This window comes from Zingiber officinale, chromosome 7A (assembly GCF_018446385.1).
Source record: "Zingiber officinale cultivar Zhangliang chromosome 7A, Zo_v1.1, whole genome shotgun sequence".
Classification (NCBI taxonomy): domain Eukaryota; kingdom Viridiplantae; phylum Streptophyta; class Magnoliopsida; order Zingiberales; family Zingiberaceae; genus Zingiber; species Zingiber officinale.
Genome location: NC_055998.1, coordinates 68,485,746 through 68,557,834, shown reverse-complemented (window position 1 = coordinate 68,557,834; position 72,089 = coordinate 68,485,746). Strand labels below are relative to the sequence as shown.

General features: G+C 35.7%; 4 protein-coding genes across 9 annotated transcripts; all 4 read left to right on the top strand.

The window, feature by feature from the left end:
- The first annotated feature begins 33,592 nt into the window (after window positions 1–33,592).
- On the top strand, window positions 33,593–40,189 carry LOC122001484 (diacylglycerol kinase 1-like). Of its 2 annotated transcripts, XM_042556252.1 has the most exons (9): window positions 33,600–33,746; window positions 34,779–34,872; window positions 35,336–36,458; window positions 37,435–37,801; window positions 37,877–37,953; window positions 38,825–38,944; window positions 39,268–39,432; window positions 39,525–39,662; window positions 39,781–40,189. In XM_042556252.1, exons 3-9 carry the CDS (start codon window positions 35,346–35,348, stop codon window positions 39,928–39,930), a joined length of 2,130 nt encoding a protein of 709 aa, XP_042412186.1. In that variant the 5' UTR covers window positions 33,600–33,746; window positions 34,779–34,872; window positions 35,336–35,345; the 3' UTR covers window positions 39,931–40,189. The 2 variants fall into 2 exon arrangements, with proteins under 2 accessions (XP_042412185.1, XP_042412186.1); XM_042556251.1 differs by lacking the exon at window positions 34,779–34,872 and having other exon boundaries at window positions 33,593–33,746.
- A 1,753-nt stretch (window positions 40,190–41,942) lies between these two features.
- Window positions 41,943–53,266, top strand: LOC122001483 (protease 2-like). Of its 2 annotated transcripts, none has more exons than XM_042556250.1 (10): window positions 41,943–42,523; window positions 45,458–45,680; window positions 45,751–45,892; window positions 45,978–46,175; window positions 47,506–47,640; window positions 48,921–49,049; window positions 49,472–49,881; window positions 50,158–50,374; window positions 51,748–51,938; window positions 52,592–53,266. In XM_042556250.1, the coding sequence occupies exons 1-10, from the start codon at window positions 41,959–41,961 to the stop codon at window positions 52,770–52,772; spliced, it is 2,391 nt and encodes a 796-aa protein (XP_042412184.1). In that variant the 5' UTR covers window positions 41,943–41,958; the 3' UTR covers window positions 52,773–53,266. The 2 variants fall into 2 exon arrangements, 1 of the variants encoding a protein (XP_042412184.1); XR_006117384.1 differs by having other exon boundaries at window positions 41,979–42,523; window positions 45,458–45,483; window positions 45,599–45,680; ... (1 more) ...; window positions 49,472–50,374; window positions 52,592–52,641.
- A 1,827-nt stretch (window positions 53,267–55,093) lies between these two features.
- Window positions 55,094–56,277, top strand: LOC122000161. Its single transcript, XM_042554665.1, has 3 exons — window positions 55,094–55,261; window positions 55,423–55,842; window positions 55,942–56,277. The coding sequence occupies exons 1-3, from the start codon at window positions 55,166–55,168 to the stop codon at window positions 56,131–56,133; spliced, it is 708 nt and encodes a 235-aa protein (XP_042410599.1). The 5' UTR covers window positions 55,094–55,165; the 3' UTR covers window positions 56,134–56,277.
- A 2,631-nt stretch (window positions 56,278–58,908) lies between these two features.
- Window positions 58,909–71,130, top strand: LOC122001482 (DNA polymerase kappa-like). 4 transcript variants are annotated; one of them, XM_042556246.1, is made up of 14 exons: window positions 58,909–59,055; window positions 60,324–60,496; window positions 63,079–63,252; window positions 63,337–63,460; window positions 63,567–63,637; window positions 63,732–63,818; window positions 64,637–64,732; window positions 65,231–65,351; window positions 67,665–67,793; window positions 68,661–68,752; window positions 68,956–69,067; window positions 70,187–70,488; window positions 70,566–70,771; window positions 70,896–71,130. In XM_042556246.1, the coding sequence occupies exons 1-14, from the start codon at window positions 58,986–58,988 to the stop codon at window positions 71,005–71,007; spliced, it is 1,869 nt and encodes a 622-aa protein (XP_042412180.1). In that variant the 5' UTR covers window positions 58,909–58,985; the 3' UTR covers window positions 71,008–71,130. The 4 variants fall into 4 exon arrangements, with proteins under 4 accessions (XP_042412180.1, XP_042412179.1, XP_042412181.1 ...); XM_042556245.1 differs by having other exon boundaries at window positions 63,537–63,637; XM_042556247.1 differs by lacking the exon at window positions 67,665–67,793 and having other exon boundaries at window positions 63,537–63,637.
- Window positions 71,131–72,089: the final 959 nt, after the last annotated feature.

The following is a 72,089-nucleotide window of genomic DNA, read 5'->3' as shown; positions in this document are numbered from 1 at the left end:
TTACTAGGACACAGTTTCCTTCTATAATCAACAACACACTATAAGTAACATCATTTCCCAACTTATCGGACATTTTGATTTATCGAACTAAATCTCACCCTTTGATAAGTCAAAGAAATAAATATTAAATATATGTGTTTGTTATTATATTAGGATTAAGAGCACACACTTCGATAATAGCTAAGGTCTAGTTCTTTTATTAAATCAGTACAAAAAGAACTTACCTTAAATGGTCCTACTCAATATACTCTAAGTGTACTAATGTAATTATATAGTTAAGATAAACTAATATCTAATTACACTACGACCTTCCAATGGTTTTGTTCATTTCCATCTTGGTCGTGAGCTACTGTTTTTAATTTATAAAGAACCGATAACACGATCTTCTGTGTGTGACACCACACACTATGTTATCTACAATATAAATTAATTGAACATCTACATTTAGTATATATAAATGTAGACATTTGACTAATGTAATTCTTATAAATGTTTATACAAAAGCTAGGCTTTTAGTATACACTCCAACATTCTCGTCGTCACCGCTCCTCTCACCCACGTTCACGCATCCTTGTCGCCGCCACCGCCGGCCTCCATCGCTCGTCTCTACCATGATTCCTCCACAACACTGCCTCCTCTGTGATTCCTTAGGTTTACGGAAGGAAGTAGTGAGTGGAGGTTTTGGTTTAAGAAATTTGAAGTTTTAAAGGTATTTCTTTGTTACATGTTACCTTTTGTTTTTGTGTACTGTTAATTTTTTTCAATCCGAACCCTACCTCCATGAAAGTAAGGCTGATTGATTCCCCAACAATACAAATAATTCCTTGTTGCATTGCTTGTAGTTTGGAGAGGTGTCTGATGCAATTTCAATACATTTTTCTGTCATTTTCATGTAATCTTTAAATGATTACTTAGAGTTTGTTTAATCCATGCATGGTTCTGAAATTGTCATAATTGGAACTACAAGCTTTCTTTTTTGTTACCTTTATTTTTTTGTACTGTGTATTTTTCTTATGAGATACCATATATTTTTGTATCCTCTTAAGTCATGATGTTTCAAAGTTTATGATCACCATTATTGTTGCAATCAGAACTCTTTGTTAAGTATTAGGTTTGACATACTTATTTGTTAATCAGAACTCTATGTTTGTTAACTTATCATGCGCTATGCTAATTGTTTATGGTCACCATTATTGTTGCAATCAGAACTTTATATTTATTATTGTTGCAATCTTGAAAGCATTTCCTTCAGCCAGCAGTAACACCAGATCACCTACTTCAAATACTTCACTGCAGCAAATCAAGCACCTGCAAAGGGTATATATCTAACCAAAACTGCTATTATCCCAGTATTTATATATTTTAATTGTTAGAAGTGGTATAGTTGATAGCATATTCTAATTGTTCTATTGTTAGATTTGCTTTGGGAATTTGCTATTCTTCTTAGTTTACAATGCACTTCTACATATGTCAATTAAATTATTCATGGTTAGACTAAACATCATAAATGAATAATGATTACTAATAGATGTTAGGATAATAGCTTCTTTGGTTAGTCCAGAATATTTAAAACAAGCTGGTCATTTTAACAAACTAGGTACTTGAATGAAAAGAAGTCACTTGTAAACTTATAACTTCATTTATTTCATGGAAGAAAATTTGAACAAGTCTACTTTATAATGATGCATCAGATGCTAGACAAGTAAAATCAACTATGCTTCTTCAGCAACTCAAAAAAAGCTTTTCTTTTTTATTGTAAGCTTTTCTTCAATCAACTATGCTTTTCTTCAACAACTAAGATCATATGCTAGACAAGCTTTTCTTCATCAACTATGCTGGTCATTTTACAATGTTGTACATTTCTTTTTGATTGAAAGCTTTTTCTCATTTCTATGCTTCTTCAGCAACTCAAAAACAAGTTCCAAACATTGATTTGTTCTCTTGATATGGCTAAAGCTGGAAACCCTTAAATTAACCAAACCATTCTCCTTGTCATTGATCAACAAGCGTTAGGGAATTCTGAGAACTTTAAAACCTCAATTGCAGGAACAGAAGGAAACTGTGAGGTAAGTGGAGGTTTTAGTCTAAGACACCAGAAGCTTAAGCTTTAAAGGTCTTTCCTTGTTACCTTTTTTTTGTATTGTATATTTTTCTTTTATACTGTGTATTATTCTTAGGTGAGGTAAATTATGAGATATCATATATTGTTGCATCCTCTTAAGTGATGATGTTTCATTCTTGATTTGTAAAGCCTTATCCCATGTCTCTTTAAATTTCATTTAAACTATATTTGTGGTTTATAGTTCTTATACTTGAATTTCACTTGTAACTTAGTTCTTTATTTATGAATGTTAAATTTAGTATATATGCATTTTATAATTTAACAATTTATCATAATGTTAAATTGATTTTAATAAATTTTTTTTAGGATCGTTATGGATAAGAGTTGGATGGTTTTACCGAGACAAACTGAGGAGTATAGAAATAGAGTTGAGTCTTTCTTACAATTTGCATTTTCTAATGCTAACATAAATGGAATGATTTTATGCCCTTGTGTGCGGTGTAAGATTGATATATTTGTTTCAAGAGAGGTTGCTTATGATCATTTGACGGTTGATGGATTCATCAAAGGTTATACTCACTGGGTAACTCATGGAGAAATAGCATATAGTGCATCTACAAACTCTGATTTTGTCCAATCTCGAAAGGATGCAGATGATATGCAAGGATTAGTTTACGAGGCATTTGGGATTACAAAGCATAATGATAGTATTATCAGCACATCAGCATTTGAAAATGATAAGGAGATTCCAACTAGAGAGATAGAGAAATTCTATAAATTAATTGATGATTCACAAAAAGAATTATATCCAGGTTGTAAGAAATTCTCAAAACTTGCATTTATTATTTGTTTGCTTCACTTGAAGTGTCTAGGGAAAATGACCAACAAGATTTTTGATATGCTTTTAAATTTATTGAGAGAAGCATTTCCAAATGTAATGGATGATTGGCCTAAATCATACTATGAAGCAGAAAAATTGATGAAGCAATTAGGACTTGGTTATGAAAAGTTTGATGCTTGTCCTAATGATTGCACTTTGTTTTGGAGGTTGGATAAAGACAGAATTCAATGCAAAATATGTAGTGAGCTTAGATGGGAAACATCTGAAAATGATCTTACTGGTGAGAAGAGAAAAATCACACGTAAGGTTTTATGGTATTTTCCAATAAAGCCTATATTACAACGTTTGTTCATGTCATCCAAAACAGCATCCCATATGAGATGGCATTCTGAATCCCGTACAAAGGATGGTTATATGCGGCATCCGGCTGACTCTCCATCTTGGCAAACATTTGACCATAAGCACCCAGAATTTGCAAAGGATCCTAGGAACATAAGGCTTGGTTTAGCATCAGATAGATTTAATCTATTCAAAAATATGAGTGTGACACATAGTACGTGACCAATTATTTTAATGTCATATAATCTTCCACCATGGATGTGTATGAAGCAACCATACTTAATATTGTCACTATTGATACCTAGCCCATCTGCTCCAGGGAATAACATCGACATCTACTTGCAACCTCTTATTACAGATTTGAAGGATTTATGGGAGATAGGAGTTCAAGCATATGATACATCAACTAAATAGAATTTTCAATTGCATGCTGCATTACTATGGACAATAAGTGATTTCCCCGGATATGCAAACTTATCCGGATGGAGTACTAAAGGAAAACTTGCATGCCCAGTGTGTCATCAATTTACACATTCACAATGGTTAAAACATGGTGGAAAATATTGTTATATGGGTCATCAGAGGTTTTTAAATAGTGATCATGTATTTCGAAAAATGCTCAATTTTTTGATGGCACAGAAGAGCATGGAAGACCACCACCTATACTATCAGGAGACATGGTGATAAATGTCCCCTCGGGGCGGTGCGATGGTTAAGACATGGGGTGTTGCCACATGAGGTCTTGGGGTCGAAACTTGGCGTGACCGAGCATAACCTCCCCCATGTCTTGGTCATTTGCACTAATGGCTAGTAGCCACCCGTGATTTACCTCCTCCGTGTTGGCCTAGGGACGGATTGGCGGGGGCGCTGGGGGCAAGCGAATCGCCTTTTGCCACAGGAGACATGGTGATAAATGAGTTAAAAATTTTGAAATTTACTTTTGGAAAAACAATTAATGATAATTCAGCTCTGCCATTCAATTGGAAAAAAATGAGTATATTTTTTGATTTACCATATTGGAAAGATAATGTAATACGTCACAATCTTGACCTTATGCATATTGAAAAGAATGTATGTGAATCTATTTGTGGGGCATTGCTGAATATAGAAGGAAAATTGAAAGATAATCTCAAATCATGACTTGATTTATAAGAAATGGGGATAAGATCATCACTTCATCCTATTGAGAAAGGATCAAATAAAGTTTATTTACCTCCCGCATCTTTTTCAATGGGAAAAAAAGAGAAGGATATATTTTGCAAGGTCTTAAAAAAAAATCAAAGTTCCAGATGGCTATGCATCCAATATATCACGATGTGTTCAAATGAAACCGACAAAATTAAGTGGTCTAAAAAGTCATGACAATCACATCTTGATGCAGCAATTATTGTCAGTAGCACTACGCAAAACTTTATCTAAATCTGTTCGGATTCTTTTGATTAGATTAAGCAGATATTTTCAAGAGTTATGTTGTAAAGTAATTTCTCCTACAGATTTGGTTCGTTTAAAGAGAGATATTGCAATGATCCAATGTGAATTGGAAAAGATTTTTCCTCCATCATTTTTTGACATAATGGTTCATCTAACTATTCATTTGGCAACTGAAGTACAACTTGCTGGGCCAGTTCACTATCGTTGGATGTATCCAATTGAAAGGTATTATACAAATCTTATTGATATTTTTTAATAAATAGTTTGTTAGATAAATAATACAAATTGTTATGTTTTGACACAAGGTACTTGGGAACATTAAAGTCTTATGTTCGAAATAGAAGTAGACCAGAAGGATCTATTGCTGAAGGGTATTTAGCTGAGGAATGTTTAACATTCTGCTCTTTATATTTAGCAGATTATGTAGAGACAAGATTTAATCAAACATTAAGAAATGATGATATAAATATTGACTCTGCATTTGCATTAGATGTGTTCAACTACTCAGGTCATGCACTTGGAAAGGTCATTGCAACTGAGTTTGACATTGAGATATTAAAGAAGGCACATCAATATGTATTATTTAATCGTCATCACGTCCAATCTTATATAGAGTATATTTTTTATATATAAATCATGTGTTTAAATATATAACTATTTAAGTCATCTTTATTTATAAATTTATTATTCTTTTTTTTAGTGAACATCGAAGAATTCTGAATCAAAGTCATTCTCATATTCCACCACACCAAATTGAGTGTTTACATAGTGAAATGTTTTCCTCATCGTTTGCTAGTCATGTAAGTTGTGTTGTAATAGTTATTAAAATTATATGTTATAATTATTTTCAAATATGATTGATTAATTATTTATTGTATGATAGATTGAAGATACAAATCTTCCAGCAGATGATCCAGTGTCAAGTGATTTGAGATTAATTGCCAGAGGCCCGGATGCCATTGGCATACGATATGAAAAATTTATTTCAAATGGATTTAGGTTTCATACAAAGGAAGTGGAATATAAGAGAAAAATTCAAAATTGTGGTGTAACTGTTAGGGCAACTACTTCAAGTTATTCAAGTATAAGAGATCATAATCCAGTATTAAGTGAACTTGATTATTATGGGATTTTACAAAATGTGATTGAGTTAAACTATGGAGGAGGTCGAAAAGTTGTGTTATTTGAGTGTGAGTGGGTCTCCAAAGGCAAACGACTAAAATTGGATGAGGATAATTTTGTGTTAGCAAATTTTAAAAATGTTAGGCGTCATAACGAGCTTTATATTTTAGCATCTCAGGCTATGCAAGTATTTTATGTGGAAGATCTAATTGATTATGATTGGCATGTCATTATCACCACTGATGCATGAGCAAAGCATAAAATGCAGCCTATGGCAGATGTTGATACATATCTTCAAAGTAATATTCGTAATTCTGAAGACTACAATGAACATGAAGAAGTGGTTTGGATTCGAGATGATGTTGCAGGAGTGGAAATTGATACCGATTTGTGATGAAAATTTATTTGATTCATGCATTTATGTTTATTTAATTATCATTGTAATAACAATACAATATGGATTTTTATATAATGATTGAATGATATATGGTGTTATGCACTTCTTTTTCATGTTTAACTTTTGTGCACAGATAGTGATGATGTACTTCGTAATACTAATAGGAAAAAAAGATGTCCTTCATTTATAATTGATATTAGAAGGTTTATAATTCTGTATCATCTATAATTTGTAACTAACTATTATTTGTAGTAGGAATGACTCCTAAGTGTCGAACTAAAAGGAAATCTTGCTTTAAACTTCAAACTGAGATTGATATGCAACCATCAGCTATGCGTACAAATCACACAGATCGACATTCAATTGAACAAGGTATTATCTAAAATTATGCATATAAAATTTTTATTTGCATTTGTTTACTTGAACCAATACTTTTATTTGTGGTGAAAATATGCAAGGTACCTTGAATAACCAAAGAGATGTAGCTTCAAATCAATTCCATGTTGATGTACAAGATCCTATCTCACATGTTGAAAATAATTCTTTAGTTCCAGACCAAAATGATGATATGAACGAAAAATCTAATGAAGGTAACATATATGAAAATTATAATAATTTATTTTATTATTTATATGCTATCTTAAATATCATTTTTAACTTTTGTGCAAAGATAGTGATGATGTACTTCGTAATACTAATAAGAAAAAAAGAGGTCCTACATTTATGAAAGAAATTTGGGGTCTACCTAGCACATTATCACGCATTAAGATTACATGTGATGATATGGGGCGTCCTATAGGAACAAAAAGAAATAAATTTACTGATTTCTTGGGGTCTTTGGCAAGAAATGGTAAGTATTGTCCAATTGATGTGGAAAATTGGCATAAAATGCCAACGGAAAAAAAGAAAGACATGTTAAATGTTATAAAGGTAACTAAAACACTTTTGCATTATTTTAGTGTTTAAGAATTTAAATTTATGCAATGATAATTTATCTAAATATTTTTGGTAGGAAAAGTATGATCTTCCTCCGGGGACAGAAAATTGGACACTACGCTCAATAGCAAAAAAATGGAGAAATTGGAAGTCAACACTTAAAAAGAAGTACTATAATCCTGAATTATCAATTCAAGCCCTTTTAGAACAGAGAGATGAAAGAGCTCATGCCGAACAATATATGAGACTAATTACTTTTTAGAACAAATAAAAATCAAAGATAGATAATATTTTTTATTTAGAATATAATTTGATTCTAATCACATATAGATTTTTATTTTGAGTAACATGTGTGTATTTCAATATATTAGGAAATGTGCGAAAAAAATAAAGCTGCCAGAAAGCACAAGATAATGCATCAAACCACTGGAAAGACATCATTTGCTCAAGTGCAACACAAATTGGTAATTCTTCTTATTCATATTATAATTCTATACGAGTTTTAGTATCCCCACTAGAATGTTCAAGCATAATAATTGCATTCATTCGTCACTTTTTACTAAAGAAAGGTAGATAATTTAGTAAGCAATTCATGACCAACTAGCTCAAATAAGCATTTTAATTATTGTAGTTACCAAACTAAAATTACTATAAAAATTTGGCACATGTTTATATAGTATAGAACTAGAGCTATTGTGAGTCTATGCATGGATAGCATGTTGTAACAACTTGAATTTAGATATAAAAGTTATCTAATTGTGAAAACACAATGATTTTACAAAGAAGTGAATATTGACTTGTTTAAAAAGTTATCTAATTTGGCACATGTTTATTAGATTGAGATGAACTTGAATATTTGCAGGAAAAAGAAAAGGGATACCCTCCATCACAAGTTGAATTATTCCAGGCTTGCTTTACTCATGCCAATGGAAGTCCTTCAAGTAATATTGTAGCAGAAAGATTGGTAAACTATTTTTATACTCTTCAACTATGTTGTAGCAAAAATGATTTATTTTAATTATCATTATATATTTAATAAGTATCAACATGTTATGTTTTGATAAAGGCTGCAATGAATGAATTAACAAATCAACTTCCTGAAGATTCTAATGATCCAGTGAATCAGAATGATATATTTGCTCAAATCATGGGACCAGATAGACCTGGTCAAGTACGTATGCTTGGTGATGGCGTTAGTCCATCTGATTTATGGGTAGAAGTTCCTAGTCGTGGCACATGCAATCGACTAGTGATGGAACAATAGACAAAATTAGAAAAAATGGATGAGCAAATTAAAAAGCAAGGCCAACATATTGCAATGTTAGAAGCTAAAATTTCTGAGCAATCAAACCAGAGTCATTTTTCAAATTGCAATAGTAATCAACACACATCACCAAATAGTAATCCACAAATGTCTGTTCCTCATCACCCATCTTTACGAGTAAGATTTATTTAATTTCATTTTTTATTATGTGTTTCACATATCTTCAAACTCTTTAAATTTTTAACTCTTTTACACTTTTATGTAGATTGGATGTTCTGTTTTGATCAAAAGTTTATTTGATTCAACGAAAATTATGGCAAAAGGAGTGCTCCATAGCATGGATCCAAATACTATAGTAGGGAGACAAGCACTAGGATCAAATTGGTGTGAAGTAAGAATACAAGTTGTCTTGGAACCGGAAGAGAGTTTAATTAGACCTTATGATCTTTTACAGAAGTTTGAGGATGCACTTGGAGGAATGATATCTTGGCCTTATCATCTGGTATATTTTCTACTTTTCATTAAAAAATTATTAATTTTTTATATTTATCATGTAATTATAATTTTAAATAAATATGAAATGCATTTGCAGTTAACAGTAAACGAAGATTACTATTAGGTGAATATGAAATGATATTTTACATTTTCTCGTTTGGTATGATATTTAATCTTTATCATTATTTCTATTAACTTTTTGTCTTCATTGTTTTATTTCACTAATACAAATTTATTCATTGTATTTGTAGGTGATAGGTACTTGGATTTTTGTGAAGCAATACGATGGTTGAAGATGATCTGCCTAGTTAGTTTTTATTTTATAAGACTCTGTTCTAAAACTTAATATTTTGAGTGTAGTGTGTTGTTAGTTTTGGATGTAAAGAACTTGTCGTTAGTTTGCATTTGTAACTTTGACTCAAATATTTGTTAGATGAATTTAGATTATCTATTTGCAGTTTAAATTATATTTTATGATATTTTTTTTCTATTCTAAATGATGGATGGATTGTGATAATATACAAATATTGAATTCATGTTATATATTATATATAAATATTAATGGTCATTTTAAATATATTTATAAATTATTATAATGATATTTGTTAATGGCATAATAGATTAGTTAAGGTGACATTTAAAATGATTTTATAAATTATCTTTACTGACATTTTTTATTGTCCTTATAAAAAATATAAATATCATAATAAATAAGTTTTGGTGACATTTAGTTTTATCACTGTTATGATGATAGCACGACATATGAAAATGTCCTTAGAAAAAGACTTTTCTTGACATTTTAGAGTGTCGTTATATCTTTAAATTAGGACACTTTTGCTGATAGCATTGATATTGTATAACGATATTATAAAATGTCAGGAAATTGAGGAGGGTCTAAGACGACATCACTTTATAGGGTGTTTTTGGCAGATGTCACCAAAACGTTAATGTCACCATAAATATGCTATAAGTGTTGGTTAGTCCTAGGAAAATCGTACCGATTCCACTGTACAAAAATTTTTTGTACAAGTGTCGAACCTTTCCTTAAATAACCTATTGTGTTCTTTAGAAGTTAAATTAGGAATCGCAGACGGAACTTAACATCATTGATTCCAAATTTAACTTATCTGATCTTAATGGTTTAGATTTGAATCGCAAGCGGAACTTAACACTATTGATTCAAATCCACCTATGTTATTAATTCCATTAAATATTAATTTCCAAAATTGGCGTCCAGGACTGCATGGCAAGGCACATGGCCTTCTTGGATATGGGAGCAATCACCACTGCCTAGACAAACCCTTTTAAGGAAAGCTAATATTTAATTTCTTTAAATAACTCTAGGTTAACCAAAAAGAACAATCGAATAACAAATTTGAAAAACAAAGAAAACAAAAACTCGAAAAATAAATTCGAAAACTAGATCTAATGCCTCTTGTGTTTGGAATTCATACAAAGAAAAATAAACTAGCAAGATGCGGAAAATAAATACTAGTAATACCTTTCTTTGTGAACTTTAATGACCTCTTGATCTTCTACCGTATTCCTCTTCTAACCTCGGACGTTGTGTGGGCAACGATCTTCCAAGATGAGAACCACCAAGCACCTTCTTCTTCCTTCTAGGTTTTGACCACCAAGAGTCCTTCTTGATGGATAGGTTCGGCCACCACCAATGCTCCAAGGGATGTTAGAGACTAGAATTCCTTTCTCTCCTTCTTCTCCTTGCTTGATCCGGCTGTTAGAGTATATACTAAAATCCTAGCTTTTGGTATAAACATTTATATAGAAATAAGAATCACATTGGTCAAATGATTACATTTATGATAAATGTAGTTGTTCAATTAATTTATATTGTAGATAACATGGTGTGTGGTGTCACACACAGAAGATCATGTTATCAGTACCTTATAAATTATAAACAGTAGCTCACGACCAAGATGGAAAGGAACAAACCATTGGAAGGTCGTAGTGTAATTAGGTATTAGTTTATCTTAACTATATAATTACACTAGTACACTTAAAGTGTATTGAGTAGGACCATTTGAGGTCGTTCCTTTTATACTGACTTAATAAAGGAACAAAGACCTCAGTTATTATGGAAGCGTGTGCTCTTAATCCTAATATAATAACAAGCACATATATTTGATATTTATTTCTTTAATTTATCAATGGGTGAGATTTAGTTCGATAAATCAATAAGCCCGATAAGTTGGGAAATGATATCACTTATAGTGTGTGTTGTTGATTATAGAAGGAAACTGTGTCGTAGTGATCTAGGTTGAGAATGTCCCCAAGAGAAGCTCATAAGGATTGTCATGTTAAACCCTGCAGGTGGACTTAGTCTGACATGACGATAAAGTTGAGTGGTACTACTCTTGGAGCTAGATATTAATTAAGCGAGTTGTCAGTAACTTACTTAATTAATGGATATTTGTTATCTTAAACACAGGGAGACTAACACACTCATAATAAGAAGGAGCCCAAAATGTAATTTGGGATTGGTGCGGTAGTTCAATAATAGTTCTTTAGTGGAATGAATTATTATTGATGAAATTAAGTTGTGTGTTCGGGGCGAACACGGGATGCTTATTTTCATCGGGAGACCAAAACCAATTCCTCCTCTCGGTCCCTATCGTAGCCTCTAGTATATAGAGATTTATACCCACCGCATACCCACCTTCTTACCCATCCAATGGGGCCGGCCAAGCTAGCTTGGAACCCAAGCTAGGGCCGGCCAAGACCAAGTGGATGAGTCATGTAGGTGGCCGGCCAAAGCTTGGGTCCCAAGCTTAGGTGGCCGACCACTAGAATATTAAAAAGGATTTTTATTAAAATTATTTCTTATGTGGATATCATGATTTTAAAAGAGAGTTTAAAAATTAAAAATTTCCTTTTATAACTTTCTACAAAAGATTAAGAGAAGAGATTAATCTCTTTCCTTATTTGTAGTTTAAAAGGATGGTTTTAATTTTTGGTAAAAACTTTCCTTATTTGTAAATTATCTACATGTTTAAAAGAGAGTTTAAAATTTGAAATCTTTCCTTATTTGTTGTTTAAAGGAGGATTTTAAATTTTAAGAAAACTTTCCTTTTTAACCATGTTCATGATTTAAAAGAGAGTTTAAAATTAAATATTCTCTTTTATAAGTTTCTACAAAAGATTAAGAAAAGATTTGATATCTTTCCTTATTTGTAGATTAAAAGAGATTTTAATTTTTAGAGATAACTTTCTTTTTATCCACATGTTAAAAGAAAGATTTTAATTTATTAAATTTCTTTTTTATAAACCAATCATGAAGGGATAAAATTATTAGAGAAATTTTATAAATTTCCGGAAGCAAATAAGGAAGTTTTAATTGGTGTTTAAAATTTTATTTGCTTGGAAGTTTATTGTTGTGGCCGGCCATTGAAATTTGAAAAGGAAAAATTGTTTTAATTAAATAAATTTTCCTTTTCATTGACAAAAGAATTAAGGAAGTTTTTATTAAATTTTCCTTATTTGCCAAGACCAAGGATTATAAAAGAGGGGGTAGAGGAGGCTTCAAGAAGAACGACTCTATTCTATTTTTCCTCTCTTTTCTCCTTGGGTGTGGCCGGCCCTTTCTTTCCTCTCCTCTCCTTTGTGTGGCCGAAACCTTCTCATGGTGGAGATAGCTTTGGTGGCCGGATCTAAGAAGGAGAGAAAAGAAGCCTCTTTTCTAGCATCCCTTGGAGCATGGTGGTGGTAGCCGAACCTCTTCATCCTAGGAGAAGTTTTGATGGCCGAAACTTGTAAGGAAGAAGAAGGTGCTTGGTGGTTCTCATCTCGGAAGATCGTTGCCCACACAACGTCCGAGGTTAGAAGAGGAATACGGTAGAAGATCAAGTGGTCTTTCTAAGAGGTATAACTAGTAATTTTTCTTTCCGCATCATACTAGTTATTTTTGGAAATAATACCAAATACAAGAGGCTTACGATTCTAGAATTTCGAATATATTTTTCGATGTTGTGTTCTTTTGTTTTTTCTTTTCCTTGTGATTTGATTGTTCTTTTCGGTTAACCTAAAGTTATTTTAGGAAATTAAATATTAGCTTTCTATAAAAGGTTTTGTCTAGTCGGTGGTGGTTGCTCCCATATCCAAGAAGGTCATGTGTCTCGCCACGTCAGTACTGGGAACCGATTATGGAAATTAATATTTAATGGAATTAATAACTTAAGGTGATTTGGGTCGAACGTGTTAAGTTCCGCAGGAGACCCAAGTCAAAACCTAAAAGAATGAATAGATTAAGTTTTGGATCAAACGTGTTAAGTTCCGCAGGCGATCCAAAATTTAATTTAAAAGAACACATGGTAGCTAGGAAAAGGTTCAGACCTTTGTACAAAATTTTTGTACAGTGGAACCTCTAGGTTTTCCGAGTAGCAACCAACACCGGCCACCAAGAGAACTCCACCAATGAAGAAGTTTCAGCCACAATAAGGAGAGGAGAGAAAAAGAGGGGTCGGCCACACCACCAAGGAAGAGAGGAAGGAAGAAAAAGAATAGAGTCGTTAGCCATGAAGGCACCTCTACCCCCTCTTTTATAATCTTTAGTCTTGGCAAATAAGGAAATTTAAATAAAAACTTCCTTAATTCTTTTGCCATGAAAAGGTAAAATTTAATTAATTAAAATTAAAATCCTTTTCTCACATAACATGGTCGGCCACCTTAATCTCCAAAACAAGGAGAGTTTTAATTAACACAAGAATTAAAACTTCCTAATTTGTTTCCGAAAATTTATAAAAAAATTTCTCCAATAATTTTTCCCTTCATGGTGGTTTGTAAAAAGGAAATTTTATAAATTAAAATCTTTCTTTTAAACATGTGGATGATTTCTAAAAAGGAAAGTTATCTCTAAAAATTAAAATTTCTTTCAATCTATAAATAAGGAAAGATATTAAATCTTTTCTTAATTTTTTGTAGAAACTTATAAAAGAAATATTTAATTTTTAAACTCTCTTTTAAATCATGAACATGGTTAAAAAAGGAAAGTTTTCTCAAAATTAAAATCTACCTTTTCAATCTATAAATAAGGAAACATTTTAAATCTTTTCTTAATCCTTTGTAGAAAGTTATAAAAGGAAATATTTAAATTTTAAACTCTCTTTTAAAACCATGAAATCCACATAAGAAAAATTTTTAAAAAAATAAAATTACTTTTATTTTAATAAGGTTGGCCACCTAAGCTTGGGTTCAAGCTAGGGCCGGCCACCTCATGAACCCATGAACCATGCCTTTGGCCGGCCCTAGCTTGGACTCCAAGCTAGCTTGGCCGACCCCTATAGGATGGGCAAAAAGGTGAGTATAGTACTCTATAATTAAGAGGCTATGATAGGGACCGAGAGGAGGAATTGGTTTTGGTCTCCCGATGAATTTAAGCATCCCGTGTTCACCTCGAACACATAACTTAATTTCATCAATAATAATTCATTCCACTAAAGAACTATTATTGAACTACCGCACCAATCCCAAATTACATTTTGGGCTCCTTCTTATTATGAGTGTGTTAGTCTCCCTGTGTTTAAGATAATGAATGCCCACTAATTAAATGAGTTACTGACAACTCACTTAATTAATATCTTAGTCCAAGAGTAGTACCACTCAACCTTATCATCATGTCAGACTAAGTCCACCTATAGGGTTTAACATGACAATCCTATGAGCTCCTCTTGGGGGCATTCTCAACCTAGATTACTAGGACACAGTTTCCTTCTATAATCAACAACACACACTATAAGTAATATCATTTCTCAACTTATCGGGCTTATTGATTTATCGAGCTAAATCTCACCCATTGATAAGTCAAAGAAATAAATATTAAATATATGTGTTTGTTATTATATTAGGATTAAGAGCACACACTTGCATAATAACTAAGGTCTAGTTCTTTTATAAAGTCAGTACAAAAAGAACTTACCTAAAATGGTCATACTCAATACACTTGGAGTGTATCAGTGTAATTTATTAGTTAAGATAAACTAATACTTAATTACACTACGACTACTTCAACGGTTTGTTCCTTTCCATTTTAGTCGCGAGCAACTGTTTATAATTTATAAAGAACCAACAACATGATCTTCTGTGTGTGACACCACACACCATATTATCTACAATATAAATTAATTGAATAACTACACTTAACAAATAAATGTAGGTATTTGACCATTGTGATTCTTTATTTCTAAATAAATGTTTATACAAAAGCTATGTTTTTAGTATACACTCTAATAATAAGGACATTTATGTGTGTCATGATAGACTAATTTTCTTGTAGTGTTAAAAAGGCTAGGTGAATGGTATGGCTAGATGAAAAATCATTCATTAAAAGGGTTAGGTGAAAGGTCACCATACCATTACAACTTAGCACATGAAACATATGCATAGCTAGAACAAGTCCAAATTACATAAAAAGATTAACATATGACTTATTATGTTATCATGATAAAACCAAAAGAAACATAGGCATAAAATTTTAACATATGACTCACTAAGTCATTTTGTTAGAAAGCAAGAAAAATATAGATATAACTAGAATAAAAATTTAAAACATATAAAATTAATATGTAACTCATTAAATTTTCATTATGCGGAACATAGAAAAAACATACATAAACTTGGATTCAATTTTATGATATTGAGATTTCTAGGAGTCGAACCTAACTTAACCTTTAAAGGTATCTCCACTAGTGTCCATCATCATGTCCAAAATCGGGTCTTCACACTCTGCTTGTGAACAACTGGTCGACATAAATAGAGCCGTCAATTTAGGTTGGGTATGTCGGCTTGTCCCGTCTCGCCAAACCAATTAAGTGGGTTGGGTTAGAATTTTATCAACTCAAATACATCACAGGCCAACCCGCCTATAGCCACGACCTGCACGGGTCGCCCCGCGACGGGCTTGGGTTGGCCCCCAGGTTAAGAAACGTATGTTCGTGGACGTGGAGAAGACACGATACTATTTAAGATATGAAAGTTTTTCTAACCAGCTATCGACTTCATTGATCATGAGATTGAGGCCATAGATGGTTGAATCTTCTTTAGCTTGAGACATTGAAATTTGCTTCTGCTGATCAACAACTTTTAACTCCTGCATAGCCAACAATCCATCTATCTCACCCATTGTTGCTTTGATCTTCCTAATTGTCTCTCGCAAGCCATCAATCTCTTCTTCAAGCAACATTTCCTGTGAATTTATCTCAAACTGTAATTTTTCATTATTCTTTTAAAGGTTGCATCTCAAGTTGTAGAAGCTTGCCAAAGATATGAAAGTTTTTTTAAAAAAAAAATTAAAATTTTTTTATGGGCCCTTAGGTTGGCCCGCCTAACCCACAATCCGCCTTTGATTGGGTTGGGTTAGAGATTTTTCAACCCGCCAATTTGACGGGTTGGCCCACCTCGCCCCCACCAAATGGTTGGCCCACCACATGCCGACCTGGCCAGCCACGGGTCAAGCCATTTGACAACTCTAGGCATAAAGACCAATTGAAATTATGACCCACGCTACATAATTCTATTTTATAGATATTTGGCTCAAAGGTCGATTGTGTGTATCTAAGCTTATCATTCGCTCTATGACCCTAAAGTCGATCGAACATATGAGATACAACTCCTCATTGCTAAAGTGCATTCCCTCAGTATATAGTTGAGTGAACCTATGGGCTTCAGTGTACCCTCATATGCTAGTTATCCTTCATACGACTGGTTAGCTACAAAGTTGGTTGGGTTTTATCGAGCTCAGTGTCCCTATCTCCTACACAAGCAGGCTGGCTGCGACGCTGATCAGAATAAACTAGTTTAATTTTAATGCACCGGTTGGGCATATGAGGTTCAGTTCCTCACTTCTACAGTATTACTTTCAGCTTACGAGCTCAACCTTATAATATAACTCTTAGCATCGGTGGAGGTTGATCGATGTCTAGACGGGATGAATCAGAGGCGAGAGAGTGTGAAGAGCTTGTTGATCACCATGACTAGGCAAGAATCGAGGATTGGGAAGGGAGATGAAAAAAATAGGTCAGGCGATAGATGCAGCAGTGGCGAAGGAGGAACTAGCTAAGAAGAGGAGAATAATCAGATTTGGGTTTGCTCCAGTTAAGTTGCATCCAACGAGGTCAGTCTAGGCCTAGTTGAAGCTACCTTCTATTGGGCTATAATAAGATTCGGATCGGCTCCAATTAAGTCCACATTCAACACTTCGTTTAAGCCTATTTGAAGCATCTTCAAACTACATGGTTCGTCCCAACAATAAGGAGTCATATGTGCGTATAGATATAAGATATCAAAATTGATCTTTGGATGTGGCTTGTTGTTATAATGTTAGTAGCACAAGCACGGTCATCCATGCACCCCCTCATAATTAATCTCTAAATTATACAAAGAGAGATAAATCACGGAATCAATTTATAGACGACCGCCAAATGGTCGAGAAGAGGAAGGAATTTTTCTCCGAAGACAAGCTCATCCGAAATTAAGTTCTTACTTTATTATAATAAATCTACCATCATATAATCAACTAGGCATCTCATATAGACATTACAATGTCCTCGCTTTTAGTTTCTTTTACAACATGCAGTTAAAAAATTATAGTGGAAAAATGTATAGTTTCTTCGCATTTATCATATATTTGTTAAGTAAATAGCGTTCTAGAAGTTAGAGTCTAGTAAAAGTGTTGTTTTCTCTAAAGACAGAAGAACATCAATGGACTTAAATCCTTAAACTGGACTTTCATAAGCATTGCGATGTGATTGTTTTTTTTCCTTCTCCAATTAGTTTACCCTGAAGACAAACTTGGATTTTGCAAATTCGGGTTTCTCTCTTTTCTAATCTCTGGGTTCATGTCATGTTTCAACTAATTTGTCGTCTTACTTGGCCTTCATTTTGATCTTTCCCCTTGAACTAACTAATTAACTTTGTGATAATCCATATTTAAGTATTTCATTTATGGTCTCATGTAATAGAATTAGAAGCTTTATGTGCCCCAGTAGATCGGGGGAGAAAGGTTTTCAAATGTAATCATGTGATGATAGAGTTGCTACAATGCTACAATATAATATTATTTTTTTAATTGATAGTAAGTATCTTGCTTATAATGATTAGTCATGGGGATGACCGATCCGGTCCTCACAGAACAAGCCCTTATAGAAGTTTTCTATCAACCCACCAGGGTAAATCAGAAAGTGATAAATTGGGAAGTGCTCATAGCAGATGATCCATTTGCCCAGTATTCTTGGGTTAACCGACATTAAGAAAAAATCATCTGTTAATTTACCAAGGCTAGGATGTATGATAAAATGAGAAGTCATTATATATATATATATATATATATATATATATATATATATATATATATATATATATATATATATATATATATATATATATATAAGATTTTGATATAGTGTCCACCTTATGCTGTCCATGTCATACCTAGTATATATATTGATCCTGTCTGAAGGCTAGGGAGATGGTGCACTGACTCAGGTGGGTGGTTTGTTGACTGGTGAAAGACTTCTTTAATTGGCAATAAAGCTCCTCAACGATCCTGCACACAATCCAACAAAGCATTAGTGACCAAAGACCAAGGAGGGGGTCCTTGGCAAGGCCCTCCAACGCTCAAGTGGATGAAGAAGAATAATAAAAGATACGCACGAGAGAAAGGTTTAAATGATGCTAATTGCATACCTTGTCAACGTTTATATGCCACCTCTTATAACTTCCATGATCGTGAAGTGGCCCCTTGCGTCAAACTTTGTTAAGTGATGGAAAAAATACAAGCTGGGTGCTCCATAATGATAGTTCGAGGAATCTTTTTTCTACCCACAGATGTACCTCTTTTGTCGTTTATGTTTCACGCCATTATTGAGATGGTTAAAGGAATATGCTGTTATGATTAGTTAGCTTATGAGAGATATAATAACCTTAGAAGAAGGCTTCAAAAGAATATTCCCTGACAAGTTTTGGTAAGTTGTTATAATGTTGTCAGAAGTGTTGGTGCAGGGAGCACCAGGCGATCAAACCTATATTTTGATTATAGCAAAGGGTTCAAAAGTTAAGATGTCTTGTTATCTAACAAGTGTAAATGAGCTTGCAAAAAAGTCCTAAGTGTGCTTAGGTAGAAGCCCTAGTGAATTCTAAGCAGGTGGAAAGTCCTAATTGCGGTTAGACAAGGTGAAGTCTTTACGGGTCGAGCACTTTGGGCAAAATCCTAGAGTCGGACACTCTAGGTGAAAATCCTGGTGGTCGCGGACCAGGTGAAAGTCTAGATGGGTCATGGAGCGGGCGTTCAACATAAATACCTGAAGTTTCAGATGCCGAGCAAAAGCCTAGACGGTCTGGAGGACCAGTCCGGCAAAAGGTAAACGCTACTAAGAGGAGTAGGTGAGGACGTATTCCTCGAAGAGGAACAGTAGACATCAGTTCGACTTAGAGTTGTAGCGAAACTCAAAGTCAGAATAGGACAGTCGGAGGTTGTCAAATTCATATTCTATATACTGTTTATTGTCTAAACTAACTTTATTTTGCAGAAAATGAAGGAGCTGGAAAAAGTTGGTCCGGGCACCCGGGAAACCTTGCCGAGGAGATTTCGCTCGGGGTGAGGTGCATGGGCAGGCGACTTCGCAGTCCAGGCGCCCGGAACTGCAAATTTCATCTCTTCGCCATGCTAGAGCACGTTGATTGGACGACCCTACATCACGGTCCAGGCGCCTGGAAGGGATCCAGGCGCCCGGAACAGCCTATAAAAGTATCATTCGACCAGCACCTGAAACACAACATTTCGAACAACTTTCGCTTCCTCGTGCTACTCTGAAAACGCCTCCTTGACCCTCAAAAGTTGCTCCGACGACGACTATACTGAAGATCTAATCCTTTAGTCGTCGATATTATTTTATTCAAGTTACTTGTGTTTGAATTGTAATAATCTATTGTAACTTTCTAATTGATTAGTATTTGTCCAACGAAAATGATCGACGATAGCAGACCTTAGAGTAGGAGTCGTCATAGGCTCTGAACCAAGTAAAATAAACGTGTTAGAGATTGCTTTATTTTCTTTCTTTCTTTCCTGTCTCTATTCTGTTGCATTTTACTCGAATATTTTTCAACGAACGTGAAAGTCACGAGCACTATTCACTCCTCTCTAGCGCATCGATCCTACAAGAAGTTATCTGCTGAGTATATCTCGGTCGGTCCATGAGGCCAGTCATATTTATACCTGCCTTTGTATTAATTTGCTTCATCATGCATTAAATACTATAAAAACCTATCAGAGATTGATATGTTGCTCATAGTATGCCAAAAATCCATTTAAAAAGTCATATGATCAATTGTATATTACAGCAATATTTAAGAGATGCTATGATATAAGGTAATCTTAAATCCGTCCAACCTTTACCCGACCGACAGTTCATGTCAAGCATCCAAAGAATAGGTGCCTTTAAGCCTGGCCGACCTTTTTCTGCCTGAGCGTATATTGCGAGCTTTGTAAGACTGAGTATCTTTAAGCCTAGCTAACCTTTTACCCAACTGGGCGAACATAAAGAAACTTATGTTTAACCAACCTTTATCTAGCCGATCGTATACTAAGAGTTTTATGAGGCTAAATGTGTTAAACCTCCGTTTACAAAAAGTCTTATGTTCGGTCGACCTTTACACGATCGATCATATATTAAGAGTTTTATGAGGCTAAGAGCGCTAAGCCCAGCCGACCTTTACCCGACCGGGCATACACAGAAAGACTTATGTTCAACCGGTCTTTACCCGATCGATCATATATTAAGTATTTTATGAGACTAAGGGTGTAAGCCCGATCGTCCTTTGCCCTGGTCGGCATTTCACAAAAAGCCTTATATTCGGTCGGCCTTTACCTGGCCGATTGTATATTAAGAGTTTTATGAGGCTAAGGGAGCTCAGCCCGAATGACCTTTGCCCTGCCGGGCATATACATAAAGACTTATGCTCAGTCGACCTTTATCTGATAGATCGTATATTAAGTGTTTTATGAGACTAAGGACGCTAAGCCCGACCGACCTTTGTCCGACCAAGCGTATACAAAAAGTCTTATGTTTAGTTGGTCTTTACCCAGCCGATCGTATATTAAGAGTTTTATAAGGCTAAGAGCGCTAAGCTTGGTCAGTCTTTGCCCAGCCAGGCGTACACAGAAAGCTTTATGTTCCTTGAGCCTGACCGATATTTCATCCGGTCGTGCGAGTATAACGAGTTTTAGAAGGCTTAAGTGCGCTAAGCTCGATCGGCCTTTACCTGGGCGGTTGTACACAGGAATCCTTATGTTCCTTGAGCCCAACTGACCTTTCATCTGGACGTCCGAGTATAAAGAGTTTTAGAAGGATTAAGTGTGCCAAGCGCTGCCAGTCTTTACCTGGTCGAGCGTATACAGGAAGTCTTATGTTTGACCGACCTTTTATTCGGCTGAGCTCCTTTGAACCCGATTGGCCATTTACTAATCGAGCATATTATTTCTTTAGTTTCAGAGTAAAGTCCTAGAGTTCTTATATCTGACTAGGCTTGTAACCAATCGATCTTATCCGAGAGTCCTACTTTAGGATTGTGCGTGCAGGACCCGAGAACTTTGAGGTGTTGGGTTTTTCGAGCCGCGAAAACCGCTTTTTCGCGTCGCGGAAACCCCGAAGGACCCAAAGCCGTAGATCCGTGCAAAGATTCGTATAAAAATTCGAAAAACTATTTCTTGTACGAGTTCAAAAACTGATCTACTACTTAGATCTATGAGGAAAAAGTGTTTACCCTTGATGCGCGCCCTACGCAAATCCCGCTCTTCCAAGGTGTTGCCGGATCTCAAGACCGTCAAGCGCCGGTCCTCTAGAAGTATCCACACGGACAACTTAGGTGGAGAAAACCTCACACAAAGGTGTGCTAGCACCTTGGTAAGGTTCGGCCAAGTAAGGAGGAGAGGGAGAGGGAGAGCTTGAGAGAGAGAAGGAGGAAGATGCACACAAGTGAATGAAAAATGAATTTTTTCACCCAAAAACCAAGTGGCCGGCCACTTTTCAAAATTCACATTAATTGCATTAATTGCAATTAATATGAAACCATAAAATCACATTAATTGCATTAATTGCAATTAATATAAAACCATTAAGAGAGTGGCTTTGTAACTTCCATGAGGTGGCACCCATGATGATGTGGAACATCATTATTGGTCCACCTAATGCCAACTCACCAATGAGGTGGCAAAAAGGTCAAGTCAAAATTGACCTTTGGTCTTCCTTCTCAAGTCAAGTCAAACTTGACTCAATTCTACCATGGTGGATCTAATCCAACCATTTGATTCGAGCCAACTTAATATAATGAATCTAATTCATTAAATTAAATTGATTCAATGAGTCAAAATCTAAATTAGACTCATTTAACACATGAATCAACTTGAGTCGAACTCAAGTTAGCCCAATTAGGATTACTCTTAATCCAATTTGATTCATCAAATGAATCTAATCCTCTTGGTTCATCATATGAACCTAATCTCCACCTAATTGTCCTAAGTGTGTGACCCTATAGGTTCTTGTAACGTTGGCAATGCCCTAAACCTATTTAGGAGCATAAGTAATGAGCGGTATCTAGCAACACATCATTACTACCCAAGTTACAAGAATGTCGAGATCTGACATCACCTTGTGACTACCAATTGTGACTACTCACAAAATAATGACAAGTGTCCTTCTATCCTAGACATCTAGATTGATCAATATGAGGCATAGACCGTGTCATCCTCTAATCAATCTAAATCTTGAACTCCAAGTAGACTCACTCGATCAAATGAGCTCAACATCTAATGTTGACTCATTTGGGCATGGCCATGCACTTAGTGGTCTCACTCTATCAAGAATACCGATGTCGCTCCCGTCATATGGGAGGGATAGATCCCATCTACATCACTCACATCCCTCTACATAATTCGTTATATACCCAGTTACGGGTGACGTTTGACGAAACCAAAGTACATAACTCCTTATGTAGGGATCCATGGTGACTTCAGGTCTAAGGACTAATAGTCATACTAATAGTCACATGAGAAAGTATATGACACTCATATAACGATCCATGATACTTTCTCATGGCAGGTCATTCAGTATACATTCTCCAATGCATACCCATGTGTCAACTTGATATCTCCATATCCATGACTTGTGAGATCAAGTCATCGAGCTGACCTACATGCTAGTCTTATTGCATTAACATTGTCCCTGAATGCTAATACTCGACTAGGAATGATTTAGAGTAGTGTTCCCTATATCATCTCACTATCGATTCAACTAATCGATTGATATAGGTATGAACCTTCTACTCAAGGACGCTATTATACTTAGTTTATTTGGCACTAATATAAATAAGTATAATAACCAAACAAATGCCTTTATTAATAAACAAGAATATGATATACATGAGTCTATACAATCATCAAATGATTGGCTCTAGGGCTCTAACTAACAATCTTCCACTAGCACTAGTGCCAATCAGTATAGGCTCTAAGGCCTAAAGACCTAGTGTGACCATCATGCTTCCTCTGTGCCAAAGCCTTGGTCAAGGGATCTGCGATGTTAGCCTCTGTAGGTACTCTGCAAATCTTCACATCTCCTCTATCGATAATCTCTCGAATGAGATGGAAACGTTATAGAATTGCTGTGAACTTTGCCAGTTCATAACACTACCATCTAAGCAAAACACGAACCCTGACTGCGATCGGTAATCATCCTGATCGGTCTGGAAGCTGGCATCACTGTAACCCTTTACAGTTAGCTCATCATTGCCTCCATATATCAAGAAATATTCTTTAGTCCTTCTTAAGTACTTAAGAATATTCTTAACCGCTATCCAGTGACTTTCACCTGGATCTGACTGGTATCTGCTCGTCATGCTCAAAGCATACGAGACATCAGGTCGAGTACATAGCATGGCATGCATGATCGATCCTATGGCTGAGGCATAAGGGATCTGATCCATGCGGTCTCTCTCCTCTCTAGAAGAGGGACCTTGAGTCTTCGAAAGACTCATGCCATGTGACATCGGCAGAAATCCCTTCTTGGAGTTCTGCATGGCAAACCATAGGAGTACCTCGTCAATGTATGTACTCTGACTTAGGCCAAGCAATCTCTTAGATCTATCTCTATAGATCTGTATCCCAAGAATGTGGGATGCCTCACCTAAGTCCTTCATTGAGAAGCAACTCCTTAGCCAGGTCTTGACAGACTGAAGCATAGGGATGTCCTTCCCAATGAGTAGTATGTCATCCACATACAATATGAGGAAGACAACTATGTTTTCTACAACCTTCTTGTAGTCACAAGGCTCATCTTCATTCTTGATGAAACCAAACTGTTTGATCACATCATCGAATCGAAGATTCCAGCTCCGAGAATGGCCTCTAGCCATTTCTCGGAATCTGGTCTCATCACAGCTTCCTGATAGGTGGTAGGCTCATCCTCTATGAGCACAATGTCATCATGGTCAGACAAGAGAAATGAGTATCTCTCAGGCTGACGACGTACCCTATCAGACCTGCGAAGAGGTATGTCTACTTGAACTGGTTGTTGTTCCTCAACTCCTTGTGGAACAACATCATCCACAACACTTTGTGGTTCCAGTTCAATTTCCATCGAGGCATCAGTGTTATTGTTCGCATCTTGAACTTCTTCAAGATCGAACGCGCTCCCACTAGTCTTTCTAGAAACAAAGTCCCTTTCTAGAAAGACCCCAGTCTTTGCCACAACTACCTTGTGCTGATTGGGAATGTAGAAGTAATATCCCTTAGTTTCCTTGGGATATCCAATGAAAAAGCACTTGTCGGATTTGGGTCCTAATTTGTCTGAGACTTGACGTCGAACGTAAGGCTCATAACCCCAGATCCTCATGAAAGACACCTGGGCATCTCTCCCAGGCCATATCCTATATGGTGTCTTTATCACGGCCTTTGATGGAACTCGGTTGAGTATGAAAGTTGCCGTGTCTAGAGCATATCCCCATAGATATGTCGGAAGATCTGTGTGACTCATCATAGATCGTACCATATCTAATAAGGTACGATTCCTCCTTTCAGATACACCATTCCACTGTGGTGTTCCAGGAGGAGTGAGTTGAGATAAAATCCCACACTCAGCTAAGTAGTCACGGAACTCATGGCTTAAGTATTCACCACCTCGATCTGATCAAGTACCTTAATACTCTTGCCGCTGGTTCTGTACTTCATTCTTGAATTCTTTGAACTTTTCAAAGATTAGACTAATGTGTCATCAAGTACACATAATCATATCTACTAAAATCATCAGTAAATGTGATGAAGTATCTATAACCGCCTCTAGCAAAGAACATTGAAAGGGCCACATACATCACTATGTATGAGTCCTAACAAATCGGTTTCTCTCGCTATGCCCACTAAAGGGGTCTTGGTCATCTTGCCTCGTAGGCATGACTCGCATATCTCATATGATTCTAAATCAAATGAGTCCAGCAAACCATCCTTATGGAGCTGGGATAAGCGCTTGTCATTTATATGACCTAAGCGACAGTGCCAGAGGTATGTTTGGTTCATGTCATTTGACTTGAACCTCTTGGTACTAATGTTATAGATAGGGCTCTCAAGGTCTAGAATATAGAGTCCGTTTATTAGTGGTGCACTACAATAGAACATATCTTTCAAATAAACAGAACAACATTTGTCTTTTATTATAAAAGAGTATCCTTTCTTGTCTAAACAAGAAACTGAAACTATGTTCTTAGTAAGAGCAGGCACATAATAACAATCATCTAAATCTAGTACAAGCCCAGAGGGCAGAGATAGCTGATAAGTTCCTACAGCAACAGCAGCAACCCGTGCTCCATTGCCTACTCGTAGGTCCACCTCGCCCTTTGCCAATGCTCTGCTATTTCTCAGCGCCTGCACATGTGAGAAACACATCCAGTATCTAATACCCATGATGTAGAAATAGATAGATTGACTTCTATAACATATATACCTGAAGTGGAAGTCTCACATCGCTTCTTCTTAAGATCTTCCAAGTATATCTTGCAGTTCCTCTTCCAGTGCCCGGTCTGACCGCAGTGGAAGCAGGTAGCATCCTTGGCGACCCCTCCTTTAGGCTTCAGTGCCTTGCCTTTGCCCTTGGCTTGGGACTTTCCTTTGCCTTTGGGCTTGCCTTTGCCCTTATGCTTCTGGACCATCAGAATGGGCTTAACCTTCTTAAGGTTAATCTCAGCAGTTCGTAACATACTAAGTAGCTCGGGCAGTGGCTTGTCAATCTCGTTCATGTTATAGTTGAGAACGAATTGACTATAGCTATCTGGCAAGGACTGCAAGATCAAGTCAGTGGCCAGCTCTTGGCTAAGTGGGAACCCAGTCTTTGTAGGTTCTCTATGTACCCAATCATCTTGAGTACATAAGGACCTACAGGAGCCCCGTCTGACATCTTGCACTGAAACAGTGCCTTCGAGATCTCAAATCTCTCATGCCTCGCTTGTCCCTGATATAGTTGGCGAAGATGCTCAACCATATCAAAAGCGCCCATCAACTCATGTTGCTTCTAAAGCTCTGAGTTCATGGTCGCGAGCATTAGACAGGACACATCTAATGCGTCGTCTTGATGCTTCTTGTAAGCATCTTTGTCGGCTCGCGGGGCATTGGCAGGAGGAGCCTCCGGAATGGGCTGCTCCAGAACGTACAGCTTACGCTCCTGGGTGAGAACTATTCTCAAGTTCCTGTACTAGTCCGAGAAATTGTCCTTCTCAAGGACAGATCGCAGGGAGAAGGAATTCGTGTTCGACGTCATGGTTATCTACAACAGAAAAATTTGCAGAAATAAATATCATATTCTTTAAAAATCATTTAATTAGGCCTTTTAATTAAATGATGCTCCCACTGAATTCTATAATTCTTGTGGGACAAGATCCACATCATACTAACCCTTGAGTTAGCTTTGGCTAATACGCCCAAGGCTTAGTATGATCGATAGGTAACGATTACCAATTACATCTCTATGCAACTCTTGTTTATAGAATCAATATCCGCATTTATATTAAAACTCGAGTTAGCTAATACGCCCGAGAGTTAATATAGATGTGATTTTGACCTATCTTTCCAACTATTGGAAGAATGCCTATAGTTGACTCGATCCAACCGAGTAACTATGAATACTCAATCTAATTGAGTTTTTATTCACCCATGCGTTGATAGACGGAACCAAGATTGTCCCTCCGTACCCTACCAAGATAATATGTATTGCTCTGCTTTGGCAGATTCAACAATACATGTGATCGAGGTAGTGATAGGTATCACGGCACGGTTAGGCATTTTAGAGTTGGTTCGATCTAGATCTAATCTAATCGAGAAGAATGCATCTTGTGCACGACTTAGATCTAATCTAATCGCAAGGGTGCATCATGTGCACGACTTAGATCTAATCTAATCGTTAAGGCACTAATTAATTAATTAATTATTAAACATGCATCAAATACATAATAATTAATTAATTAATCTATTTGTGATTTAGTCATGGCCCTACTACGATCTTCTCAAGCCAATGAGAAGATCGATTGGTCAACCTAGGGTCAACAGCTTCTCCAAGCGCCTCCCTTTGACCACCTTGTGTTGCTTATGCCCGCCTCGGAACTCCGTCTCGTGTGGACTCTCCACCGCTCCAATTTGTACATTACAATTTGAAACTCGAGTTACATTCGAGTCTAAATCTAATTTACAACAAGAATAAAAGACGAGGCACGACGCGCAGGTCGCGAATATAATACAACACTCGCAAACACATAACGGCACGCAGGCCGTATTAAGAATTACAACACAACCAATCATATTGGGCTTTGGGCCATGACTATCACAAATTAATATATATAATTCAAAATTATATATTTTCATAATTTTCTATAATTTTAAAATTAATTTTTACAATTTTTACAAGTAAAATTTCCCGGCGGTCCCGTTTAGCGGTTTCGGGCGCAATCGCGGAACGGATCCCCTTGCTGGGCCCAGGGGCAGCGCCCCTACCCTCGATCTAACCATCGCGAGGGTTCCTTTGCGATCCAATAGCGCCTAAACCCGCTGTCCCAAAACGATTTGGGCCGAGACATTACCGTTTAGGAAAAATCTTCCCGACGGGTTCGTTTTTAGCGATTTCGGGTTCGATCGCGGAGCAAATCCCCTTGCGGGGTTAGGGGCAGCGCCCCTACCCACGATCTAACCATCGTGAGTTGCTCCGTTGTGATCTAAAAGCACCCGAGTCCGCTGTCCCAAAAGTTTTTGGGTCGAAACAAAGCCGTTTGGGAAAATTCTTCCCGATAGCCGAAGCCTACAAGTGCCGAGACACTTGTGCTTCGCCTATAAGGAAAAATTACCCATAAAACCATAAAAATTGAATTTTTACAGAAAATCACAGAAGCTTTTTGTTTTCCAAAAATCAAAAACTAACTCGTACAAGTCTTTGCACGTGGCTCTGATACCACTGTTGGGTTCTTCGAGCCGCGAAAACCGCTTTTTCGCGTCGCGGAAACCCCGAAGGACCCAAAGCCGTAGATCCGTGCAAAGATTCGTATAAAAATTCGAAAAACTATTTCTTGTACGAGTTCAAAAACTGATCTACTACTTAGATCTATGAGGAAAAAGTGTTTACCCTTGATGCGCGCCCTACGCGAATCCCGCTCTTCCAAGGTGTTGCCGGATCTCAAGACCGTCAAGCGCCGGTCCTCTAGAAGTATCCACACGGACAACTTAGGTGGAGAAAACCTCACACAAAGGTGTGCTAGCACCTTGGTAAGGTTCGGCCAAGTAAGGAGGAGAGGGAGAGGGAGAGCTTGAGAGAGAGAAGGAGGAAGATGCACACAAGTGAATGAAAAATGAATTTTTTTCACCCAAAAACCAAGTGGCCGGCCACTTTTCAAAATTCACATTAATTGCATTAATTGCAATTAATATGAAACCATAAAATCACATTAATTGCATTAATTGCAATTAATATAAAACCATTAAGAGAGTGACTTTGTAACTTCCATGAGGTGGCACCCATGATGATGTGGAACATCATTATTGGTCCACCTAATGCCAACTCACCAATGAGGTGGCAAAAAGGTCAAGTCAAAATTGACCTTTGGTCTTCCTTCTCAAGTCAAGTCAAACTTGACTCAATCTCTACCATGGTGGATCTAATCCAACCATTTGATTCGAGCCAACTTAATATAATGAATCTAATTCATTAAATTAAATTGATTCAATGAGTCAAAATCTAAATTAGACTCATTGAACACATGAATCAACTTGAGTCGAACTCAAGTTAGCCCAATTAGGATTACTCTTAATCCAATTTGATTAATCAAATGAATCTAATCCTCTTGGTTCATCATATGAACCTAATCTCCATCTAATTGTCCTAAGTGTGTGACCCTATAGGTTCTTGTAACGTTGGCAATGCCCTAAACCCATTTAGGAGCATAAGTAATGAGCGGTATCTAGCAACACATCATTACTACCCAAGTTACAAGAATGTCGAGATCCGACATCACCTTGTGACTACCAATTGTGACTACTCACAAAATAATGACAAGTGTCCTTCTATCCTAGACGTCTAGATTGATCAATATGAGGCATAGACCGTGTCATCCTCTAATCAATCTAAATCTTGAACTCCAAGTAGACTCACTCGATCAAATGAGCTCAACATCTAATGTTGACTCATTTGGGCATGGCCATGCACTTAGTGGTCTCACTCTATCAAGAATACCGATGTCGCTCCCGTCATATAGGAGGGATAGATCCCATCTACATCACTCACATCCCTCTACATAATTCGTTATATACCCAGTAATCGCCTTTATAGTCCACCCAGTTACGGGTGACGTTTGACGAAACCAAAGTACATAACTCCTTATGTAGGGATCCATGGTGACTTCAGGTCTAAGGACTAATAGTCATACTAATAGTCACATGAGAAAGTATATGACACTCATATAACGATCCATGATACTTTCTCATGGCGGGTCATTCAGTATACATTCTCTAATGCATACCCATGTGTCAACTTGATATCTCTATATCCATGACTTGTGAGATCAAGTCATCGAGCTGACCTACATGCTAGTCTTATTGTATTAACATTGTCCCTGAATGTTAATACTCGACTAGGAATGATTTAGAGTAGTGTTCCCTATATCATCTCACTATCGATTCAACTAATCGATTGATATAGGTATGAACCTTCTACTCAAGGACGCTATTATACTTAGTCTATTTGGCACTAATATAAATAAGTATAATAACCAAACAAATGCCTTTATTGATATACAAGAATATGATATACATGAGTCCATACAATCATCAAATGATTGGCTCTAGGGCTCTAACTAACATGAGGCTGGGCGATCAACATAACAAGGTGTGAAATGCTCCTCTATCTTGACTTTGACCGCCACATCACCTTGACTTTGACTACCACATCATCTTCTAATCCGCTTGCTATAACCTATATCATATATATTTTTTAAAACTTAGGATTTATGCACACCTAGTATATATATATTTTAAAAATTAGGATTTAAAGTTTAGGGTATAATATCTTGCATTTAAGAAGTGAAAACAATACACTAAATATACACAGAATGTACAACATAAGGTAAATAACATATCATTTTTCTCTTTACATAATACCATTTTATTTTATCCATACTTTGTCTTACTCTATTGTTTTTTCCTTTTATCAACGATCACACCATATATGTATAAATGTAGATACTAGAATGAATTGATACAAAGTAGTTGTGAATCATACGATTCGAAAGTGTTCAAATGATCTAGGAACGTTTAAGATAATTTTTTACAGTGAAATCAGAGCATAATCAATTAAGTTTTAAGAGGTCATAATTTTTGATCATATTGAATCACGAGACTTTTAAGACATCAAATCAAAACTCGTTTAGATATCTACATTCATTATAGGAATTAACAACCTAGTTTTAGGCTTAAAAAATGTTATTTAAAGCTTTTTCGGATGTTCTAATGAATTTTAATCTTTTTATAAAGGTTATTTTTAGCTTTTATATCGTTGGGGGTTTAAGATGGTTTTAAGACTATTTAAACAATTGTTTAGTTATTGTTAGGATATTATCTTTATTTGAATTAATATTAGTCAGTTAAGAGAAGAATTCTCTACATTTGATGATTTCCTATGTTTTCCCTGAAGAATTATTTGTTAGAACTAGCCTATAAAATAATTACTATTATGTCCAGTATTAGATAATAATGTCATTTGCCATGTCAAGTGTCAACTGTTGCATATATATGTAGAATTATTAATCTATTTATATGTAAATAAACTTTTCTGATTTTTTTAATTATTAATTATATTCTATAAAAATTTAAGGATTTCAAGTAGAATCGTTCGATTTTACTATCCCGACTAATCTGATCCTAATTCCAAATTAATATTGTGTAAGATCATGATCCTACGAACTATGCTCTCCCAAGCTTAGCTGAGATGATAAGTAGATGGTAGATTTGTCCAATTAGTCAAGGATCGAATCTCGGGACTGGCGGACATAAATCTCTATATCCTGGCACAATTCACCCTTCTATCCATCTGACCTCTTAGTCACTGTAATTTACCTCCCTCATGATAGTTTTGAGACAAACTCACATGGGCACTAAGGACGAGCATCATTGTCTTTTGCCCAACTATCCTTTGAACTATAATTTACAGTATAGGAACTTAGGCGGCGTTTAGTTTGGGGCAAGAATAAAAATGAGAATGAATTTGATAGTAGACTAGAATGAGAATGAGTTTAGTCATTCCAATGCTACTGTTTGGTTTATAAATTGGGATTATGTATGATTGTTAATACCGTTGTTTAATTTGCAGAGGTTTGGGAATACAAATGCAACAAATATCATATTTACCCTTAAAACAAATCATAATATTTCTATAAGGTTTCTATATATTTTGTCTCCAAAATTACTTCTATAGTATTTTGTAATTATTTTCTTATTTGTTATTCCTAATCACTTGAAACATATTTTATTATTATTAGTTTAAAATAAAATTAGTTTTATTAATTTTGCTCTACAAACTCCTATACAAATCAAAAGAAAATCAAGTGGAGTGGACTGTATTCCTCTAAAATAAAACTTGAGATTAGATAACTCAGCCAAATCGTAAGTAATGGAATTCAATATCTTACTAACTCAGTACAAATGAGCTTTAACATAATATTTTATCAATTCCGGATCAATGACATTGGCTAAGAAAAATTGTATCAATAAAAGGTAAAATAACTAGGGAGAAGAATTACTACATCACAAGAAAATTTGATAATATAGTGATTACAAAATGATTGTGCTATTATCACAAAATATCTTCTTAAAACTCTAGTATGATTCTCACATAATGCATCATAATATCTAGCTAAACCCAAAAGACATATCGAAAAATATTCAGTCCAGATATTATAAATATGACATTCTAACTATCCACGAAGTAGTTTCCACAAAACTTAACAACTACTATCACAAAATCTAAAATAATACTCTTCTCTAAAGTTGTTTCCACGAAGTAATACAATAAAAAAACCCAGCATTACTATCACAAAATACAACATAATAGCTATCCCCAAAATAATTTCCACAAAATCTAGCAAGATCATCACAAAACTCAGCACTGCTATCATAAAATAAAACATAATAGTCATCCCCAAGATAATTTTCACAAAATCTAGCAATGACTAATAAGGGTGCACTTTCTCCTCCATCCTCCCCGTTCTTAGAATGAAAGTGGAAAGAATTAGACCAACAAAGACCTCAAAGAAGGGTAAAAGGGAATATCTTGGCACACGAAATATCTTGATACCAACCTCACCAACGAGAAGAAAAAGAAGGGTAAAAGGGAGGGCGACAGTCGAATTAGGAAAGGATCGCCGCTCATTGGTGATGTGATTCCGTGTTCAACTTCATGTGGGCCACGTAATGCAGGCACATGAGAGGACGCATGAGAGGCCTAGGGAGGAGATATAGACAAAAAGAGGGAGAAGAAGAGAGGAGAGAAAACCACTCACCGGTGATCTCTGTCGGAGTCGCGCAAGGATTTGGCGATGGGACAATGACAATGAGCAAGTTCGACCAAAGAGGAGATGAAAATAACGGTTTGGAGATGGGAATAAATTCTAAACCACTTTAATTGTGTTTTGTCAATTTCATCCCAAAACCATTAACCAAATAATTTATATTTTTATTATTCTATTTCCTCATTTCTAAACCTTTAAACCAAAAGTCATCTTAGCTTGTCATCATATATTTCCCTTTATATATATATATATATATATATATATTGGTTAACATAAAGTATTATTTTTATCAATTTAATATTTAATATAAAAAATTAAATTTAATCCCGTAATGATAAATAAGTATAGAAGTAATCTTGTTTATATCTATGGCAATATTTTCTTATTTATTTAAAAAATATTTTTGTTTTATTTTAAAATGTTACTTTGTTTTATTTTTTATTTTTAAAAAATTATGCACCAAATTTAATATTTCCACATCGGGTTAAAATCAAATGCATAAAATTAGGGAGGCCCAGAAAAATGAGCCCGAAACCGGTTCGTGTTAATGGTCCCATTCGTAGATGTATAAAAGATCGACACGTCGTTTCGTAGGGCCCTGCCGTCGTGGACTGTCATTGGTATAGAAACTTCCGCCGAATAGACAATTGAGAAAGCGCGATGCAGCGGGCTCGAAGAAATCAAAGCAAAGGTGGAGTGCTGTGGAAGCCTGGAAGGGCGAGGAGATGCTCCAATTCGCAACGCTTTCTCTGATACTTGCTTTACTATTTCCTTTGTAAGATCTATTCTATCATTCTTTCAATTTCTTTCACTAGAACACGATCGATTCAGTCAAAGGAGTTTTTTTTTTGAGGACTTTTAGGTTATTTTTCTGTGTGAAATGTCTACGGAGATGCCAAGCTTAGATCTTTTTCTTCTTCTTTACTGTCTCTCTTCTTCTTCTCTCTTCGTGTTATTTTACTAGAGCATGTCAATTTAGGCAACGTGGTTTCTGCTTTTCATTTTCTTTTCTTTTTTAGTTTTTTCATTGTTTTGCTGTTTGGATATTGACGGTCAAGGTACACGGATGCAAATGCTCGAGAGGAAATTTCGTTCCAAGTTTCTTATGTAGTGTGTATTAGCGTTTCTGAACTATCATAAGGAAAACAAACTTTTCAGGAGTGGGCATGGGAGGTGGAAAACGTGTTGATAGTTAGAAAGTTAGGAAGTTAACAGAAAATTTTGCGGAGTTGGTGGAATGGGCTCATTTGTACAGCATGAGCAAAAAAAAAAGAGGTTTTCTAGAGGATTCACTTGTTGATAAGTGAGAGTTTTGCCCGCACCTGATGTCCCTTCTTTCTTTGTTTCTTCTTGACCACTTGTATAAAGCCTTATTGGTAAGTGAACTGATTCTTTTTGTTTTTATCAATATATATAGTCAAGTTGTCCCAAATTGTCAGGGCGAAATGATGAAGTGATTGAATTGCCCATCCACCACGCCTAAAATGCTGATATTTCTTTTATTCACAATTGGTTAGATGATAGAACACTAGGTGCTTTGGATAGAGTTCTTTGGCACCTATGCTTCAACCTTTTTATCCGTCTGTAGAGGTGAACAAAAGGTGACAAATTCTACCTTCTTGTTTTATCTATCAATCAATCAATCACTGATAAAGGTTAATGGTTTCCTTTTAAGAATAAGGTGCTATACCCCATCGCTTGACGAGTTTTCTTATTGAAGTACAAGCTTTTTTTTTGCCTACCTAGGATTTATGATCAATTTCATTATGGATACTATGGTTGATGACATGATACCCCTTTTTTGAAGATGATGTTGTCTGGTCGTGATCAATCAATCAGCCCAAATCTACACCAAGCACGACTAGTAGAAGAAAGACAAAAAAGCACAAAAGAAACAACAGGCATGAAGTACTTTTTATGATGTTCAATCAAGAATGACTTTTCATTCGTGAGTGTAAAAACTTCCACAACATTTAAAAGGACAGATTAGGCAAATGATAGAAAAGTTTTCATCCATGCTCAACACACCTCTGCTGAGACAAATCAATAAAATTTTAGTGGCTTCCTCTTGTTCTCTGCAATATCCTAGGCTGCACCTCCTCTTTGTATAATTTTACAAATTTCATATGGTTGATTAAAGAAGTCTCAATTTTAAAGGATGCCAAGCATAAACAAGATAATATAAGTCAGTGATAGAAAATTACCAAGATCCTCATTGGCGTGTCAAGGAAATTGGTCAAAAGGAAATCTGTTAAAGCTCTCTCTCACTCTCTATCCCCCAAAAAAATTCTTTATGGCTTCTTTGTTACTTTGTCTCAGATAATATATTCTCTAACCTTTTCATCATTTTGAATGCGATCCTAGGCACTGAGAAATGGATGACAATAGAGACAAATCGATTATGGGAAGTGCTGTATTGAATGCCCCTTTATTCGATGAAGCAGGACATTGGCTTTTCATTTTATCCTATCTTACGGTTATTGCTGTTGGAATCCTGATGACATTGTTTCTTATGAATCAATTGAAGGCGAATATTAGTTTAAGCTTGATGAAGGCCATCAGATCAAGATCAAAGAAGAATAGAAAAGCTAAAAATAGAGCTCCTGGATCTGCACATGTATGGAAAGTAGAACCTTGTTCTCGGTCAAGAGGACTTAAGTGCATTGTATGCTTATATTCTGTATCACCATCTCAATCACCAGATGAGAGCATCTATCGCTGTGATATCTGTAGTGCTGCTGCACACTTGTCTTGCTTGTCGAACACTTATGAAGACTGTAAATGTGTGTCTATGTTTGGTTATAAGCATGTAAAGCACCAATGGGCTGTACAATGGGCTGAAATAGCGGATCAACCTGAAGAAACTTCTTTCTGCAGTTATTGTGAAGAACCTTGCAGTGGGTATTTGCTAGGTGGCTCACCCTTTTGGTACTGTATGTGGTGTCAAAGGCTAGTGCACATCAATTGCCAAGCTAGTTTTGCCCATGAGAACGGTGACTCCTGTGACTTGGGTGCTCTGAGGAGGCTTATACTTTCACCTCTTTATGTAAAAGACTTGAGCAAATCTGGAACTGGAGGGCTTTTAAGCTCTCTGACTCATGGGGCAAATGAGTTAGCATCTACAGTACGTGAACGTCTTAGGAATCATAGTAAGAAACATAAGAAATACAAGGAAATATCCATTGATTCAGGTGATATAAACATGGATTTGTGCAAGTCAAGCAATGGGGGTTGTTTAAACTCTGAAGGTACAATGAATATTAATCACCAAAGTCGGAATATCAATTCATGCACAGACCCAAATTCTGAAATTTACAGGTCAACATCTAATAATGGTGACTGTCACAGAGGAAATAATCAGAAATATGAACTTCTGGAGTTGCCTTCAGATGCTAGACCGTTGGTTGTCTTCATCAACAAGAGAAGTGGTGCTCAGCATGGTGACGCACTAATGCGGCGTTTAAATATTCTTCTAAATCCTATGCAGGTAGACCTAATTTACTCTGAATGCTCATTTCTAATGCTAATAGCTGTATATATTTTTAAGCTTTGAAATATTGCTTTCCATCTATAGTTGGAGCTCTCTCTTTTTTTTGGCTTTGCTGTTAATCATGCTGGTAGCTTGTTTTTTAAATCTTAATATGTAGCCTGTATATTTAATTTTCTCGAAATAGAAAAAATAGAACTTTTTAGCATAGGCTCTTCTTGTAAATCAGTAGCTACTTCTTTTCAAATTTTTTAGTTGAGACTTCTAACTGCTGGTAATGATCCTGATAGCTTGTTTTTAAATCTTAATATGTACCTGTATATTTAATTTTCTCAAAATAGAAAAAATAGAACTTTTTAGCATAGGATCTCCGCGTAAATCAGTAGCTACTTCTTTTCAAGTTTTTTAGTTGAGACTTCTAGCTGCTCACTGGTTAGCCAGCTTATATAGGTGCAAGAGTGTATTAAATTAAGGTCCCCACAGGATGTGCTAGAGGGTGACAACATTGCTACAATGGGGTAAGGGGTCAATTCCCGACGGGTGCATCCCTCGGGGAAAAAAAAACCCCTTCCACCCTCTAGTCACTTGTCAGTCGACTATAAGCTGACTCCATGATTTACCTCTATTCACATAATCTGGGACATGCTATGAGGGGCGCCTGAGGTGAGTGTAATCACCTTTTGCTACAAAAGAGTGTATTAAATCAATCGTCCTCTCCTTATTCATACATTGACATATACATGCATTTAGCTTTAGATAGAGTCCTGGATAAGTTTTATAGCTGCTCTAAATGGTTGGAACTTATGCTTTGGTTAGAGTTCTCGATAAATTTTCTTGCTGAATGCATGTATGCATTCAATCAATAAAACATTGATCATGTCAATTACATAAATAAACATTAGATCAAAATCAAGCTTGGCTATGGTATTGCTATAGAAAATATTTCATGTGAAACCATATCAAATTTTGTTTCTAGATCTTTGAATTAAGCTGGGAACATGGACCAGAGGAAGCACTCTCTTTGTTCAACAAGGTACCAAATTTCAGGATTCTCATTTGTGGCGGAGATGGTACAATTGGTTGGGTTCTCAGTGCAATTGACAAACTAAAATTTGAATCACCTCCACCTATTTCAATCCTTCCAGCTGGTACTGGTAATGATCTTGCAAGAGTCTTATCATGGGGTGCTGGTCTTGGCGCCATTGAGAAGAATGGAGGTTTATTCAAAATTTTGCAAGATATAGAACATTCTGCTGTCACCCTTCTTGATAGATGGAAAATAACAACTGAAACTGCACAAAATGGTCTTTCTCAATCTCCAAAGTTTATGAATAACTATCTTGGTCAGTAAAGTGAAATATTTCCTGACACTATGAATATGTGATCGGGTTTCCACTCATGCCTCATTATGTTCCCAGGTATTGGATGCGATGCTAAGATTGCTTTAGACATCCATAATCTGCGTGAGGAAAACCCTGAAAAGTTCTACAACCAGGTAACTCACCTTTTTTATTAATAGCTTAAGCTTTTTGTTTTTTTTTAATTGAAGATAAACCAATAAAATTCTGACAGAGAAATTCTTGTTTCTGGGTACAAACATTCTGAATCTTGATTAGATCTCAAGTGAACTCTGATCAAGATAGAAAAAAACATAACTTGTCCTTCACTGTATCATTTTGTTTGATATTTACATGTTGGTCATTCAGCATTTTGCCCCCTTTATTTAGGGGTGTAAACAAGCCGAGCCGCTTGTGAGCTATTCGGGTTTTGGTTCGAAAAAAAGTTTGTTCGAGTTCATTCGATTAAGGTAACGAGTCAAGTTCGAGCTTGATTTCGAGTTCTAAAATATTATTGAGTTGAGCTTGAGCTTAACAATATTTGATTCATGAGCTCCCGAATATGTTTGTTTAGAAGCTCATGAACGTGTTCGTTAAGAGGCTCACGAACATGTTCATTAAAAGGCTCATATATATATATATATATATATATATATATATATATAAACATGAATTATAAATATTATATATCAACGAGCCGAGTATAAACTAAGCTTATTTAACTTTTAAACGAGTCATTTTCGAACCGAGTTCGAGCTAAGCTCGTTTAACTTTTAAACGAGCTATTATCGAATCAAGCTCGAGCCGTTTGTGAACTATTTAATTTCATTACGAGCCAGCTTGAACTTAAGAATTAAAGCTCGAATCGAACTTGAGCCGAGCTTGAGCTTTTGTAAAAGGAACTAGGCTCGAGCCTCTTACTGCTTGGCTCGATTCGATTACACCCTTACCTTTATTCTAGTGTTTGTTCTATGTGATTCTTTTGTTTGTACTTGTCAGATATAGTTGATGCCTATATGGAATGTGCAGTTTATGAACAAAATGTTGTACGCAAGAGAAGGAGCAAAGAACCTGATGGATAGGACATTTGCTGACTTTCCCTTGCAAATCAGATTAATGGTAGATGGGGTGAAGATTGAAATTCCTCAGGTACATCTCTAAAATTATTCACCATTTTGGAGTAGAATTGTAACAAAAATATGGATTTAGAGTCTATGGCTTAATCTTCATGTGCTAGATGTATGACTACTATTTTAGCTTTGTATCAATCTACCATATATCCAATAGTTTTGTCAAAAGTTAATGTGTTGACGAAATACTGGAAACATGCCATGTATGCTGTTTTTGATTTTTTCCTCTGACACACTAATGAAAAAGAAGAATTTGGGTCCATATGACAATAGTAATGCTACTAAATACATTAATCAAGGGAGGCTTCACTTGACACTCTGACTAGTTCCTTTGGATCACAGGATTCAGAAGGTATCCTTGTGGCTAATATTGGCAGCTACATGGGAGGGGTTGATTTATGGAAAAATGAAGATGGGAATTATGACAACTTTAGACCACAATCAATGCACGATAAGTTGCTGGAAGTTGTTTGTTTCACTGGAACATGGCACTTAGGAAGGCTTCAGGTTAGTAGTGTACTGTTTGAACTTCACTTTTACTACTGTTAAAGTATCTATTTTTTGTTCGGATGCTTAACGATGAATTCTTTCCCCGACAGGTAGGGCTTTCTCGGGCTAGAAGGCTTGCACAAGGGCGTTTTATCAAGATCCATCTTGTTGCTTCTATGCCTGTTCAAGTGGATGGGGAGCCATGGTATCAGCAACCCTGCACCCTGGAAGTATCTCATCATGGCCAGGTTCTAACCCTAAATATACTTATTTCGGCCTTACCTTTTGCATGATCTTAAAGAACTTGAGTACATTGTTTTGCATGATCATAAAGAATTTAAGTTTGCCGCATTTGGTTCTACACAGGTCTTCATGTTGAAGAATGTATCAGAGGAGCCTCTCGGCCATGCTGTAGCCACCATCACTGATATTCTTGAAACTGCTGAAATTAATGGAATTATCACAGCGAAACAGAAAAAATCTCTTCTTCAGGAGATGGCCTTAAGGCTCTCTTGAGATCTACAGCCTGCAATCTGCGAGTCCTCAATTTTTCTGGTATTAGTTATTTCAAGGGCTTCTTAGATCATTTATACTGCAACAAGGCACAAGTGCAATCCTCGTGTAGAAATGAATGAAGATACTCAAATCCTTCCGATTATATTGTAGAGCATTAAGTTTGTATAAACAAAAGGTGACGACAGGTGACTGTGATGTATATACAACTGAGATTGTTATGTACAATATTTTGGTTTTGCGTAGATGTCAATTCAGCTCAGATTGCTTATTGTTTCATTTCATAGAGCAGGCCGGATCCTCTGGATCACTTTTGTGGTCCAGAGGAGGCTCCCTTACCATGCATTGGTGGAGATGTATGGTCCCCACATGTAAAATAGGTGGGGACCTTGTATCCCCACCAATACATGCTAAGGGAGCCTCCTCTGGACCGCTTTTTGCGGTCCAGAGGATCTCCTCTGTTCATAGAGGAGGTGATTGGGGCCGGATCGTCTGGTCCGCAATTTGCGGACCAGGGGATGGTTCATTGTATGAGGACCATTGATTTAGATGAAGTTCACCTTTAAATTGGTAGGGTCCATACAAATTAAGAGTCTACAATAGTGGATCATCCTCTAGTTCACAAATTACGGACTAGAGAAGATCTGTTCTCGAGGTGATTAAGGTATTTTGTACAAATGTACAACTATTACCATCACCGACAATGACAAGCATAGTACATGATTGATGGAAAAATGTGATATTGCTCTTATCAAGCGCTCTTTATTTGGTTGGGTGAGATAAAGAGAGATAAATCAGAGCGACCTCTTAAATAAGAGGATTATTTACCACAGCCGCTATTCAAATCTTTATCCATTCATGTAAATCTATCACTTGGATATTAATTCAGCTTTTTTCTAAGGAAGTGGGAGGATTATTTATGGTAGTCATAACTCGAACATATAAATTTACCAATTGGAACTACACCTTGAGGGCACACGAACAATAAGTGATTATGGTAAAGATCATACACGAGAGCATATTGCAATGCTGTGAAAGGGGATGCTCCTAAGGTCGAGTTGATTTTTACACGATAGATTCAATATGCTGTGAAAGGGGATGCTCCTAAGGTCGAGTTGATTTTTACACGATAGATTTATAGAATTGAGTAAAGGTCGAATCCCGATAAAGATCAAAGAATTATTTTCATATGTGATGACTATATTTAATTTTCTGATTTACTCCCTTCTAATTGTATAATATAATTATAGGGGACGACATTCCAAAGTATAGTTCGAGTTGATTATCACATAATGAATTTGTAGAATTGAGGAAGGGTCACATTACGATAAAGAACGAAAAATTATCTTTTTATATGATGATTAATTTTAATTTTCTGATTTACTCGTTTTCAATAGTATAGATAATCCTCGGAGGCCATCAAATTAACGGGAAGGGATCCTCTAGTGGGAGGCAATGCCCCCACCTGTTTAACATATGAGGATCATTGTCTTCTACCAATCCACATTTCCTGGTCCAGGAGAGGATCAAGAAAGGTGGTCCTGAAGATCTCATTCCTTTTACACCGGATGAAATTCATTAGTTTGGGAATGAGATCCTCTGGACCACCTTTCCTGATTCGCTCTTGGACCAGGAAATATGGATTGGTGGAAGACAATGACCCTCATATAAGCGGATCAAGAAAGGTGGATTGGTGGGAGGTAATGACCCCCACATATTAAACAGATGGAGGTCATTATCTCCCATCAATGTAAATACTGGATTAGAAGATGGTCCAATATTTACGGACGAGAGGATCTCTTTCCGGGTGTAAAATGCTATGAAAGGGGATGACTTATGCAAGTGCCGGCACATATGCCAGATTGCCAGCTCTGGAGGCTGCAGTAGGCCCTACACTGGGCCACAAATGTCAGCCCAATCTACAAACTTTAACGGCCCATGTAAGTATGGCGGCCCAAACGTACTGGGCATGGGTTTGAAAGTCCTCTATAAACCTCTCTGTCCTCGTCCACACTCACTCTATGCATCCCGATGCTTCGCCTTCGAACGCACCCCTTCTCTGGCGGCCGCTGCCTTCTTGCCGCCGGCGCTCGTTCCTCCCATCGAAGGGCGGGGACCTCGAGGAAGAAGGGTCCTACTCCCCCTCTTCCGCCCCCGAGCCCGCCGAATCCGCCGAAGAAGCCCACCCCCTCCACCTTCCTCGGCGTTACCTGGCACGACTCCTACAGCTGGATGTCCAACTTCGAAGACCCCGTCGCCATGCGCCACATGGATGTGCACATGGAGCAGGAGGAGAAGTACACGGAGGCCGTCTTGATAGCCTCCGGCGCCGACCGGTTCCAACGCAAGCTCATGATCGAGATGGCCCCAAGGATGGCGGCTGATCTGTGCACGCCACCTGTGAAGCTGGGCCCGTGGCTTTACTACCGCCGGGCGGAGGAGGGGAAGCAGTTCCATGTGCTCTGTAGGAGGTCCGCGGCCCTTCACCAGGAGTTTATTTCTTACAGCGAGCCGTCGGTGGGCTTCGATTTCCAGTCCGGGAGAAGGATCGAGCAGAAGCTGGTGGATTACAACCAAGAAGCTGAGCGGTTTGGTGGTAATAGTTATTATCATATAATTTTGCTTTGATAGCTGAAGAGATACATACCCATTCAATACTTGGAGAGAAACAAGGACACTTGAACTCAACGGAAAATGCATAAACTAAAATGCCAGCTCAGTTTGATTTGAATCTTATTTAAATCTCAAATCTTAGTTTCTAGTATCATCGAAGAAAAGAGAAAAAACGGGTCGCAGCCAAACTCTTTGTTCCCATGTTTTTTTTTTAATTTTAAAAAATAGAATAAAAATCATTTACTTTTGATAAATTCATTTACTAAAAGTTTGCTTATTCTGGATTTTTTCACTTCCTCCATGACCTTCTCTTATTTTCATATAAAATGGTACTTCTATTAGAATTTCATCTTCACATCAATACAAATTAAAGAACATTTAATTTTCTATTTTCTCAGGTATAAACAAAGCATGGAGAAATCACTCACCTTTGTGGTATTTATATATTTTATATTGTTCCTTGTTTACGTTTGTCTTGTGTCATTTGGATGCGCTAGCCAGCCGGCCGCACTGTCCAACATGACTTGAGCCCGAACTGGGTCATGTTTGCCTCAGCATGGCCCACGGGTAGAGCTATAAATAAACCAAAAATTTGTGATCAAGCTTAATATTTGGGTTGGTAATATCTTATTTATATTCGTTCAATATACTCAAGGTCGATTAAATGAACAAACTTGAACAACTCACTAAATTAAATGAACAACTCTGAACACATATATGTTAAGCTTATTAATGATCAATAACAAAGATTATGAATTGTTTGTTAATGTTCATGAACAATGGCCACGAACAAAATTTGTAAAATCATTAATAAAGCTCTTATCAAAAACAAAGAAGCTCTTAAAATGAACAAATAAACTTATTTTATCAAGCTGATTAACCAACCAAATAAGCTTAAAAAAACAAAAGTTTCAAATCATTAACAAACTCAAATTAAGAGCTTAGTAGAGCTCAATAATATCTAAACTTGTAGGATTGATGCACACTAGAGGGGGGGTGGTGAATAGCGTTCGTGGTTTTCATGTTCATTTTAAAACAAAAATCGAAGAGATAAGGGCAGTGAATAAAGATAGAAACGAAAAGCAAACAACACTAACACACAAATATTTACTTGGTTCGGAGCCTGTGACGACTTCTACTCCAAGGCCCGCAATCATCGATCGCTTTTGTTGGACAATCACTATCAATTAGGAAAGTTACAGTAATGATTACAATTAAGCAATTAACTTTAACAATAACAAATAATACCGACGACTTGGAGAATCAGATCTTAAACGTGATTGTCGTCGGAGCAGCTTTTGAGCGTCATAGAGGCTTTATCAGAGCAGCACACAGAAGTGGAAGTTGCTTAGACTGTTGTTATGAAGCCACTGGTCGAAGGCTTCGTTTATAGCCTGTTCCGGGTGCTTGGATCCCCTCTCGGGTGCTTGGACCATGCTGACGTGGCGTGCTTTCGCCGAAACTCGATCTAGCAAAGGTTATCCACTTCCGAGCGCCCGGACCGTGACGTAGGTCCGACCAATCCTCGCGCTCCAACTCGGCAAACAAATCATATTTTGGTCGTCTGGGCGCCTGGACCAGCTCCGGGCACTTGGACCGCGAGGGCACCTAGCCCTCGCCCGGGTTGTTGCTCGGCAAAGGCATCTCGGGCGCCCGGACCAACTCCGGGCGCCCGGAGTTGGCCTGGACCAACTCCGGGCGCCTGGACCAAGCTTTTTCCAGCAACTTCATTTTCTGCAAAATAAAGTTAGTCCAGGCAAAACAATATAAATAAGGTATGATTTTGACAACATTCTGACTGTCCGGTCCTGACTTTGAGTTTCGCTGAAGTCCTAGGTCGGACCGATGCCTATTGTTCTCTCTTCGGGGAACGTGCCCTCATATACTCCTCTCAGGAGAAATTACCTTTTGCCAAACCGGTCCTCCAGACCGTCTGAACTTTAGGTCTTCACGCTGAATGTCCGATCCACGACCCATCCAGTCTTCCACCTGGTGTTCGCGACTCCAGGATTTTCACCTAGAGTCCTTGACTCTAGGATTTCGCCCAAAGTCCTCGATTCGCCAAGATTTCGCTTAGTCCCTCAGATTAGGACTTTGTTGCCTAACCGCGACTTTTCTTTGCCTAAGATCATTTAGGACTTTTTTGCACACTTAGTTCAACGTATTAGACAACAAGATAACTTAACTTTGAACCCCTTTGCTATTATCAAAACACATCTTCGATCGTCTATGCTCTCTGCACCAACAAAACCAACCAAGCTTAAGGAAGCTTGAACAATCATTTCAACGGCAAGGTTCATTATAGGCTCGGCTTGACTCGGTCACTTTATCAAATAAGCTTGAACAATACAAAGCTTGACTTGGTTTGATTCATCTATAGCCCTACCCACGAGCCAAGTCTAGCTCAATTTTTAGTTATAAATTTATACTAATTATTATAAATATTAGATATTTTGAATGATATTTAGTTGAAATAGTAATTTTTTAGCTATTCATATTTTTCTAATTTTCAGAAATCTTTAGATTTTTTTAAAATTAAATCCAACCCATGAACCTAGGTTCATGCCTAAGGCATATTGTCCCAGGCTTAGGTTGAGTGGGACCCCTTTTTCTTGTGCTAGCTTGGTCTGACACAGAAATAAGATGGGTCTGTTCCTTGCTCGGCCTAGGCACAGCTAGTTGGAACCTCTATTCGAGAATGCATCTTTTGGATTGTGTGTGTCCCTTGATTTAGCTTTATTTCTTCTCTTCTTCTTGTATTGTCCATTTATATCTTGGTTTTAGATAATTTGGAGTTTTTTTTTTAATTTATATCAGCACTAATGTTGTTCTGGTAGATGTGTTGCCATTTATGTTCCCGTGGGTGAAGTAATGCTAGTTTTCTTGCCATTAAACATACTACATTATTTGATACCAGGATGCTCATATGAAGAACGATCTGAGGTATCTCCAGACCATCATTTTATTGCTTATACTATGTATGATAAAGAAAAAGATTCCTTCACTTTATGTGTGAGGGATTTAACTACTGGCATGCTATGTGACAAACCTCAAGCAGATCGAGTTGCTAATCTCTCATGGGCTATGAATGGGAAAGCATTACTCTACACTGTCACCGATAATGATAAACGTCCATATCGGTCAGTAAAATAATTGTCTTGTTTGTTTCTCTTTATATTGTAATCTGATTTGCTGTTTATTTTTCTTTAGGATCTTTTGTAGCATTCTTGGATCTAATAAAGATGATATTCTTATTTTCGAAGAATCCAAGGATAATGCTGTTGTGGAGATTAGAAATACCAAAGACTTTCAGTTTATAACTGTAAACATTTTTTCGAACAATTCATCAAAGGTATTTTCCAGATTAAACACATAGTTTTTTATTAAATGCCTTATAATTGTATGATATAAACTAGCCTTATGTTTTCTCATGGTAGGTGTTCTTGATAAATGCCGCTGATCCATTTTCAGGCATGACATTAGTGTGGGAATGTGAACCTTATGTTCATTGCATAGTGGAACACCACCAAGGTTGGTTATATTTATTTACAGATGCTGCTAGAGGAGGTGAAGCAGTAGACTATCATTATCTACTTCGCCGTGTTGCTAAAGATTATGATTCCAGAAACTGGGAGGTATGTTTTTTACATTTGTTCAGTTAAACCTAGATAGCTTATGCACTTTACACCAAGTGGATTACATACATTTCTTTGTTATCTCAATCAGGCACCCATGGCTTCTGTTTCTAAAGCCATTTGGAGTGCATAGGTCATGGTTTTAAACAATCCAAAAATTATAGCCAAGGACTCAATATTCTCTGTGACTTTAGCTTTGTTTGGCTCTGTCTAGCTACAAGCTTCATAAGGTCCTTACCTATTTGTTACTATGTGGGATACAAAGCAAACAATTCTGCATTAGTATAGGTATCTGGAATATCAGGAAGCAAAGAAATGAAGTTTGACATGTTTGTTTTATATTACAGTCTTCACTCATGATTATGACCTGCGAGAGGCATCACAATAACCTGGGACAGATTTGCTACAATAGGGCAAGGGATCAAATCCCGATGGACGCATGCCCTCGGAAAAAAACCTCTCCCAACCCCTAACCAACTTGATGGTCAGTTATAAGCTGACCCCATGATTGATCTCCCTTACATAGCTTGAGGACGAGTTGTGAGGGGTGTCTGGATGAGCGTAATTACCTTTTGCTACAATAATGTTCTGCTAATGAGAATTAACTCGTAGTTTACAAATTGTATCTTCCAATTTAGAATGATGCTTCTTACAGAATATAATGCACTTGAACAGACAGACCTTATTGATCTGTTCTTTGCAGGCTTCCTACTAAGCTAATATTAATCATCAAAAAAAATTTATTTTTGGTTCATGCACTTCTCATACTTCTTGAGTTTTTATGGAATATTGTCCATTTCTATATACTTTATAGTATATTTTAGCTTCAATAGAAGAGATACCTTTTCAGAGATTAGTTATGCAAACACAAACTAGATTCAATTTGGCTAATAGATTCTCCAAATTGACATGGCTGATTATTCTTTGTTGTACATTTTCAATCAATGAAATTGTATTTTATTTGCCAACATGACAAATCATTTTTCTGGAGTGAGGTTTTGTCCAATCCATAATGGCTTTGGGTGAGGTAGCTCCTCCAAACTACATATGGATTTTCCCTCCATCAATAATGTGATGCTAAATTGAGAGGTCTTTGTATGCTTCCGTGTGGTTTGCTGAATTATCTCATGATAGTTTGTCATCAAAGGAAGTTCCTGATTGCCTTTTATCGCTTATGGTAATTGAAAGAAATTGGGTTGGTCATGTTTACTAAGATGCTTTCGGTTGCATCATATTTGCTGTTGTCCATGATGCAATGAAATGTAATTTTGGTATTTTCATTTTCCCATTTTTATGATTTAATTGATGATTCTTCCTTGCCATCTCACAGAGTTTTCTTCTTGAGGATCTTGGTGTTAACATTGTAGACATTGATTTTTGTGAAACTCACATGGTTCTTATTCTTAAAGAAGGCAAATTGTTCAGATTATGTTCTATACCTCTACCTCTATCTGTGGATGGAAAAGTAAGTTATGACTCTGCAAATTCATCTAATTATAAGTTTCAAAGAAAATATTGGAATATGTTTATCTTTACCTCTAACTGTACCTGAATGATTATATGGTAGTTTGTAAGAATTAATACATTTATGTGTCTGTATTTTTCTCATTGACCTTTCACAAGGGTGTATTTATCGAAGACCAATTAACCTTAAATTATTTGTTGCTTATTTTCAGACCGTTTGGTCATGGATAAATGTGTCATAAAAAAATATTGCAGTTATTTAGTAATAGATGCAATGCAATAACTTGTAGTATAATTTAAATAAGAAATAGGGATAAGGTTTACAGTTGGGTTCTTATCTTGTGAGCAGAACTCTTACTTAAACTGGGTGTGGATGAATATTGATTAGTGGCTTTGATTGTGATATTTTTATTCTTTAATGGACATTGACTTGAATTTCATGTTGATATGAAGTACAAAAGGATTGGGTTAGTCAGCTGTGATCAAGGTTGAAATCTTATATTTAGCTGGAGTTTTGGTTCCTGATTAGAATGAGGCATGTCGATTGTGTTTTGTGCCAGTGTTAGTGGGTGCGCCAAGCACCAATACTAGGCAGGATGAGGAGAACTACGCACAGAAGAACAACTAACATCGGTGGCTGTGCTGAGCATCAATCTAAGCAGAGGAGAACTAGGCGGCAATAGCAGAGGAGGAGGGTGCATGTATCACTACTTTACTACCATCATAGATTCCACGAGTCTTGCAGGAAGCTTGATCATAGACTCGCAGACCACACGAGCCTCATCTGAAGTTGTCTTGCCTAGTGAGGAAGTTGATTTATCCCCAAAGGTGGAGAAGTTGTGAGGAAGTTTCATAGTCACAGAGAGTTCTGGGTTCAGTTGATAGACCGAGATATTATGGTGCTGATTGTCATGGAACAAAATTATAAACCTTAGTTGTGATTTTATTTATTTCATATTGGACAATGATTTGCATATCTTATCTGTTACACAGTACAAAAGGATAAAAAAAACTTGTAATTAGTTTTCACATTCATTGATTTCATGTTGCTTGTAGCATATTTAGAAACCTGATGTTCCTTAAACCATTTGAGCTGACAAGTCAAAATTGACCTTTTAACACTTTACAGGTGATTGTTGAACTGCTGCCATATGCATTGTCTCAATGTTGTCGAGTTACAGCATAACCATATTTTTCTTCTTGTTTGCAAATGCCTGTCACTTTTTATTATCTATATGCATTATGCCACTTCACATAGGTTTCCCTAACTCTTAATGGCAGGGACCTGTGCATCTTTCAGCTCTCCAGCCTTGCTTTTTGCCACTTCCTGAACATGTTTGTCAGATTATGCCTGGTCCAAATTATGATTATCATTCCTCCATTATGCGATTTATAATTTCGTCACCCGTGGTATGCAGATTACCATTTCAACATGTCTAGTATTTTTTTTTTCTCTGAATGCAGTCAATTCTGGTATGGATCCATAAATATATGAAAAGATTGTCATATTGTCATTAATTTTGATAACGGCTTCAAGCCTCATTCTAGTGTTGTGTTTCTGTCAGCAGAGGCTCTAGCTTGGTGAATACACGAACTGAAATATTGTAAATTAAAACTAATCTCCTTACTTGTTTTCCTTGGAAGAACGTGAATTTAGTCCATTTATTCTGGTCTTTTAAAGAGGTTTAATAGATTTTTATTTCTAGAGTGGATTATGTAACAATTAATACACTAGTTTAATTAATGGTTTATGATGACATCAACACCTTGAAACTTAGCAGCAATTAGATTGTTCTTGAGTGAATAGTAACTTTTAGAGTATGATTTTGCAGATGCCGGATGCCACTGTTGATTATAACTTAACAAATGGAAAGTGGCACATAGTGCAACAACATAATATTTTGCATGAGCGCACGCGAACTTTGTATGGCTCTGCAGCCATTTCAGACACTAAAGAAGCACCAGTTTCAAAAGGAGTAGGCAGCCATGATCATCCCCATTGTTCAGATGGTGTGTGGAACGAGCTTACTGAGTTTTATGCGTGTGAATATTTAGAGGTTCCTTCAAACAATGAGGTCCTTGTCCCCTTAACAATCATATACTCTCGAAAGCACAAGCATGAGAACAGTCCAGCACTGCTTCATGGTTATGGTGCTTATGGTGAACTGTTAGATAAGCGCTGGAAAAGTGAGTTCAAAAGCCTACTGGATCGTGGTTGGGTGATTGCTTATGCTGATGTCAGGTTTTTATTCTGTGCCTAGTTTAAGATTTCTTATTAGTTACCCATTCGTAAATCTCTATGGTCTTGGTTCTTTGCTTCAGTATCTTTTGTGATCTGAACTGAAAAAGAATAGGAGGTTTTAGATGTGGCAGTGTTTTAGTGGTCAGAAACATAAAAGAAAAAAGAAACTTTTTCCATTCCTAAATATTCAGAATTTATAAATCTGTATTTCACTATTATATTGAAATATTGCTTAGTAAGTTGCTAGCTAACTTAGTGTCTAAAGTATGCCAACAGAGGTGGTGGTGGTGGTGGTAAGAAGTGGCACAATGATGGAAAGCGTAGCAGAAAACAGAATTCAATCATCGACTATATTTCATGTGCTGATTTTCTAGTTCAAGAAGGTATTGTGCAAGAGAACAAGCTTGCGGGTTGGGGATGTGGTGCCGGAGGGCTTTTGGTTGCTTCAGCTCTTAACAGTCGTCCAGATTTGTTCAAGGCTGCAGTTTTGAAGGTACATATGATGGCTGATGCATTCCTATGCAAACTAGTTGTGTAAAAGGCATTGTACTTTCTTGAGGTGATAATGATAAATATTCCATATTGTGACATTGGGGGACAATGGTGCCCATCTAAAAATGTTTCCAGTGCCTTAGATAAGGGGTAATACACCAAAAAATTGCTTTGCTTGAGATGTTTTTCATTTGTTTCAAGATATGGATCCTGTTTAGATGATGGAACTCTAGAAGGATCGTGATAAACAATAGTTTAAACTTTAAAGAAGACTCAGTGCTTGTGTAGTTTTCTTTTCACAATTTCAAATTGTGGTCCAAATAGGGATGTAAGTTTGAATATATGCTAAGCTTGACAATAAAAATAGACAAATTTAAACATTAGTGAGTTCTGATTTTAACACCCATTAACAAAACTCATGAAGAATTTGCTTGTCATGTTTCTGTTAGCTTTTTAATGTATAATGAATATAAACTGTATATTCACAAAGTCCATAATAAACTATATATATATTTGTGGTAATATTTTGTAAATTTTCATAAAAATTTTATGGCTCTAAAATACATATATAGAACTGATAAAAAAACAATAGTTTCATTAATTAGATATATTTTAGCTAACCTTATGACCAAATTTGTATATACAATTTCTTAAACCTTTGCCCTGTTTGAGCTTGGTTAACACTGAGCTTAGTTTGAGTTTGTTCATTTGTCTAATAAACAAGCTGAAGCATAGTTAAAGCTCACTTGTAGCTGCAGGTTTGGAAGCATGCAGATTGTACTAATTGGGCTTTGGGTCATATATTGCACAACTGTTTACGACAATACACCAAACAGTTTTATTTCAGTAAAAATGCTTTTGTAATTTTTTGCTGATACTAAGAAGAATTTCTTAGCATCTCATGAAAGTTTAAAATGTGGTTCTTGATTACCAGTATTCGACATGTTGTAGTAATCTTGGTTAGAGTACACTATTATTATTATCTCTTATTTTACCTGGGATGTCCTTTTCCTATCTTTTCTATTATCCCTGTGGAGAAATTTCTACATGTTTGTTTTATGGTATTTTCAATCAGACAGCTTCAAATCTAATTGTTGAAGTATTTGCCATATAGCTTTGACTGTTCATAAGTTTGGAACTATAGATACCACTTTTGTGATACAAAAAATCTGTTGTGTTAGCTTTATATTTGTGCTAAATTCAGATCATCACTAGACCAATGCAACACTATTAGTTTCCTCTATAAAAACGTGTTTTAACATCTCTTTTTAATAATTAATTATTTCTTTTCATATGTTTGTTTCCCTTATAGAACTGTATCTTCTTCCTTCGGTTGCTATACTGAAAGAACTTGGTTGCCTTTTCAATCTTCAGGTTCCTTTTCTAGATGTCTGTAACACTCTGCTCCACCCTGTTTTGCCTCTCACACCTGCTGATTATGAGGAATTTGGCTATCCTTTTGAAGTTGAAGATTTTCTTGCCATCAGGAAGTATTCCCCTTACGATAATATTCAAAAGGATGTTCCTTATCCAGCTGTTTTGGTAACGTCATCTTTGAATACAAGGTGCATTCCAGCTCTAGTTACCAAAATAAAATATATTGCGAACTGAATTTAGTGGCTGACTTTTGCTTTTGGCTATATTTGCCACCCTATTCAAACTTTTATTATGCCTTGCTTTTTTGTGAGTTGAAGTTTCACTGTCAAAAGCATTCTTGTTTCTGAACATATAATTTTTATTATTATTTAATTTTGTTATGTCTCAAGAAAAGAAAGATAGTAGTAATTAGCTTAAATTTGGAGACCAAGTTGTCTGAATTTATATCCATTGTAAAAAAAAAATTCTCCTAAAGACCATAAACTAATAATAACTCACAATTCACAAATTGAGAAAATAAACAAAAATCATTAATTTGTTCATATCTGGAGTTTGAACTAATAGTTGGTACCATTGAATTTTGTATCCAACAATAATGCATCAAATTCTAGCTCAATAGCTTTTGGTTGGTATTTTTTATGAGTATCAATTATAACATTAAATTATGCTTCAGTGATTTGAAGTTTCTCTGTATTTTTGAGTTTTAGCTTCCAATTAATTTCATAATTAGCTGATTCCTCTGAATATACATATTTTTGCATTGTAGCCAAATAGTTTTTCAAGTTAAAACTCGCAAAAAGATGTTCTTACATATGTTTGAAACCTGTTTCATATGTGATAGGTTTGGGATATGGGAAGCAGCTAAATGGGTTGCAAAAGTAAGAGAGCTGACCGTCTATGATCCTCAGAGGCCAATCCTGTTTAATCTGACAGCGGATATAGTCGAAGAAAGTAAGTATCTAGAGGCCAAAGAGTGTGCCCTGGAAGCTGCTTTTCTCATAAAAATGGTGTCAGAATCCTAGACGTAAGCCATATGCACCGAACATGGATGGAATCCAATGCTTTTGTTGCCTTCTTCAGAGGCTTCCTTTCCTCATGGTTCCTAGCGAATGTGCTAATTGCGTCCAGGTCTTGCCAAGGGAAGAAAACTAGTGAAGTTAAAAGCAGCTTCCAACCTAAGCAGATCATCTGAAATATCAATGTGATTCTCAGATAAACGAACTAAAATGCCATCACTTACAGTGGATGTTTCAGTGACCCTAACAACAGTTGCCTTGTTGCTCGTTGATTGAGATGCTAAAGCGGTTTGTTCTTGTAGCTTGTTAAACAATGTTACGGAGCAGAACGAGGACTTTGCAAGATATAAATTATTTGGTCTTGAGTTAGTTTTTTATTCCGGTTGTTTCATCAGAGTTCATAATGTACCTTTGTTCATTATGTGACGCATGTAAATAATCTTGGATAGTTTCATAAAATAGGCAATGTAGTGGGAAACAAAATAATTAACCATTTTCTATTTATCTTAATATAATTCCATTAGAAATCTTGTATGATTAGGATCAGTATTCAAATAAAGAAAGAGGAAGATTATTTATATTAAAAAGATTAAAATTTAAGGGAAGTACATTCAATGCTAATTTTTAATTATTTTGAATGACTTTAATGGATTTTAAAAATTTAATTGTATTCAATCTAGATTTTTATAAAGTTTATAGAAATCTAATGGTATTCAAATTAGATTTTTATAGAGTTTAAAAAGTTATGTGGTATTCAAATTTGACTTTTTAAAATTCTATGGAAATCTTTTGGTATCTAAGGTTTCAATAGATTTTTATTCTTTTAGAATTCATTGGATATAAATTTTAATCAATAAGAGTTTTTCAAAATATTTGGTATAATTTTAAAAATAGAATAAAAAATCTTCTCCTCACTCTTGAGATTTCAATCGACTTCAAATCACCTTAATTTTTTACGAATAAGTCTTTTCTCTTCCCACTCTTCGATTTTGATTATTTCTTTGATCTAAAAGGTCCTATCTTTGTTCAACCTCTCGACAGCCTACATCAACCTCTCTGCATGTATTTCATGTGAAGCTGAGAGTCCTCTGAAACACTGTTTTCCGACGTTATAACGGTAAAATAATGAATTGAAACGGTCGAAACGCAACAACAACCACTTGCAACCTTTTCTTTGACGGTAGCTCACGGCGGCAGGCTACAGACGGAGAATTTTCTCCGATTGCTCGTGATGGGAAACAATGAGGAGTATCATCAGGTGAAGCTTGCAGTGCGTCGGAAAGGAGGAAAATAAATAAAAAAATTATTTGAGGCGGTCGATGATGCTTTCGTCAGCTACTTGCGAGCAGGTCAAAGTCGAAGTCGATTTGGACAGTGGCGCTATGCGTAAAGGGAAGAGAAACTTAGACATTAGGTTTTAATATAAAATATATATTAATAAATCAAATTCATGCTCAACTTAATTAATAGATAATTTAATAAAAGTCTAATGAGATTATACCCTAAAATATTCTATGAAATTTATTTAAAGTTTAAAAATTTATAAATAAATTTTATATATTTATATTTATTTATTTTAATAATATTATTACTAATCAAAGTAATAATATTATTATTAATTTTATTACTAATCAAATTTATTAATTCACCACTTTATTAAAAATTTGATCAAATTAAAGGGTTGACCAATATTTCATGATAATTTGAATAAAATTTGTAAATAAAAATATTTAAAATTATTATAATATTATTGGATTTAAAATTATATTATTATTTTTTTTTTACAAAAGTATAAGATGTTATCCTCTCTTTATTTTTAGTCAAAATAAAATAAAAGTATAAAAAGCTGAAAAAAAATTATAGACAAATATATTATTTATTATTTTATTAAAAAATAAATTTAATTATGTATTTTAGATTTTATTAAAAATAAATATCGTGTGAGATCATTCTAAGATTGGATACACCCCCTTAAATTTATAAGTTTTCATAAAATTTATAAATATCTGTAAAAATTTTATAAAAAAGTCTATAAAATTATTTTCACAACTATATGAAATTATATAAAAATTAATAAAGATCTAATAATTTCATTAAAATTTATCATTAAAAAAAAATCAATAAAAAGTTATTCAATCTCTGATTGAAGATACCCGTCTAAGTTATTTAATGCTAATTGTTGGTTCCAAGCTTGTTTATGGGCCCAAATTATTATTCAGGCCTTGTCCAAATAATAACTGGTTTTTGAGATAACGGATCTAGGATGTTTGCACCCGTTAGCCTGCATCCATCCTACTCCGCATGCCAGGAACCCTATCCCTGCCATTGAAACGGGAACGACGACGCAAGCATCGAGCGAGAGAAGAACATATACCAAATACCAGCAAGTCAACAAGGCGATGCCGTCTCTTCTCCGCCTTCATCCGACGCCTTCTTTGTCATCCATGGCGGCTTCGAATCTAAATTCCTTCGCCTCCTTTCAAAGACGATCCACGGTGATCTCCTCATTCTTCCTCCCCTCGCACTGTTATTTTGTTTCTGATCTGTCGAATCTATTTAATTCAAACCCATAAAAAAAAAGATTGTTTTTTATAGATATTTTGCGCTTCAAAAGTTTATTTATTACGCTCACTAGCTTGCCTCTCTGCTCGAACAGCCCCAATGGTCGATGCCGTTCCAATCATTACCAGCGACATCGCTAAAACTTTTCAGATACGGTGGAGGGAGTGACCTCGTGCCTCTCGCATCGAGTGCAACAACTTCTGGGGGGTCTGATGACTCAATTCTAAATTTAAGAATTGATGATATCCTTAAAATGTTCGATGGATTTCCTGAACCAGTTAAGAACTTTCCGTGGATGAGAGTGGTCCGGATTTTCCAAAGCATCATCTTTGAGCTTGTATTGGCCGTGCTGAGGTACCTCAGCGTCCCACTTTTAGCTATCACGTCTCTCAGCGAGATGTCCTACTGCGCCCATGAGAGAAAGATGGGTGTGATCCCTATTCCGTTCGCATTCGGTTTTACCCTTGCCAAGGTACTTAAGGGCGTTGCAGAAGACTTTTCATCAGACCTTAAGGTTCGGTTGTTATTTTAGTGATTTCTTTGTATCAGAGTTTGAGGAGCTATACTCCATGTATGTGGTAGTGTTCTTCTAACGTTGGGTCTCCTTTTTCAGGAAGGCGAGACTCCCTGGCATCTGTTTCTGATTGCTAGCTTTTTCACATTGCTCAAGTTGCCTGGTCCTTACTATCCATATCTCGGTCGATTATTGATTCCTCACTTTGCCAATGGTGGCCTTTGCATGTCTTTTTGGCTAATATTTATGTGGTATAGAAGACCTCATGCAAAATCTGAAGCTTCTTTGTAGTTTTGTTGTCTTACCTATCTTACTTTCTCTTCTTCATGATGAATTCTATGTATGCAGAATTGGTGTATACCTTTCTCGAAAATTATTCTATGATTTAGATAAGAATGTTGTTCCAATTGTCAGGAAAATATTTAATTCCAACCAGTTTATCTGTTTATCAGGCTTGGATGAAAATACATTGGCAGAAGTTTATGGTTAGCAATGTTAATGCTAATTGACTAATTGAGGATCCTCCTAGATAACAATGAAAAAGAAGTTTTGTAGGAAAAGATTTGTGATTTTTCTTAAAGCAGACTTATACCACCCCATTCAGAGAGGGGTACAAAATTCTGCTCCAATCCTTTCCTTAGATTCAAGCTAGCTAGTGTGTTTTTGAGGAATTCTTTTGGTGGGAATATGAGAGTGAGAAAGAAAAAGAAGGAAGAATAAAACCATATAGAGGAATATAGAATGTTGAAATTGTTGCATAGAGCACAAGAAGTTTGCTATCCAGTTCGTTTGAAAAAGAAAGGAAACACAAGTCTTTTACTCTGCAGGAATATGAAGAAGGAATTACAAATCTTTCCTTAAATTTGATGCTATGAGTGCTATTGAAGTGTTGTTGCTCCTTGCAAATTATGAGCATCATCATCCCTGCTCTTTGCATTAAGGGATGGTAATTTATAGTTTGACTTCTGTATTGAAAACTATATCTGGATGTTCTGTTTTAGTTAATGCATAGAAGGTGGAGAAAATCTTTGGTGTGGAACAAGGAGAGTTTTTTTTTTTTTTTAAAAAAATTGCCTTCTTAAACTTCTTTCTTCATCTCTACTGGTCTTACCTTATTCTCTTTTGTTTTGTTAGTGTTAATCTGGAAATATTTATCTGACTCATTTAGGTCAGATTTTGATATTTAATACTCAATTCAAATAGGCTCAAGGCACATGCCACTAAGGCCTATGTATATATATATATATAGAGTAAATATTTAAAATTATGGTTAAAGTAAATTTGAATCAAGATTTTTTTAGTAATTTAAATTTTTTATTAATCAAATTAGATTTTGTCAATAATTTTTAATTTTATTAATTTTTTATAAATTAAAGTTAAATTTGGTCATTTTAATTTTTTTTCTCGTTAAATTTAGATTTGATTGATAAATTAAATTTTTTACTTTAAAATTAGATTTTGTTGTTAATTTTTTTTATAATTTATCAGGAATTTTTAATTTTTTATTAATAAAATTTAATTTACTAACAAAAATTAAGTTTGATTTATAAATTTAAAATATTTATTTGTTATACTTATTAGTAATTGATATTTTTTTATAAAAATATTTTTAAAAGTTAAAAACATATTTAATATTACACTATTATATCTCTATAAATTTTATTTTATTTTTCTTTCTTTTCCTACATTATCTTTTTTATATCATGTTTATTATGCTCGGGCTCTGCAAATTATTATGCACTCCTTTTTTTTGTTATTTTATCATTTAACGACTAAATTTTTCAACTAAATAAATTTGATTGATAATTTATCAAAATTAAAATTGATTAAATGACAGCTCAATGTATAAAATTTCATAACAAATTTGTTATTGCATTTTTTCGTCAAAAGTTAAAATTGATGGATAAAAAATTTTAAGATAATAATTAAAATATATAGCAATAATATTATTATAATTTATTAACCATTGCCATTAGTATTTTTAACATTTTATTAATAAAATTTAATTTAATTTATTTAATTAAAAATATTTATTAGATAAATATATTATTTTTAATAAATCATACTAGAAAGTTTAGCATACAAAATTTTTTATTTTTAAAATTTTACTAATAAAGAAGTGAGTGTACGACTTAGTTGATAATGCTTCCGATTGTGAAAATAATTTTTTATGGTATAAATTATCCTTTTTAATTTTACTAATTAAATTAAACGTCTCTAATAATATTTTATAAAAAATACTATTTATTTTTTAAAAAAATACTAAGGCCTTAAAAAAAATCTATCTTAGAAATGATTCAGGTTCTCATCGAATTTAGATTTATTTAAATTTATGACTATCCATGTATATTATATTTAACATGTGTAAGTATGGACAAGTAGGAAAAAAATATATGTGAATGAGATTGTAGTGAATTAAAGTAGACAATATCCGATTTGTTATCGTCTCTGATTATCTAATTCTTTATGTATCTATCTTTTTGTTTTACGGAATTTCATTATCTATTCTGTGAAATTAGGAAAAAAAAAAGGCTTAGCCTAACTCAATCCAAGAGAGGCTTGTGTAATTGTGTTTGGTTATATATATTTTTTCTTCAGATTTTCATTTATAATTTTTTAAAAGCAAAAAAATAGCATTATAAAATAGAAACATGTTTTATAATATCTTTTTTACATCTTTGATTTTCTTAAAAAATTTTAAAATAAAATGTTAGGAAATCAGAAAAAAAATGAAGAAATGAACAAAATGCACCTCAATTTTATACATCTTTTTTTCTGTGATTTTTTTAAATAATTTATATGTATGTTTGTTCACTGAAGTGTTTTTTCTTTCGTGATTTATATTTAAATCTAATCGATCTCAAATCATCAAATAGTTGGTATTTGAATTTTTTTATTAATTTTTTAATTATATGTCATATAATAATAAGATAATTACAAGTATATTACTGAAGTTTTTTTTTTAAAAAAATATATAAAAAAAGCTCGGATGATATTGCAAAAGTCTATTTCATTATATCGAGCGTTATATTATGAGACGTATCGATTCGATGTTACGGTATATATAACATTGGGACTCTTGGCGTGCGTTGAACCCTCTCGCTCGGCTTCGGCGCTTGTTTGAGTTTTCCTTCCAGTAGAAGATGGGGGAGACCTCGGGCGGGGATCGGCCATGGCAATCCTATCACACTGCTTACACCAACGCGAAAGCTGGTGTTTTTTCGACCTTCTACTTCTCAATCTCTGTTCCTTGCTTTTGAGATTGTCTTTTTTTAGAGTTCGGTAGCTCCTTGCTCAATCTACCCTTTCGCTTGCGCTGGAAAAACAACCGTTGTCATGTATCTAATCTTTTTCTTGCCCATAAGACCTTATGGTTGGGTGATCTTCTATGTTTCTAGAAAAGTCGAGAATACGTTGTGCTAGAAGACGAACAAATATTTCACCCCTTTTTTTTTCAATTAGAAAAAATGTTAAAAACTATAGGATACTGATTCCCACAAAATGGTCTTAGCTGAGAATGGGCACAGACTATAATAATATACCAAATCCCTAACCTTCTTAATTTTCTTAACAGAAATTAAGATTTTCAGCACTTCTACCTATGATTCTAAGTTGTCATGTTAAAGCAATTTCTAAATCTGTATCTTAGTTTTACTGTAGCCTTCCAACCCCCCCCCCCCAAAAAAAAAAAAAAAATATATTTTTCCATTAAGGATTATTCTTCACTCACCTATATAGGGTTGTAAATGAACCAAGCGTTCGTGAACAAGCTTGATGTTCGGCTGGGTAAGATCTTGTTTATGTTCGTTCAATATACACAAGATTAATTAAACAAACAAGCATGAACAGTTCATTAAACTAAACATACAAGCTTGAAGACATATGTGTTTAGCTCGTTAACGTTCGTGAACAATGCTCACGAATCATATTCATTAATAAAACTCTTATCAATATGCTAAATAAATAATAAAATAAGCAAATAAGTTTGAATTATTAAGCTCAATAATCAATCAAATAACTAAAAATTTCAAACAAGCTTAAATTGAGAGCTCGATAACATCTAAACGAACCAAGTTCAAGCCAAGCTTGAATTGAGAGCTTGATAACATCTAAACGAACTAAACTTAAACCAAGGTTCAAACAAGCTCAAGCGCATAAAAAATAAACCAAGCCAAGCTTGCTATGCTCGGCTCGGCTTAGCTCGTTTACAACCCTACACCTATATCTTGTTATGTCGTATCCTTCTTTTTTTTTATCCGTAACACTTTACTATTTATTTTCTTATTCATTTGTGTTGGCTAATAGCTACAAATTGAACAATACCAATCTATGAAGTAGATAAGGTTAGTCAGAGTTTGTTCTTTTTTTTTTTTTCAGTTGCAAATTATGGTGTTGAACTTTCAGGACAATATTAGAACATAAGCTTTCTTTTCTGCTTTTTTAGTGCCTCAATACCACTGGCTTTTTGTTTTTTTTTATAGGAATGGAAGGGGTTGATAAAGAGAAAGTACAAAGAATAATTTATGAGATGAGCAAAGGATCAAAATATTTTGAGAATGAGAAAAGAAAAGAGGCATTCATTAAACAGAAAATTGAAAGCTTGTGTGCGCAACGTGCAAAACTTACAGAGAAGGATATTTCACATTTCCAAATGGTAGGCATTGATTAGTCATTTACTTTGTGGGCCTTTGTTTTCTTTGATATTTGATTCCTGTTTATATTGAGGTTTTTATGCTTGAATTAGATGATACTGCAAACATTGCTATGCTGTCAACAATGTTCTCTACACTGAAATGTTCACGCTAACTAATTTACCTATAGATGTTTTGTGAAGTAGCATAAACTTTGCTTATGTTGTAGTTTATCAAGAACCAATTTTTTGTGTTATCTATATTTGCAAAAGGCGAAGGAAGATAGTTTACTTGTTCAATGTCCAAAACATGCAATGGACAGTTAATATGGCAACAAAATCTCAAAAGACATGCATGATTTCTTGGTTGACATGGATGAAATATTCGTTTTGTTGACCCACTGAAACCATCATAGAATCAACACAAGCGAATTGTGGCAGCTGCGTGTGTTGGTTGTAACCAAGATGTCTGAAGGCAAAAGTAGCCTTGTTTTTGCCCGTAGCAACTGAGACAAAGAAGCAACATGAAATGAGTACAAGACGTGTACTTGGTTGGTGTTGGATACTAGAGAGCATTGATGAGAAGAAGTGGGGAGGCAAGTGGATGGTTTTGCAGTTCAACCCATTCCTAGGTGATTGTTGAGAGTCCGAAGTTGGAAGTTGGTAGTGGTAAGAGGCATGCATAATGGAGGGAAAACAATATGGATGGGTTGAGGTAGCGGGTGATGGTAGTATGGTAACAAAACCATTTCATACTGGTTGAGCACCAGAACACACTTTAAACCTTGGTTTTACTCCCATTAATGTTAAATTACTTATCATTTTGTTATCGGACCAAATCAACCTAGAATCATGCTGACCATTTTAGGTGATCAACCAATCCAACCTCAATTTTTTCAACCCTCCCACGCATTCATCAAGCCCGACCTTAATACATGTCCATTTACCACATGTTTTGCCAATCAAACTCAGTGTCTTGGACCTTGGCCTTCCAAATGTTGTAGGATATCTTTTAATTATTGCATGTGATTCGATAGTTACATGATCTGCTGACTAGGGAGTCCAGTCATGTAGAAATCATTATCTTTGGCCTATAAAAGGTGACGGTAAAACTATCACAATATATGTATGCACATGGTTTATTGCTGCAGTGTTGATATGACAGTGACTAAATAGAATTCTCTCGCTCTAGCTGTAGACTTATACAAGATTGTTGAATCTCATTGCTTCAATGGCATAAATATGATTGTTATTGATCCTGTCCGTGCGCTGAGTCGATGAAAACTGGGGATGTGGTGCTCTCTGCTGCCTCCGGGTGATCTCCGCAGTGACGTAGGCCTCCGATGAACTTGCAACAAAGCCGGGCCGGGAAGGGGTTCCCGGCGACGACCCTCCGACGCTCAAGTTTGGCGATGGCGAGATGAAACAGAGGCAGAATAGAGAGACTGTGGCTACAGTAGATGAGGAGAAAAATCATATCTCTGCCGAAGTCGGGAGGTCCTTATATAGGACCCCATAGAGGCGCGTGCACGCTTCCCGAGGCGTGCACGCTCCTCAAAGCATACCTCAGAATGGCTGTGTCAGAAAAGCGTGCCTGACGCCATACCGCAACTGTCCAAGCATATCTCTTCCATGGCAGTGGAAACTTCCTTCGTACGATCCTCGGTACAGCCCGGCCGTCGACCATACTGTTTGTCGGCGGCAGGTGTCTCGAGAATGATATCACTAGCTGCCCCCTTTGTCCTCTTCTAAGCCTTTTGTCTCTAATTGGGCCGGACGGGCTAGTCGCTCGACCTCCAGGGCGTTCGGGTATGCATGCACCTCGGACCGGGCGAGAAGGCCGCTCGGTCACATACTCGGATGCGGTACAAGCTATTTGTTCTGCAGTTTGGCCGAGCAGATTGGCCACTCGGCATAGCGGTTCCTCTATAAGGGAGCTTGTGAGCGTCGGAAGCTCGACCCGAGGTCGAGCTGTTTTTGTGCTAGCCCGGGATCTACTCCGGCCGGTCGGCCAGACGACTTCCTCCCCTCACGCAGGCGGGACTTTGACTCTCCCGTGTCGTTGACCCCTTCCTATGTGGGCCCCCGATCCTTACCACCGGATCAGTTATGTTTTTAACAATACCAATTAAATTCTTGTTTATTTTCATGTGGATACACCAAGTAGTTTTTGGTTTTGACAGATTCTTTGCTAGAGAAGTTTGCAGATTGAATATGCTACAAAATACATAGACGTGCAACTCTAATTTTTCATTGACAAAAAAATTTGCTTTTAACTGAAACACATTAACCAATGATTTCCATTTGATTTATGTTGCATTACCTAATTTCTCTATATTGTTCTGTGATAAAATAACTATGTAGTCTACCTTATCTAGTAGAGATAAAGTAGACTATCTGCTTCTCATAGTAAATAGTCACATGTAATATAAATCAAGTTCAAGTATTCTTTACAACCTATATGGGTCCAACACTGTGTTAATCCCTAAGAATTCAGGCTTTCCACAATCAGAACCATAAGCAGATGTCTTATTGTCAATTGTATTTGCATTTATCAACTAGTTAAGATATTTTTTTGGTATTTTATATACTATGAAATATTTCAGATTGTTAATAAAAGAATTTTGGAGTTAGATGGTTCACGTGACCTTTCAAAGATATGGTTGCACACTGACATGGATGCTTTCTATGCTGCTGTTGAGACATTGGAGAACCCATTATTAAAAGGCAAACCATTGGCTGTCGGTGGTATGTCCATGATATGCACTGCGAGTTATGAGGTACCTTTGTCAGTACATGCCCTTGCTGTCAATTTTTTTAGTAACTGGAGAGGTTTTGTGAATTTGTGTTATTTTCTTCTTTAGGCTCGGAAATATGGAGTCCGTGCTGCAATGCCAGGATTTATTGCACGTAAATTGTGTCCAGAATTGATATTTGTTCCTACAAATTTTGGAAAGTACACATACTACAGTGAAAAGACAAGGAATGGTGTGTTGGTGTTTTAATTAAGAACCACTTCATATATTTGAAACTTGTCTAATTTGTAACAAGTCTTTTTATTCAGTTTTTAGTAAATATGATCCTGATTATATAGCTACTAGCTTGGATGAGGCATACCTCGAGATAACTGAGATATGCAAACAAAGAAGCATTAGCTCTGAAGAAGTAAGATGTACTATAGTCTTGTTTTCGTTAATCTCTATGCACTAAAATTTTGTTATTAAAAACTCAGTCATCTTTTTTTATCATCTCTACAAAGGTTGCTGCTGAACTAAGAAATACTATTTATCAAGAAACTGGTCTTACTTGTAGTGTTGGTGTGGCGCCAAACCGCATGCTTGCAAAGGTATTTTTCTTAATTTAACATCATTTTGTACAGCTAACCTCAAAAAGTTGGCTGTTTGTGTACTATGTTCAATACTTGACGTTCTGCGATGTCCAACATTGACAAATTCAGCAGTCACTTGCTGTTGCGTGTTCTTGTTCTGTGTCCTCTTCAACCATCTTGTTCATAGTTACATTTCATTTGTTCTCCCAATGGAAGGTCCTTTACAAAATTTCTTTCATCTTTTAACTGTCCATCTTTCGGCAATTCATCAACTCAATTCTTTGCTATAATACTTTTCTAGATTGACTTATTGAATTTCTCTGTTCATTTTGTATCAGTTTGTGGACCTCCCTACACGGACCATTTTAGTTTCACTTTCTACATTCATCATCATAGATTAGTTGTAGTTAACATTAATATGTCGGCCATGTCCTCCAACTTGTTTTGAGAACAATCTATTCTACTTTATTTCATTTGGTTGTAGTATAGAAACACGCTGTCAACTCCAACTATTTGGTGCTGTGTACATAGGTTTTATCCTGTAATTAAACTCTATGTAAGACTATTATCATCATCAAGTAGTTCGAGTTCCAATTGGTTGAGATTGGTTACACGGATCTTATTGCACTATACTGGAATATACCAGTAGCTTTTAAAGCTCTATTAAATCATCCTTTTAGTTTTATGTTAACTAGATTACTAGAGTTTTATTTGGTCTCTCAACCGGCCCCTTTAACTCAACTCTTATGTTTTCGACTTGTCTAATACATACAAAATGAAAGTATTTATTGAATGATATCTTCTGTTTCCCTTTTTTTTCTTCTGTATTTTGTTAGGTTTGCTCAGACATCAACAAACCTAATGGGCAGTTTATTTTGCCAAACGATCGAGATGCTGTAATGACTTTTATATCATCACTTCCTATAAGAAAGGTATGTGCTATCTTACAAGACATGTTCAGTAGGTTTTATATTAGTTGTCCCAGCCTCTCTCTGTCTTCTTTTTATTCATTTACACAATTTGGTATTAATTAGTATTTTGTGAAATATTTTTGTAGCCAAATAACATTGAAGTTCTCTTTTTTGAGTGCCATTCATATGCTAACTTGTTCTTAATTGTAATTAACAATCTTATTCTTTCTTAATTTACTTGTCACTTCCAAAGTATATCTACTGCTGGCAGTATTCATTCAATAGTGCATGTCTTTATTAAAACACAGTGAGATAATTTCATTAATTATTTTGGTTTGACGACTTCTACTCCATTTGTTATGTTGGTAAGGTAACGTGGTTGGAACATTGAATCTGCCATCACAATCTGCTATCAGCAATTTTTTTTTTTACTTTTCAATGAATCTGATGTTTTTATTGAGTAATTTTTAGTTCTCCTGTAATAATCTAGCTCTTCAATAGTCTTAATTGTTCATGCAGGTAGGTGGTATTGGTAAGGTGACTGAACAAATATTAAGAGAAGTACTTGGAATTAGTACGTGCACTGAAATATTGCAAAAGGGAGCTCTCTTACATGCATTATTTTCTCATTGTTCAACTGGTTGGTATTTTAGGTATTAATTATCTATATCTTAGTGTACAATGTTAATGTACAATGAGCATTTCATTTGAATTTTTGCTTAAAAAAAACATTGCACGAACAGAATTAGATCTTTGATTTGTGATTGTGAATTGTTCTGTTATTTATATCTATGGGTATAATATGTAGAGTATATTTTATATGAATTGAATTGGGTCCTTAGTTTGTGATTATGAAATTATTCTTACAATACTAGTGCATTTGGTACACATAAACTGAATGGAATCAGAATAGTTCATTTCTTCATGTGGCAAATTTAAAATGGTTCATTTCTTCATATTTTTTTTAGTTGATAACAAGTATTCAGCTTGCGTCGACTAATCCTGGGGTGACTAGCCCGGTCTCACGGAAATTTTCCACCGGCCACCAAGGTAAAGTCCTCGCAGCGGGCGGTTCATTAGCCCAACATTCTTAGGTCAACCATCTATTAAGAGAAATTCATTCCTTAATTCGCCGAAACTGAGATTCGATTCTTAGATGCATGAGAAACTGAGAAGACGCTCTGCTGCTACACCATTGCCTCGAGGGCTAATTCTATTTTAGATGTATAATTTGGGTAGAGCAATCCATTTCAATGAATAACTAAATCCATTCCACTCTTTGGAGGATAATCCTTATGACATCTATATTAAATATAACATTTATTAACAAATTATCATCTCAAAATTATAACTAATAAATAATATGAGCGAACCAAATATATAAAGCAATTCAGTTGGGCTAGGTGGGCTAAATCTATTTAAGATGTATAATTTGGGTAGAGTAATCCATTTCAATGAATAACTAAATCCGTTCCACTCTTTGGAGGATAATCCTTATGACATCTATATTAAATATAACATGTATTAACAAATTATCATCTCAAAATTATAACTAATAAATAATATGAGCGAACCAAATATATAAAGCAATTCAGTTGGGCTAGGTGGCCGGGTGAGCATGGCAAGCTACTCATGTTTGGGTGGATTGGTTGGGTAAACGGGTAACTAGGACAGTTGTGTTGATCGGGTTGGTCTGACAACCATACCAAATACATTGGCCAAGCCAAGTAGGTTGGTTGGCTTGTGGAAGCTGGGTAGGACGGTCAGACGAGCAATCAAGCAAACTTGTCTAGCCGAAAAGATAGGTCAGGTAGACCTATTGAGTTGAGTTGGTTGGGTGAATTGGTCGGGTCAAGTGAATCAATCAATCTTAGTGGTCTATTAGGAGTTTAGGACTGATGAACAGATCAATTGGATTCAGTGGGCTGATTGACCAGGCGGACAACATGGACCTATCGAGCTGAGCGGGTAGGTCAGGTCCAGCAGCCAATTATGTCGATCAAATTGTGCAGACAGGTCCACCAAGTAAATTGGACTTGCTGAGTGGACTAAGCCACCCTAGCTAGCTAATATGGTAGGGCAGGTTAGGCGAACTAATTGTGTTGGGTAGGCCAAGAGGATCAATTGGGTTGGGCAGATGAAACGAGATTGTTGGATCAAGCGAGCCACATAGGCTTGTTGCTTTGAACAAATTAGATTGATTGAACGCCCTAAAAGACATTAGATAGATCATGTAAGTTAAAATGATCAGATGATTTAGAAGAAGAGAAGAGTTCAATATAGGTTAAAGCATTGCATTTGTCATGTCATTTTATTATTGCAACCAAATAAAAAATGGAATGGAACAATCGTTGCTTTCTGTTCCATTCTAGTTTTTGTTTTGATTCCTTTTCATTTTATTTATGTTTACCAAAGACAACCTTAGAATAATACATTCTAGCTCTTCTGGTGCTATTCATACAAGACCGTAAAAAGAGAAATAAGAAGTATTGTTTAGCAACAAATTCCTATTTGTCTCAGCTTGTTAGCTGAGCACTTGACTCATTATGGTAGACTTAAGAAAAAAGTATTTTTGCAAGAATGTGAAAAAATAGTAGAATATGAATATTACTATTTAATATTAAAGGTTGATTGGCGATTTACTTTATTGATTTTTTTATAGTATAACAAAGAATTATTAAGATTGTCATTTTCTCAGCAATTGTTAATTTTTAAATGAAACCTATAAGCTATATAACAATTATGCAAACATCACATGACTAGAAATCTTCTATAGGTTCATTTTATTTATTTGAATTTCTGTTTAGTTTTTTCGTAGAACTATTTTATACTAGGAGAAAAAAGTAAGTGATATTTACCTTCTTTTTGTGTTCTGTCTTTCTATAATTTATCACAATTTCATCTTTGTCCCGATGATGTGCCAACTAGTTGATAAAATCTATGCTGTTTGTAGACTTTTTTCTTTGTGTTGGACTGGGTATAGGAGGAACAGATGCTCCTCATCAAAAGATGCGGAAGAGCATTAGTAGTGAGAGGACATTTGTGGCCACTGATGATGAATCATTGCTGTTCCAGAAATTGGGTAATGATCATTTTGGTCAAACTTGCTCCTTTTCCTCTAATTCCAGATTGCTATGGTCAAAGTGAATATGCTAGATATAAACCCAGACATTTAAAACATGTCTATTCTAAGTACTGTGCTATGGTCCATGCTCCTTGATTTGGTTTTGTGTTTGGTTAACCCTTGATATCTCTGGACTTCTGAAGGGATTATGAATGTGGCAAGGATGAATTAGGCTGAACTTTTGATAGGTTGCTCTCTGGCTGTTATGTGAGTATATCAAATGTGTCTTAACATCAAACAAATTTATGACTGATGTCACTGCAAATGAATCCCAAGGCATGATCATTAGGTATAGTTTCCTATTTGGTTCACTCTTGATACCTCTGGGCTTAAGGAATTGGGAACCAACAAGGATGAATTAGGCAGAAATTTTATTAGGTTGCTTCCACGGCTGTTGTATGGGACAACTTTGTTGTAAATAATGAGAAAAACTGTGCAAGGGATAAGTATTTAAATGCCTCAAGTTGATTGGTTTAGTATAAGGAAATAAATATGTAGAAATACTTCTCATTCCTCAATTGTAATTTTATAATTTTAGGCAGCAGATGGAAAAGGATATACAAGAGCACTCATTTAAGTAACACAATTACACTGGTATCAGATGCGTGCTAATCTTACTGGAGTAAAATTGTAGTTTTAGAAAATGATTTTACAATCTACACCTTTAGTAGTGCTTATTTTTATCTATTTATTCTAGATTTGTAATACTTTGTAGTTCAATCTGTTACTGAACATACTTTGCTAACCTTTTGTTTTATCACTTTCTAGTTTCATTTTTATCTGGAAATGCTAGTCTCCTTAATTTGTCATTTCTTTATTTTGCAGTTGATCTTGCTGAAACATTATCAAATGACATGCAGAAGGAGGGTCTTCTTGGACGGAATCTGACCCTTAAATTGAAGACTGCATCATTTGAGGTTCTTAGCAAATCGTTTTTTGTTTCTTGTTATTAATTTGTAGAAATAGTTCTGCAAATTTTGCTTCTTCTAAGCAAACATTTTCCATTTTAGGTGCTAGAAATGCTTATGAGAACCCCAAAAGTAGATTATCACAGAGAATATTATGCTATCTTAAGTTTCCTTTTTCTTACAGTGTCGTGGTTTTTGTTTTTTGGTTCCAGGTTCGGACAAGAGCAATTTCATTGCAGAAATATGTAAATTCAAAAGAAGATATTTTGATATATGCTTCCAAGTTGCTGAAGGCAGAACTTCCTGTTCGATTAAGGTTGTTGGGTATGTAAAACATTTGTAAGCTTCATAATTCTCAATCCTTGTTTTGAAGTCATGAAGAAGAATCATATTTCCTACCTATCATTGTTTTTGCGTCGTTTATTCAACAAGATGAAAATTTGCTTAACAGAGATAATTGACTTAAAACGTATTTCCCAACTGCCTGATGATTTAGCAGTATTCCAAGATGTGGCATTTAAGCTTGGATGAGATCAGCTTCTCTCTAGCTTAGTCTACTTGAAAAATACCACTTAGTTAATTATGTGTAACACAAATTGGAATTAATTTTCAGCAAGGCTCTAAACGCTTGTGCTAGTTTATATTAGTGTTTTAGTAGGCCCTGTTAAATGAAATTTGAACGAAACTAAGTGAACTTACCTGGATCCTATACTAATAATTGTCATTAGAAATCTGGTAATACCTGAGTGGATAATCTATGGTGGCAGTGATTAGTACAATACTTTTTCCTCTTAAAATGCATGAAAGTAGCTTCACTGCCCATGCTCAATTTTTCTACGGTTTTTTACCAAAAGGAGCGGCCACGTTTTTTTATTTATCCAAAAGAGCACCTTAGTTTTAAAACTATCAAAAAGAGCACCAAAATAGTGTTATTCCCTTCTTACCCCTCCCTCCAACCTCCTAAATCCCCTCTCTTTCTCGCCGTTTTCTATTGCATCCTCTCTCTCCAGATTAAAAAGGGTCTGATATATTCCTATATCAAGCCCACCTATGTACCTGATATGATCTCATATCAGGTCCACGGTGGACTTGATATTTTTCCATATTAGGCCCATGCATTGAAAAACATTGTGACATTTAGGAGGTTGGTGGGAGGAGTAGGAAGGGAATAACACTGTTTTTTGTGCTCTTTTTGGTAGTTTTAAAATTAGGGTGTTTCTTTTGGTAAATAAGGAAACGTGGCCGTTCCTTTTAGTAAAAAGCCGATTTTTCTATTACCAGGCCTATTCTTAGAGAGTTCAATCTTGCATTTGTTAAGCATGTCTCACTAAAGCATTCTTAAATTGGCATGTTCCTCTAATCTTTCTTATAGCATATAGAAAGCCTTCCTTCCATGTTCTGATTATTTCTTTTTCATTGTTCTGGGCCTCATGATTGTAACAGGCCTACGGTTGTCACATTTCCATGACGATAATCATAATCCTCTCGGTCCTACGCAAAAGACTCTGACAAGCTTTCTGCACATCTCTGAGAGTATACCAAGCATCATTAATTCTGTCCATTTAAACTCCAGTGATGTTCAGATAATGGGTGGCGGGACGAGTTCCTCGACTAATGAAAGCCATGGTTTTCAATGTGAATTGAATGACATACTCGAGTCCAATCAACTGTTTGTTTCAAATGAAGGCATTGTCACAAGTTCAGAAATTCAAGCAGAATATTCTAACAAGGAGTGTCAAAGCAAGGTGATGTGCTGTTTGATCTTTAGCATAATGCCGCTATTATACTTTTTATTTGATCAGAAGGTTGATTTCATATCCAGTGTAAAGGAAAAGAGGATATGACCAATATCGTCAACTTCTCTGATCGCAAAAGGGCTGCATCATCTCGTGACTCATCCCGGCCTTTTTGGATCGATGATTACATCTGTTCTGTTTGTGGGATTGAAATTCCCACAAACTTTATTGAGGAGAGACAAGAACATCTGGATTATCATCTTGCACAGATGCTTCAGAAGGAAGAGTGCAGGTGACAGATTTGATTTCCCAATTTAACCCATCTCACATGAACATAATAGTATTTTTTCATGTGTATAATAATTAATAGCATGTTATTTTTGGCTGGCTTCTGACGAACTGATTTCTTTTCTCAGATCTTTAACCTTCTCTTCTCCCCTCGAAAAGAGTAGCACAAAGAAGCAGAAGTCATCATCTGGGAAACAAGCAAAATATATCCCTATTGATGCGTTCTTCAAGAAGACGTAATTATTTGACAGATGTATATAAATGTATCAAAGTGTCCTCATGTTAGGTGTGATTACTGACGTGATAATAAATTGGTTACCATTTACTTTAGTTAATTCAGTGGATTTTAAAATTTTGACCAAATTTCTTCATATTTTATGGTTTTTGTGCCGCCATGTAGTACATAGTCAAAAGCTCTATATACTCCATCTAGAAGTGTTGGTTGCCATATTGGAATCAGATCGACAGGTTGGTTGTGTGAATTAGATGCATTAGATTAAGATTAGATTGATCGATCAATTTAAACAGGCTTAAATTTTGTAAAACTATTATAGGATAGTAATAGTCTAGCGTTCTTAGGTCAACTGATGGTGGTAGTAGTTGGTGGTCTATCCATCAACATTTTTAAGTTAATTGCATGTTAAAGAAAATTCATTTGTTAATTTATTGAAGTTGAGATTTGATTATTAGATGTTTGAGAAACTGAGAAGATGTCATGTTACTATAGTATTGCTTGAGAAATTATGAAGATGTCATGTCACTATACCATTACCCGGGGCAAATATTAACCTCTTTTATTATCTACTTATCACAATATATTCTACAAACCAAATGTGTATATATATACACATGGGTGATATGTTGCCCATCTCGTATACGTGATGTCGTTCGTGACTAAGAGTGAGTCACCCACGTGGGGGCACCTGCCACATGGTGAGGCGCACTCTGTCGCGTACTGGGTGGGCAACACATCACTACACACACACACCATTGAGCTAGGGCAAAATACCCCTGTAATTTATCTGCATGTATCTAGTCGGGGAAGTTGGTCAATGGTAGAGCTAGAAATTGAACTCTATTAGGGCTAAAAAAAGAACCCAGGCTAATAGTGACTGATGGTAGAATTTAACCCCGGGGTGATAAGAAAATTTGACTTAAAAAATTAGGGATGATAAAGTAAATAATTAAAAAAATTAAAATGGAATCCGGTGAGGTCCCTGATGTGTGTAGATTATATATACCTGTTTAGCATGTTTTGACGCACATTTACATATTTTATGCATGCTTTATCCATGCACTTTTATACTCTCTGTCTTACTTTC

Excerpts from the sequence above, each read along its gene's own strand:
- LOC122001483 (XM_042556250.1), top strand. The coding sequence starts at position 41,959 with ATGCTTCGCCTTCGAACGCACCCCTTCTCTGGCGGCCGCTGCCTTCTT. Across the intron at positions 45,681-45,750 it reads AATGATAAACGTCCATATCG|GATCTTTTGTAGCATTCTTG; the intron begins GTCAGTAAAATA and ends ATTTTTCTTTAG. Across the intron at positions 51,939-52,591 it reads ACGTCATCTTTGAATACAAG|GTTTGGGATATGGGAAGCAG; the intron begins GTGCATTCCAGC and ends CATATGTGATAG.
- LOC122001482 (XM_042556245.1), top strand. The coding sequence starts at position 58,986 with ATGGGGGAGACCTCGGGCGGGGATCGGCCATGGCAATCCTATCACACT. Across the intron at positions 59,056-60,323 it reads TTACACCAACGCGAAAGCTG|GAATGGAAGGGGTTGATAAA; the intron begins GTGTTTTTTCGA and ends TTTTTTTTATAG. Across the intron at positions 67,794-68,660 it reads ATTGCTGTTCCAGAAATTGG|TTGATCTTGCTGAAACATTA; the intron begins GTAATGATCATT and ends TTTATTTTGCAG.
- LOC122001484 (XM_042556251.1), top strand. The coding sequence starts at position 35,346 with ATGGATGACAATAGAGACAAATCGATTATGGGAAGTGCTGTATTGAAT. Across the intron at positions 36,459-37,434 it reads TTCTTCTAAATCCTATGCAG|ATCTTTGAATTAAGCTGGGA; the intron begins GTAGACCTAATT and ends TTTTGTTTCTAG. Across the intron at positions 37,802-37,876 it reads GTTTATGAATAACTATCTTG|GTATTGGATGCGATGCTAAG; the intron begins GTCAGTAAAGTG and ends TTATGTTCCCAG.
- LOC122000161 (XM_042554665.1), top strand. The coding sequence starts at position 55,166 with ATGCCGTCTCTTCTCCGCCTTCATCCGACGCCTTCTTTGTCATCCATG. Across the intron at positions 55,262-55,422 it reads CCTTTCAAAGACGATCCACG|CCCCAATGGTCGATGCCGTT; the intron begins GTGATCTCCTCA and ends CTGCTCGAACAG. Across the intron at positions 55,843-55,941 it reads ACTTTTCATCAGACCTTAAG|GAAGGCGAGACTCCCTGGCA; the intron begins GTTCGGTTGTTA and ends CTCCTTTTTCAG.